Raw genomic sequence first — 71,103 nt, forward strand, 5'->3', positions numbered from 1 at the left:
GCAGCTGAGAATGCAGCTGGCACAAAACATGCTCTGGAGTTACCAGCTGACAAACATTACCAGCTGTGGAAAAACCGGCTTGCTGCTTCCCAAACAGTATCTTGCAGAGCCTTGGTGAAGGGTTCATAGCTGTCCTGCAATACCGGATTGCCTTTTTAGCTTTACTGTCTACTGTTGCTCAGAGGCAACTCTGAGGTTGGGCATAGTATGTGGCCCGGGAGTTTAGAAGTTAAAAGTAACCGAAATACTTGTCAGGTTTGACAGTTTTCTAATAAAGATTGCTTTCCCTCTTCTTCAGTGAAGAATTTTCCTATCACATTTATACATTACCAAATTTTAAATTTAATAGTATATTTACCACGTTTACAATTATCCATAATAAAAACAATCACACACTACTTCAAATCCATTTCTAGCTCAAAAGAAAAGCACCAGAACTGTAGGAAGTATTAATGCTGTGATATAGCATGAAACATAAACATGTATCTTAATCGGTTTTGTTGATTTTAATTTAAAACATTGGGTTTAATGGAGATGAAAAGTTTACAATGCTCAAAACACCCTATACCATAATTTGTTTTAACAAAACCTGTATGGGTCCACAGGAGGTAAAAGATGTGCCATCTTTTCCCATAGTGTTTGGTTAATTAATTTTTATGGGAAACGCTTAACATTTTTAAAAATAAGGTCAGGGATGTCATCCAGACTTAAAAATTAAATTTAGAGATGATAAAAATGTCTCCTATTGTGGTTCATTTTATAATGCCAAGTAAGGCAGGAAGTCAATAAAGTAGCACAGAGGACTTTTTTCCCCACTTTTTTTAATTACTACTATTGAAAAACTAGAAACTATTTAGTATTGCAACTCATTTTTTAGCTGACTGGCTTCATCTGCTGTTGATAAAACTACACAGAAATCATCCAGTATACTCTGTGGATTGACTAGGCTACAAAAACAGTGCATTGTGTCACAAAAAGAATGTGTATTCTGCTAGCAAAACAGGAAACATTAGCTTATTTTAAAATTAGAAAGCATACAATTTTTAAAGATGTAGCATAACTATAATCAGCACCAACTTTCTTCCTAACAGGAGTGTCTTTACATAAACTTTGGAGTATCAACAGATGAAAAGACATCAGAGATGATGAAATGTCAGTTATGAGCAACAGAAAATTACCCCACTGCTAATGTATGTACACAACATCTGGTGCAAAGCCCATTGATATTAAAGACGAGATTTCAATGTTTGATGATTCTGTACCCAATCCATATATAAGGGAAAGCACATATGCAAATACTTGGGTCAAGAGAGAAACATTAGAAGCTATAATCATATTTATTTAAAAAAGTGATATCAAATACAACCATATATATCCGTGCCTATTTGGAGAGCATTTTCAAAATATCAAACAGCACTGCCATTTTCCAGTCAAAACAATGACAAAGCATTTCAGCTTTCCTTTTTTTTTTTTTTTTTTTTCTCTCATCTTTTCAGTATTATATGCTTTATATACACAAAATAGAGACAAAAATTGTATAGGAATCCAGAGCCAAAGACATGATACTGAAAGCAGAGTCTCAAGACAAAAAAAAAAAAAAATCTATTACTGAAAATTATTTCTAAAATACACAACTATTAGGCAAGAGATGAAAAAAAAAATTCCCTTACAAAATCCTAACTCTACACTGTTTTATACACATGGGGTTTCATGTAGCAAAAAATAAAATTTTATCAATGCTTGCATGCTTTAAAGACAATATCAAGGTTTTTCTCTCTTTTTTTTTGCACAGTGCCATTTAAATATTACATCCCTTTCTGTTCAAAGCCTTTTATAAGTTTCCCCTCCTGAATTCACACAATGGCTATACTGGGGTGGAGGTTAAAAAAGAAAATAATATCTAAGCATAGTAACAATTATTTGCTTTTCTTAAGAAAGAAAATAAAGTAAAAACATTTTGATCTTGTAAAAGCAGTTGAAAAGTCACACGTACTTCAACATTCTGAAGAACGGTAATTGGGGAAGGAGGTGACTATGGCAGGTTCAATTAAATGGCATTCCCTCCATATCCAAAATGCAAATAAGGCAAAATGTGTGTATGCAGGTTAAAAAAAGTTTATTGCAAAACAGCTCATGCTTTCAAGATGCAAACCTGGATACAACACAGAGAAGCTACCAATTTGAAACTAAAGAATTGAATATTTGGACCAGGCCAGTTCAAATGTGTTAAGTATTGTTCTTACCTGAACAACTGATTATGCGTATGTGGGGAAATGGGTATATATCTGTTAGACTTTTTTTCTTTTTTAAAATTATTTGTGAGTAACCATGAAGATTTCCCAGAAGTTTGTTTTATGCAAGACAGTAATGGCTTACTAAGTGAGCAACATAATTTTATATCTAAGCCCCTAAAAAAAAGTCTCCAATTTTTCTTTTCCTTGGATTCTCTTCTCAACTCCTTTAAAAGTATGTGCTGGTAACATGAAACGTACAATACTTCTTCTTTGGAAGTTTTCCAATTTCTCCAATCCTATTCCCCATAATATTTCTCAGTAAAAAGGCCACCATTTGTATGTTTTCATCACTACTTAAACCAATAACTAAATTCTAGAATTTTTTCACAGACATTTTAGAACGGTAACACATTCTTCTTCATTTTTAAAAGCCCAATTGTCAGTTTTGTAATAAAACAAAGCAGCTTGCAAATGACAGTATTTGTCTGAGATACAGAAATAGAATTGTTAACTAGACATGTGCAGAAGCCATTTTAAACTCCCCACCATTTTGCAGATTTTTAACAGAAGCAATAGTCCAACATTAAAACACACTGGAGATTTAACTTTGTATTGGTTATTTTTAAGTAGTCTGCAAAGTAATTAAGTATGAAAAAAAATAAGAGTGCCTTAGCTGAAAATTACATTTAAACTGGCTGAAGCCGTTTGAAGGGCACAAGGGGCCCAAATGTTGGAGAGTAAGCCAGTATTGTATCAGATTAGTTTCAAGCCCAGAAAAACGTGAGCATTTAAATAGCTCATATTTATACCTGCTGTGCCTAACAAGACTTGCATTCAAGCATAGCTGCATTACAACACTTTTTCCTCCTGCCCTCACTGCAAGACCATGAAAGCAGTTTACTGAATTATACTTACAGAACTAATTTTGGAAGATATTTAATATGAGTATCACTCATTCCCCCTACCCCTTTGATTTCTATAGGCAGAAAAACACAAATTACATCACATGGACCATTCACTGAGAGGAAGATGGTAAAAATCTGTTGGATGAATGAAGTCTGAAATTCCCTCAAATACCATATTGTAATAAAAAAAAATTCTGCTCCTTTACAATGGACTTTGGCCTAAAGCTACAACACAGGAAAAAAACCCTTCAGCTTGACACAACAGATAACACCAGGAATAGGCGCTAAATTAGTAAACACCTTATGAGCATAGTTCAGCCACACTGAGAACTGTTTATCACTGAAAGAATGCACACCAAAAAAATGAGATCGGCCTTTTATTGACAGCTCCTTGGCAAGTCCACACATTTTGAACTTTAGGTCTGGGTTATAAAATACGAACTGTCAGCAAGTAGTATTAGTCTTTTCCTTTGGTGCAATTAACATACCTAGCTTAAATTGCTACCTCTTAACTGCTTGACTAGGCAGATACGCCTACTTCATTAAACTTGACATTCCTCTGAAAATCAAATTGGTATTTGTAGAGTGACAATGTTTCTACACAGAAAGGAATACGGTTAGCCCTGTAACGATTGACACAGTTGTGCTTTTCAGGCACTGTTACTTTGTGTTCCTTACATATTAAAACACTTGGGTGAAGTAACTTAGGAAGTGACATGAAAGTTCAAATGCAAACTCCATGCTTCAGTGATTATAAAAACATGTAATTGTCACAGGTTACAGTTAATACAATTCAAGGGGGCTTAGATTTTTTTTTTTTTAATATAGGGCTGCTACACTATATAGCTATAGAAATATTACATTTTTACTATACTTTTATAATAGAGAATAAAAGGTCCGAGTTCCAAGTACTGGTATCAAATTGCCAGCCTATACCTATTTATAAAAATGAGTCTTATTTCACAATCAGTTTATGGCACAACAGAAGAAGGGAAATTAAAGCTGTGAATAATTTACGGATGAGCAAAGAAATAATTCAGTGCTTTAGAGATTCCTTTCCTGTTTTCAGTTCGATATAAATTTTAAACTGAAAGCAGAAATTTACATCCTGAAAAATGTAGGATTTCAAAATGGCATATGCACACATGGACTTCTAAAGCCATTGTTTAGCTGTATGAATTTGAGACAGTACAGATATTAATGATAATGTGCATGACTGGATTATTTTAAGAAGACAGAATTTAAAATCAGTTTTTAAAAAGTAGTGCTGTCTCATGTCAAAATCCATAGTCTTACACCTACCAGTAGTTCTGGCGACATTGGTGGAAACTCAGCACACAGGTAAGGAAAACAGAATTTAGCCCAATTATGTATAATATAATAATATCCTAAGCTATCAAGAAAACATAGCTGTAAACAAATCTTTACTGAGAGGTAAGAGCCCTTTCACGTACAGTACTACTTGATGCTGAATGTGTATTTCCATCTAGCTACCATTTGTTTCACACTAATTTTAATTAAATGTTACTATTGTACAACGATATAACTTTAGAATATTTTGATAAAGAAATTTGGGCTTATCTTCAAAAGATTCTTAGAATGCATGTGCTAACTGTTAATGCATTAAGTGGACTACAGCTTACATACTCTATCTACAACATATTTCCATATAATTTATATGTAAACAGAATTTGTATTTCAAGCACCATTTAGGAAAATGAAACATATTTCAATTGTTGCACTGAAGTTGAAAGTCAGGTTTGGTCACCCTGTTACACATTCATCCTGGATATCAAAGCAAATGCCTTACAACCAATAGCATAAGCTATGTCACATACTTTGCTCCCCAGTTTTTCTCAGGATCAGAAACAGCATGATAAAAAATTGTAAGGTGCGTGAATAAAGGCCATTCCTGAAAAAGCTGCAACATTCTGACAGACACTCATAAAAAGCATTTCAGAAAGAACATCCACACAGACATAAATATTAATTCTTAAAAGAACTACTTGCACAGGGGTCATTTCAGACTGCAGGAATGCACCTTATGTGTATGGCACTGACTTTATGGCACCTAAATCGCCTCCTCCTTTCGCCTAGACTCAGGTACAGCTCTTTCATACTGAAAGGCCAGAATGAAGAGTTGAACTTGAAGAGGAAAAAAAGACTCTAGAAGAGGTAGAAAAGAAAACCTGTTTAACCCAACTGATTATACGCTACTTTTATAGCAAAGACAGTGGCATAACTAGAAAGAGCATGAAAAAACAAAAACAAATAAAAAGCCAAACCAAAGAAGGCAAGTTATCTGCCAAAAGACAATAGGGCAATGCAAAAATCTTACTTTAAACATGGATCTGAAAATTTTACAGTTGGAACTGAAAGTAAAACCTACAGTTGGAACTGAAAGGAAAACCAGAAAGTGTTAGGTCAGAAGTCACTGAATGATTCAGGAGTAACGTCATAATCAACAATATACTGAAGATTTTCTCTTGAATTGCAAAGTATGAAATTTATGGATTCATGTTTCTCCTGCAGAATGGGTCATTTCAAAAGTGGACAGCAGGATCGCAAGAGTTGACATTAAGTCATTCATAATAAACAATCACAAAATAAATTATCTGAGATAAACAGAATTTAATTCTTTTTTTCCCCATTTAAAATGTTTTCTTACAAAGAACTCAGTCATTTATGAGCACAACTTATTACTTGTATCTATTCTTCCGTTAGTACTGAAGGAAATCAGTTGATACTGGTTTGTGGCACCTTCTGTGTTTTCTATAGGATTCTTCAAAACAATTTAAACTTGCTTTTTAAATGCAAGTTACAGCTGTTACATGTGTCTAACTTTGTTCATGTGAATAGTTTAATTTTAAAACAGCTACTCTTGTGAACATATGTTCTGCAGTAGGAGTGCTACAGTTTTCTAAATTAGTGCAATCTTTTTTGTATTTGCGGATTCCCTCTAAACTCTGACCTCCAGTCCCCCTTTCATTCCTGCTTCCAGAACTCTGAAATGAACCCTGCTTGTGCAACATCCACACAGTAAAATTATAATGGAGACTTAGTGTTTAGACAATAAGAGGGGGAAAAAAAAAAAGTTATGTCATTTCTCCTCTTCTGTATTCAAGTGGTTTCTAACAGATTCCAGAGACATATTCATGGCTGCTTGAAGCATGTCTTCTTCACTCATATCACCTCCTAAAGAAAATAAATGCATATAAGTTGTAATAAGTACACAGAGCTAGTTCTCACCTGTAGTTAAATGCTTTCACTGTTCCTTTTGTCCACACCCACCTGTTTCCACCCTGCCCCCAAAGCTGGTTTTGGTTTTGTTTTTTAAAATCATGGAACACTTTGCACTTTGCTTTCCATCCACAATGGTCAGTTTATAACAAGTAATACACATCAATTTGGGATCACCAATACCTAATACTGGTAAGGACTACATACTGAGATATTACTCCAAGTTTATTACACTGTCATGCAACTTTAAAAGTCATTTAGAAAACAAATTGTTGGCACAAATCCCACCAAAGATCCAAAGATTACGATTTGTAATTGGCCAGTCTGGGTCAGCTGTCCTGGCTGTGCCCCCTCCCAGCTTCCTGTGCACCTGGCAGTGCACGGGAAGCTGGAAAGCCCTTGACTGGTATAAACACTACTTAGCAACACCTAAAACATCAGTGTGTTATCAACATTGTTCTCATCCTAAATCCAAAACACAGCACTATACCAGCTACTAGGAAGAAAATTAACTCCATCCCAGCTGAAACCAGAACAAACAGGATATCGACATTAGAAGTAGAACAGGCTTTTCAAGAAAGTGATCCTTTCCTTCACTGCCAAAAAGAATAATGGCTGTGATACATAGTCTGAATGGCTGCTGGAGTGAGGAAATAGGAAGACAAGGAAAGTTAGGAAACAGAACACAACACAAAGGTGAAAAAGACAAATATTTCAGTGTTGGAAATAAGTTTAAAAAACAATACCTGGGTCAGCTTCCGGAGTGCTTGAGCTTAGAGTTGGCTTATCATGTAGGTTTGGGGTCCGATCTTGCTGCTGTAGCTGTTGTTGCTGCCTGAAAGTGTTATAAATTTATAAGAGAATAACATCAGTATGAGACCTGCATCAAGTCTATTTCATTGTAAGGAAGGCCAAGAGTGAGAAGTAGAAGCTGTTTGGTGCAATAACACCCCTGCACCTAAAAATGTCCTCAATTGTTGCACCCTGTTAACCTCCAGACACCTGTCTTCCCAACATTATATTCCAAGCCACATTACTATTTTCCCAGGATTCGGCTGTTCTGCATTCTTATCCTCTCATGCAGAGTCTAATTCCTCCCATCCATAGCATTTCTCCCTGGTCTTTATTTCCTCCATCACTAGGAGACAGAGACAAGGAAAAGCCACAACAATACCCCAACTATGTATTAAGAAGGTACTCCAGAACAGCAACATAAAATATCATCTAGAACGCTTTCATGTGATGCACATTAGAGGCATCATTACCAGAAGCAAAGTCTTAGAGAAAGAATACTTTTCTTCAGGAAGATAATTACAGAAATTTACAGGATTTCATTTAAAAATACTTCTGTAACATGTATGTTTTCTTTCTTCACAAGACTGATGTTGCATTACTAACACATCCCCTCTTATTTACAGGTTTCTTTTCGTAGGAACCACCTGGGAATAGCAAAATTCAGGTACTGTTAGAAAAGCATGTTAGGAGAGAAAAGTTAAGCTGGGCCTCAGTCAGAAACCCATCCATGCCCCAAAAGGACTGAAAAATACAACATGTACTTCCACATGCAGTTTTCTATCAACTACTTTACTTTTCAAAATATGCTTGTCTTCTCTTTCGCAGTTCTTCTGAAGAAAGGGAGTCTGTCTGACTGGTGTGAGGCGACTGAGGAACATTCTGTGGTAATGAGTCCGAGAACTCACTTCGACGACTACCTAAAACCAGAACACGCCATATCCTACTAATTACAGTAAAATGAAGTTAGTAAATGAAATACACCTTAAGAAAATTTCTTCAAACTTGAGAGGAAGAACGAGACTTGTTGGAGAAATAAGCACCTAGGCTAACTTCACTTAATACCATCTCTCCTCCTCACCTTAGGACTGTTTCCCTTCCCTCCTGCCACCCTTTGCCAATTTGTTCTTGCTTCCTAATGATCAATGCTAACATGAAAGTTACAACTTTTCAAAAAGCAGAAAGGAGATAGCTACAGGAAATTCTGGATTGTCCTTCAATGCCTCAAAGCCAGTCTTTTCACACAGCTTGATGCATGCTGGAAAAACTGGCTGACTGAAACTGATTTCAGTAGCTGCCTAAAGCATAAGCATCATGAACGCTGTAAAAGAAATTTAGATGAGCACTGCACCTTGCATGCTGAGTTGAATGGCTCTGCGAAGATCAGCTTCTTCATCTTCCATATCAATTTCCTGCCTACTTAGAGCCAGGGCTCTCTGAAAATTCTCTTCATCTTCATCTAACATGCCTGTTCCATCAAAAGGATGGCTAACTTCTATTGCTTGGTCCACATCACTTCTGGGTAGCCTGTGAAATTGATATATTTATGGCATAATTCAGACAGAAGTGATATGAACTTTTACTGTGAGATTTAAAGTAAATATTTTCTGCTGATTTAACTCTACTTTATTTTTTAACTTCAGAAAAAACATTTCCATTGTGAAAATCTGTTATATAAACAAATATTTTAATTTCTACATGAAAAAGCGCAAAAGGGCTGCAAGCAGAGCTTGCAGCTGGAAAAATGAAAATACTGCAACTCTAAACCTATGCACCTGTTGACAAGCGTCTGTTTGATAGGAAAAACTTCAAAAACAATAAGCCTACAAAAAGCAATAATACGTGTTATTCGAACCTATTGCTATTTAAACAGTTACACCAGCAGAAAATAGTGCATGTGGTCTCCTTCTTAGGAAGCTTTGATAACCACACTAGAGCAAGAGATCCTCTGTAAACTATACACACTTTCCATGTTACTGCCAAGTAGTTTGTTTTTACTCCATCAGTTTACAACACCAGTTTACCTTTACAAAGTAGAAGAAATAATAATGAATTAATTCCTCTGAAAAGCCTTAAGCCTTTACATCAGTGTGCAATTTATTCACTATGAAAATGTGATAAAATTATTGCAGAAGCAGTACTTTATATGCTTTCAAGGATGTTCTATATTAGCAGCATGCATCACAACAGAGCAACACCACATTTACAGTGAAATTATTCCAAAAGGGAATGCTGTATGATTTATATGACATGGAATTCAGATACAGATTTCTCATTCTTTTCTGCTTACGACAGAATGCACAAGCCAGTCTTAATTATAGGTTGACTTCTATTAACCATAGTTTGGTAAGATTTGCTGACCCATTTTACTATAATTGGAAAAATATCGTCATCATGAAGTTAAAAATCTATGCAACACTTACGCACATAGAAAGACTGAATCCTTATTAGGGTAGTTTTTGCCCACTTAAAAATACACCATTTGTATTCTACCAACTTGCTTTCACTGTGTGCCACAGCAGTAAGCATATGGCACTAAAGGTACTTCTAACTACTTCTTAAGGGGGTTGTCTCCATGTAGGCATTAATCACGGAAACCAATCATACTGAACACTATTAAAGTGAAATCTCTATTTACCTTACCTCTGATCTCTTGACTGTGCTGTCTCTTCTCCAATTAGTTTTGGTCGCTGCATCTGCTGTACCCGAATCATCTGCAATAGCTGATCAGCCTCACAGTCTGGCAGGTCACCTTTTACTACAAATATGGAATAACCTGAGAAAAATAAATCGTAAGTCTACAGCATTAAGGTGCATGCATAAACACTCTAAAATGCACACTATATGGAACACAATGATGTGCAAGTTATTACAATGTAAGGCTCTACCTTTCATTATAAGGACTTGGGTTATTTCACTACTTCAATCATAAAACTAAGGGTAGTTAACTGAATACATAAGTTCTAATACATAATGATTATTACCTACTTTTAATTAATGAGATTTAACATCTGCAAGTTACTATTACCTTCCTGTTGTAATTGAGCCAAGAAAAGTGCAAGATATGTATCTGATATTAGTTCTGGACCCATCAAGAGAGAGTTCAAGTTAAACCACTGTAATTAAGAAAAAAAAGGTTTGAGAGAACAAATTAGCATAAAGATTACTTGGTAATCCATTTCTGTACATTGTGGTCATTTTCTATGATGGAATATCCGAATAAATCTAGTAAAATATATTATCAAATTAAAAGTCTTTTGAAGCACAATACCTATACTGCTAAAGGTTACCCTTCAAATACTCTTCAGCTAACAGGAGATCTGAAGTGGGGAAATTACTGCATGCTCTCTCCCATTACTGAACACTGGTACCAGGCAAACTGATTAAAACAGATAAATCAAAATATAGTGGTAGAAGAATTATTTCAGACATCATTCTAAAATTCTGCTTAATCCTAGTTTTAAATCCGTTCAGAGACTAATGAAGGAAGAAACCCTTCATAAGTTAATGCTGTACCTTAAGAAATTGATACAGGAAACAGAATTTGAATTCTTTCCATGAAATACTTTCATTAAACATTCTGCCTTTAATAGCTGGTGATGCTGAAAACTATTGTTTACTTCTCTCTGAGATAATTTTTAAATTTAAAAATTAAGAAAAATGAGCTCAAATTTAATATGCTGATAGTACAGCATAATATTACAATAGGGGACACTTGAGATGAATATACTCAGACCATTTCTAGTTGCCTGAAGAAGACAACTAGTCATTTATAATACTTCTTCTAGAGAGAAAATATATTCAACGTGGATGACAAAAATATTCTACATTTAAAACCCCATATATATTGCAATCAATCCAAAGAACCTTTTTTATACCATACTCGTCCAATATTATCCAATTTTAACCAGGAAGCACCATTTCAGATAGTAGAAGGAGAATTCTACCTCCATTCTCACAAAAATGCATTTATCTACCCAAGCTTCCATATATGTACACTTACAGTCAGGCCCATACTATAATTCATCTGGAATATAGGTAAGTGACTATCTATCATTCTGTCATTCAGTCACTTAATTTGCCAAAAACACCCTTTGCCACTAGGAAAGGGTAAGACCACCAACAGTGTAGGAGTGGGGAATAAAAAGTTATGTAAACAAATACAACCGACAGATTCAGACAAACTTTTAAAAGGGAATATGTAGGAGGAAGGTTTGGTAAACTAATTTTGCTGTAACTGCAACAGAAGAGAAGCAGGTCAAATCTAAGTCAACCTATTTTGTCTATCTTTTCTCATTAATCTCTAGATAACAGACACCAGTCTTCATGCGGTTACAAGCCTCATGTATAAGCAAAAGACATCCTCCCTCCAACTTAAAACATTTTGGGATAGAATGCTATCTCACAAAATTCCATCCAACATGGTTGTATATATAGTAAGGAACATTCCCGTATTTTTAAGAGACCATCCAGCCTTTTTGATATCAAATATAAAAAAAATACCTGTAAACATTAGCCATACTTTTAAACGAAAGCAGAACAGCAGAGTTTAGTTTGTTTACTCACAGGTGAATTTTTTTTTTTTTAAACTGGATGACAACATAGGTAGCCACCACTTGCAAAATGAACCAAATGGGTAAAGAGACTCCTGTCCACTACTGTAGAATCTAAAAGCTTATTTCATGAACATGCAAACACCAAAAAAAAAAAGCAAACAACAAACCCGCTTATGTTGTATAAAAGCTTATACAGTATGATCCAGAACAATGATTGGCTACTGAAATAAAACACTGCATTGGTGTTACAAGGGACATGGATGTGACTTGAGTTGTTATATATGTACCATACACTTGTATGGCCATCCCTTACCTTTAATGACTATTTCCCGCTTATAATGCAACTGTTTCAGAAAGTTTTCTAAAATAGTGCAAAGTTGTGATTCTACTTTCCCCAACCTTATCCTGATGGATAATCTTAAATACTAGCAATCATAAATATAAATACCTTTGAAATTTGAACTTTTTCTTATACCTACTGTCCATTTAAACGAGCAAAATTATTTTTACAATGTTAATAATTTACTGCATTAAAATAAGTTTGCATTCCATAGGGATCCTAATCCTTGTCTAGGACTCCTCCCTCTCCCCCTGTACAATTTTTCCACTATTTTTTGTGCAGAAAAGAGCTTAAGACATCACACAGACTCTACCAGAGCTGCAGCTCCCTAGAGGACAGGTTGACTGGGGAATTGATGCTAGGGTTCTTCCCCAGGCTAACATTCATAAAAAGCTGCCTGGCATTTTTGCGATATAATAAACATTTACTCTTTTTTTTTTTTTTTTTTAATATGGGGTATTATTAAAGCAAACTGCAGCAAAAGCTTTGCAAAAGGCCAACATGTGGGCTGCTCGTAACCACTTTTCCACCCCCATTCTGAAGTCAATTTTTAAATAAAAAAAGACAATGTCACCTGTTTTCCTAACTTTCGAACTGTAAACCAGTGTTCCTTATAATTACAAATAAATGATTTTTCATTTCTGTAAAAAGAAAAAAAAAGGTACAGACAAAATTAAATACTCTAATATTGGAATGCATATTAATGTTTAAGATCTTTGCTACCACTAATTTAAACTTATATAATAAAATTTCAGTAATACAGCTGTTGATGTTACAGAGCACTCATACTGCTTTTATAACATTTAGGAAGTTGTCAACATTACTGAAATCTCCATATACCTGTGATGCCACAGATACTGAGATATGAAAGCACAGAGGACAGATGCTCATATACACCCCCAAAATGAAAAAAATTAAGACAGAGAGGATACTAAAAACATTAGAATGCAGAGCTTGAAATAGTAATTTAAAAGAAAGACTTAAATAATAGATTAAGAGTATTACTTTTCTGTAAAATAAAAGCAGGGTGCTAAGAAAAAAACATCTTACATAGGGTCGATCCCAAGCCTCTGATACTCTGGGCTGTTGAAGAGGATTAGTTCTAAACCCCAAACTTTCAAGGCATTGCTTATAACCTGTCAAAAAATAGCACTTTTCATGAGTCAAACCGGTCAACTCTAAATTTAAGCAATGCAACCATCCTAGCTGCTATAAACAATTATACTGTTTCCATAAAACTTAGATTTCAAAACATTGCTAGGAAACCTAGGAATCACATTATTCAAAACACAACTGTCATGAATCTATATGCAAATATAACGCACATACTATATCTAAGGGGAAGTAACAAAACTAGGATTTAACTGAAATGTTGTAATGAGCTTACTCCCCCAAAGCTGTAACTGCACCTCCCACAGATACTTCCTAAGTTGTCATGTCTCTGCTCTCTTTGTACCGCTCTGCCCTCTCTTCCCCCTGAATACAATGTCATCCTTCCCCACAGTAACTACTGGAAATTTTGCACCACTGGATTGTCACAGGATCAGTCAGGTACATTAGCACAAACTCTTTTACAATAACTCTTCCAAGCTATCTGAAGTAATGCTGTAAGGAATTTTAAATTAGCAATTCATCTTCCTTTCAGCGAGCCAACTATGTAGCAAGTGAGCAAAGCAATGACAGGACAAAGAAAGTAGAATATGAGGAAGCATTCTTTTTCAGCTTCAATATTGTAGCAGCACAATCAAGAATACAAGAAATGCCAAATTGTTAATGGTTTTTTCACTGCACAGAAGAAGAGCCCTGTCCTGCCATAAGGAAGAAAGGCTCTCGAGGGATTTTGGAACATTGACAAGCACCTCTGAAAGCTTGGGAGACAGCCAAAGGTGCAAAGCATTGCCTATAGCTCTAGTCTAGACACAAGCCCCAATTCAGTGTTCAATACCTTTTGTTGTTGTTGTTCTGGTTTAAGTATTTCTTATTAATTACTTTTCCATTATGGTCCTTAAAAAAAAAAATAAAACAAACAAACAAACAAAACCCCAAAAACAAAACACGAAAAAAACCAGCTCTAAAGTGTCTGGAGTGTGTTATAACAACTGAAATGCAGATATCACAGCTTTTCCAATTCTGCAGATCACTGTGATAACCCTGTAACCATTGCGAAGGGCTCTACAGTCTGTAATTTGAGAAAATAATCTCAAGTCTGCTTCTTCACCTGTAGTCTATGGGAGCCAAGGTCTACACCTGAAGTGCCCATACGAAACAACTTAGAAATCAAGCTTATTGCCCAGAGGTGTCATTTCACAGTTCAGGAGTCCATGCTTCTACCATGTGTTTAAGGGCCCATGAACTGAAGAACTGCAAGTCACTGCTCTTGATGGGAAACACTCTGAAGATTTAGAAGTCCAGCGCTTAATCCCATTAAGCGTACAAACTGGAAACTAGATGAAAAAGCTCGATGACATTTAAATTACATGAGAGAACATATATTGCATAAATAAAAAATTCTGTCAGTATAGAGCCATCCTTACTTGAATTGAGAAGAATCCACTATCATCCATATTTACAGAAGGCTGCTGCTCAGTGTGAGGTTGGGAGGGAAAAAAGGGAAAAGTGGTGTAAGCATAAAAGGTCAGAAATAATTCAGTTTTGAAAATAAATATAACTGCACATACTTAAAGCAACAATTAAATATGTCCTAGTCTGTAAGGCTGATTACAATGCCCAAATAAGCTTAATTAAAAACTCAAACCTTTAAATTAGAAATGCTCAGTGCTTAAAGGACAGACAGGCATGGGAACTTCTGTTCCTATCTCTGCCAGTGGCTTACAAAAACAAAAGGCAAATTGCTGATCCTCCTCCTCGCCATGCCTGACCTTCCTACCTGTAAGATGATGTAGCTTTTTGTAGAATTACTGTAAAGCTGTACTTGTAACATTTGAAAATGCCAAATTTAAGATGCACGAATGAAAAGGCCTATAAATTTAAGAAGTTTTAGCACTAGGAAATTAACCTTCTCTACCTATGCAAGAATAGCAGGTCTGTGCTACACAATATTAGATTTCAGGCACATATCAAGCAACCTCAAATTAAGAAGACTTTACCTGTAAAAACGTTCTATATTCTTCACTAGACACTCCTCCCTCTGCCATTCTCATTCTTTCTTCTTCATCCAGCTGCTGTGCGATGGAGGATAACTCAACAGGACTAAAATATTCCCCTTGTAGCAAATTATTCAGACAGTGCTGAGCACACAGTGAGCCTTCTTGCTAAGATTGGAAGAAAAAAAAATACCAAAGACAACAAAAAAAATATCTGTTTTATTCTGTAAAATGACTCACCCATTTCATCCTGGCAAACTTCCTGCCCTCCCTACTCACCCAGAATGCCAAACATTCTTCTGATGTATTACACTGCAAGCTATAAAATACAACGCTCCCATCAATTCAATGGGCAAAAAACCCAACATGCATACTACTATATTTCCTCAAAGGAAATGAATTTCATGTAAAAACGTTATTTTTTGAAAACACTGTAAAAATTGTCAATAGCCTGACCAAATCACACAAGGACACTGCAACCATCAGGACAGTGGATTCTGTTCTCTTCCAAATCACCACCACATGAAAATTAAATGGTTTAGAACTCTACTTCCCAGTAACAAATGTTTTCTGCAACAGATGCTCTCGTTCTTTTTAAACTTTTCTTCCCTGCCAGGTGCAGCTATTGCCAATCTGCTCTCCACATGTGTCTGAAGAAAAGCAGACCATTAGGCTTTGGAGAGGTTTAAAAGCATACATCTACAGAATTTATTTCCTTCATTTCAGGTTACTCACCCAGTTCAAGTTAAAACCAATTTGTTTATTGCCAAGAAAGTGATGAGGAGCTGGAGGAGCAGTAAACCTCATTTTCCACATGAAATTTATGTATAGGAACTAGGTAAAAGAAGCTAATGCTACTGGTTCTAAAATCTTGATGATGATGATGAGGTGACAAGAAAAATAACTAAATTCAGCATATTGAACCATGAAAATATTTTTGTTGATAAACTATTGAAATGGAAAACACTTCAGATACTTTGTTACACATCCAGGACGCTGGAGATAATAGAAATGCAATGTAACATTTTTAGACTGTCAATCCAAATTGAAAATGGGTAAATTAGAAATATCGGTCATGATTTTGTAGCACTAATTAAAAAAATATCTAATCTGAATGAACGCATGTCAGGCTCCATCGTTTTCATAAGTGCAGATAAAATACTGCCTTGTTAAAAAAAAAAAAAAACAACCAACCAAATTAGTTTCCCATGAAAAGCAATCTTTCTTTACAAATAACTAAACTACAAGTGCAAGACAAGATTAACATCAGTTTTAAAATCCTGCTTTTCTCTTTTGATCAGTCCTCGCTTTTATTTACATTAAGAACTCTAATGTACATGCACTCTATTAAAAACTCTAATGTGCATGCACTCTATTAAAAACAAAATGAAAACAACAAAAATCAAGAACACCCCTCCCTCCCGCCAAACTCACAGAAACTAAGAACACAAGAGCATGCCTTAGAGGAATGTTCTTTAAAATTCCATGAAAGCCTCATACAAATCATATGCACAAATCTCCCATGACCTCCTTTACAGCAGGAACCTCGAAAATTCCCTTTACCCCAGATTACAGAATCTTCCTAGGGCTTCATCACTCAATTGAGCAATGAGTTTAAAGCTAGACTGGCTGTACAGCCAGGAGCCAATGGAATCCAGAAACCTCCTCCAGCTCATGTCCTTCCCACAACAAGAAACTCAAAACTAAGCAACAGCTCCTGTCCCTTTGGGACCACATCCCTGCTACTGGTCATATGATAAAACTGTAACAGAAGAACCTGCTCAAGAATCACAGGTTTCTCCACCAGAATCATATGAAACTGACTTAGAAACAAAGAGATATTAAAATACCTTTGAAAATGAGTTTAATTACAGGTTTTAAAGGTCCTTAATTTTACTAAAAGGGCCTTTCTGCATTTGTACAGTTTATCTCAAAGCAATAAACATTAATTTGCATAGGCACAATTTGTACATACTAAATGCAAAATGCACAAGAGAAAACTGATCTTACAGACATTAACTCCGATTTTTTTTTTTGTGCAGAGAATACTGCATCTTTCCATAATTTGAAATCCCCTCGTTGAAACTTATCCTGACATAAACCGCTGCCTGCTTTTCAGTGTTTTCAACCACTTGTATATTATCAAAAAAAGGGGCAACTTCTAAGGGGCTCCTTAAGCCCTATCCCTAAGTCCTACTTTCTGCAACTGTCATTCTCCTGTTAAAAAAAACATTGCTAAGGTCTTTGTTTTGTTAGTTTCCTTTGTAAATAAAAATATGTTTTTCATACCCTTTTATTGGAACATCTGAGGTGTGCAGGTTCAAGTCAGGGGTGTGCGTGTACATGCAACGTTAAGTATTTTGACAAGAACTGAGATAGTGCACTTGATGGGGGGGGAAAAAACTACCCCTTAAAAAAGAGGCACAAGGTTCAGCTAAACTTTCCCTAGAATAAGGTAACAAGATAAAAATATTTGGCGCTCCAATTTAAAACAGGCATTCAGGTGTAACTTTGTAACTGCATAACTAACTAAACCAAGGAGCAGCTAAGTTTCACATGAGAGACACCTAAGACCTTTACCCCCCCCCCAACCTGTAGCAACCACGTATTACAATCAGCTTATAACTTTGAACGTATTAGGCTCTGTCACTTCGATTTCGGCAGAGTTTTGTTATTAAGTTACAAAGCAACTCAGCCATAAAAATGTTATCATTTCATTATGTGATAGGTTAGGCCACATAAGAGAAAGGTACACTTGTTTTGAACTAATTTTCAAATCTAGACTGGAACTGAAGGTCACTGTAGCAGAGGCCATAATGGCTGAAATCCAACACTCATCCTCTGAACAGCAGCTGTTTAACACCACAATGCTTGCCAAGTTTTGCTACCCAAAAGTGAAAGAACACTCCTCAAGTTCTACGGCTTTCAGAACAGTAATTTCACTTTTTAAAAGAAAGTTATACAGCTATCTTGCTTTATTTGCTAAGTAAACCAATCATTATGGACGAGAACAGCGTATAAAAACTAGTGTTAATCTTAGCACAATAAACACGCAGAGACATTGGCCAAGTACATGAAAAAAGACAATTATATTTGAAGAGCATTAAAGCATAAATAGCTCATATTTGGGAACCTGGCTAAATCACAGCAGTTCATAGAAGCATTTGTCCTCCAAAACAGGAAACACTGTTCAGCACACAGAAGCACAGTACGTGAATTAGGACTTCCTTAACAGCTCTCCCTTTCCCTGCTCATTACACAACCCCAACCAAGCCAGGCTAGGTGAAGAGGTGTCCGAGAGCACATAAACAGCCCTCCCTGCCGCTGCTCATCTTCACGCTCATTTCTCCGCCGCACGAGTTCTGTCTCAAGAAACAGAAGCAGCTGTAGCCTGCGCCTCCCCGTACTTGAGGTCTGTTTCTAAAGGCCCAAGAAAAGCCGTCACCGTGCGGGAGGAAACGCTGAGGCTCAGCCCCGGCCCTCTTTGATCCCCAGTAACACCACTTCCTCTTCCCGCAGAGCCGGCAGGCCTCGCAGAGCCGAGCTGGGCCGGCCCACGGGCACCGGCGCGGCCGCGCCAGAGGGCCCCAGCTCTCCCCTGGGACAGAGGAACCCCAGAGCCGTTGCCTCATCCCGCCGCCGGAAGGATGCCGGGGAGGGGCAGCGCAGCGCGGCGCGGCCAAGCGCACCCCGTGGGGACCGGGGGCTGCCTCGGGGCCAACACCCCGAACAGCTCCTCCGAGAAAGCACTCCCGGCCCGGGCGGCCAACTGAGGAGCGCAAACCCCCCCCCCCCGCCACGCCGCCCGACAACAGCGGAACCCTCCCCCAGCCCCTCGCTCACCCGCTCGTGAAAGATCGACTCCATGTTTATTGTCAACGGCCACCAGCCTCCGCCTCACGTGACCTCGCCGACCAATCAAACCTCCCCTTGCTCGGCGGCCCGCTGCAGCCAATCCGCGCAGGCCCCCTGCTGGGCTCGGCCGCACGCATCAGGCCGGCGCGAGGGCTGGCGGCGCCCCCTGCCGGGAAGGAGGCCGCCAGGCGCAGGGCCCCGGGCCGGCCAGCGGAGAGGAACCGCCCGCGCCTCTCGCGTCAGCAGCGGGAATGGCAGCGCGGCCCGCCTTTCCCCTTCCTCCCCGCGCCACCGAGGTGAGCAAAGGCCCGGCCCCGCCGGTGCGGCGCTATCCCGCCCGCCGCCATTCCGGACAGAGGCACCTGCCGCGCTCAGGCTCGGTTAGAAACGCCCAACAACTGTCGACCGCGCTCTGGGGCCGTGCTACCTCCTCCTGGGAAGGCCCCAGTGCCCATAAGTACGTGAATTCCGCACCACAACAATAACAACATAAAGGTTTTTGCATAGTTTTTTATTATTACGTAATTCTTCCTCCCCCCTCCAGGGTATGACTTCTGGGGACAAAAGTTTCTCCACACTTATGGACTAATGGAATTCCTGGACAGATATTAGTCATGTAATTAAGTCATCTTCCAAAAAGTAAGATTGGAAATCGGCACTGATGAACTGCAGGTGTCCTTTTCTGTAGCTTTACATATTCTCTCAAAATAAAAACCAAAATCCTATTCTTTCAACGTGTGAGATAAGATGATGAATCAAACGAAAATATTTTCCATTTCATCAGCAGCCTTTATTTCCATGTAGTTTCTTCACCAGGCTTCAACTCTCTGGGTGGAAAGAAAAACATAGAGGAAACAGACTAAAATTAGGATAATTTTTGTAAAATAATTACTAATAAATGTAATTAATTATTCTACAATACCTTAATTTTGAGAGTTATGTATAAATTTAACTTTCCTTGCCATCGTTGTTAAATCTTTCAGTACTGATAAGCCTCCTGTTTTCCTTTCAAAGCTTCAACAGATTTGAGTCCTCTTAACTCCCATTCGTTTAAATGGAAGCACGACACAGCTGACCTCTAAGGAGTTACCAGACTTTTTACATAATGGCATCCAAAAGAAAAAATTCTACTTCTTTTAAATACAAAAATGCATTACTTTAGTGGGAAGAGAACTAGGTGTGAAAGCAGAGGGGATTTCTGCAGTATGCTGAAACACCAGCCCAACTTCGCCAGCAACTGCAGTAAGAAAAGTGCTAACGTAGCAGTGGGGCGGATTATGTCAGAAACTTCCTTTCTTGCTCAGAACTAATTTAGCTGAGACCAGAATTAAAAAAAAAAAAAAATCCACCTGCAAACTGACAATAACATTCCTACTATTAGTCCATGCTATGCAGCATTTTTTTTTCTGTTGTTTTGTTAACCCTATGGTCTAATACAGAATTAGGAGAACTGACATAGATGAGGCAATGCATTAAGTTATCTAAATTCTCCCTGAGAAGTCAGCCTGTAAGCCCAAACTGATCAGTGTATATAATCACATCCTTCAGTGAAGATACAGCAGTTGCCAACATAAATGTTAATTTTCAAAAACTTGGTTATTTTTAAATGAGACAAATTTATAAAAGTATTTAGTTAAAAACTGCTGTGATCATTTTAAATTTAAGACAGAAATTTGCTATAATCCACGGAAAAGTTGAAAATCAAAATTCAAGCACTGTTTCCTGCTGAAGTTTTAGAGAGAGACAAAATAACGGTTTCCACATTTCATGACTAAGAACTTGACAGCAGTTAATGATCCTTTCTTTCATGACTAAGATGGCTCCTAAAGCCCCCATTTTCAGAGGACATTAGTGACCTACATCCCTTCATGAATGCTTGCTGAAATTTTTAGGGCTTTCTTCCCTTTAATATTTGACAGCATCCTGGTTTTTTTCATACTTAAGACTCTCAAAAAGAACAGAGAAGCACTTTGCAAAATAGCTATATATATTTAAGAGGCATCATAAAGCAGACCTTCTATATAATAAACTCTTGTTTCTGAAGGTAGACAGTTTTTCGTCATTCCTTCTGTCCAAATAGCATCCGATGACAAATCCTAAGGGAACGAGGATGTGAACCCAGTGATCACGCACGGCTTGGGCGAAATTCACCATGACTGCTAGAAAGAAAAGTGTAACAGAGAAGAGTTACTGATAAACCTGTACACAGAACTGTTGCATACCTGTCACCTTTAACCTCACTTACTAGGATCCCACATGAGCATAATAAACACGAGGGCCATCAAACACTCCCTACAAGACACATGCTGTTCTCAAATCCATACACAGGTTTCTTAGAAATAATCCTAACTCTTGTCCCTGGGAAATAGGATTTTATCCTAAAATGGGAGAGAAACAGAACATCTCTTCTAAGACATTCCGGGTGAAATAGTTGTATTTAAATGTTCTAGAGTAATTTACCCATTAAAGTAACTCAAATGACAGATAAGTTTGCTGTTCTGTAAAACATTACAAATGCATTGACAACCTAAACTCCTGTAGATAGACGCTTTATTATCTGTAACAAGACTGAAAGATAAGCTGTACATTCAGTGGGGAACCGACATTTCTAAAATCCAGCGAGCCTTTTCCGACCTAACCAAAGCCTTCCAGATTAGCGCCTTGCTAGAAGTGACAGGAGACACCCAGGACGCCGCGCAGCGCCGAGCTCCCCACTCCATACCAGCTACGGAGGAGGGACGCACACGGCGCCGTTCCCTCACAGCCCGGGGGCCGGGGCACGCCACGCACCCGAGGCGGCGGGGGGAGGCGCTGCCCCCTCCAGGCCGCTCCCTCAGTGGGCCGCGATGGCGGCCCGGTGCTCACGGTGCTGACCCAGGAAAGGGCCCTGCCAGCCTCCCGGCTCCGCCGGGCGCGGAGGAACGCTGCCCGCAGCCTGCCTGGAAACCCGGCCGTCCCCCGCACGCCCGCGCCCGCGGGGGCAAGAGCGCCATAAAGCCCCGGCGCCGAGGGGCGCTCCTGCCCGGCCCCGCGTCGCGGCCGAGGGGATAGCGGACAGGGCGAGGCGCTCCCGGGGAAGGCTGACGCCGGTACCGCGGAGACACCCCACCACCACCACCACCACCACTCCCCCCCGGCGGCTCCCGCAGCCCCCGCCGGGCCCCGGCCGTTACCGCTCCTCGCTGCCGCCGGGCCCCGCGCAGCGGCCGCACCAAGGGCAACGGGCGGCGCGAGCAAGCCGGGAGAGCCCACCGGCCGCGCAGGGAGAGGGGGAGGAGGGCCCTCACCCCCGGCGGCCTCGCGGTGGTGCCGCCCGTTCCCCTTCCACCTTCCCGCCTCCTCCTCCCCGCCTCCCGCAAGATGGCGGCGGGTGCCGTGCGCGGCGGCGGCGGCGGCAGGCGCCCGCCCCGCTGGGCTTGAGGGAGGCCGGCGCGCGGGCGGCCCGCGAGGCAGGTAGCGGCGGCGGCGGCGGCGGCGGCGGCGGCTCGGGGTCAGCGTTGCGGGCCGGCCCCCGCGCTCGCTGCCGAGTGTCCCTTCTCACCCGCAGGGAGCCCGGCTCGGCCCGGTGCCCAGGCGTGGAGCGCTCGGCTTGTCCTCGCCGAGCTCATCCTCCTCTTCTTCCTCTTCTTCCTTCTCCTCTTCCTCTCGGGACTGAAGAGGGCGCAGGGCTCGCCCCGTTAAGTCTGGGCCCGGCCGGCGAGGCTCACCCCATCAAGGCCGGGCCGTTGCCTGGGCCCGCCCGGCGGGGCCTGACGGGGCCCGGGAGCCGCCGTGCGGAGCCCCCGGCCCGCCCCGTGCCGGGCCCCACCTCGGGTGGTCGCTGGCCTTGAGGGGCCGCAGCCCCGGATGCGCCGTGTCCGGGTGCCCCCATCCGGCCCCCGGGGCGGCGGCTGCTGTTACCTGCACTGCTCCTAGTAATCCTGTTCTTTTTATTGTAAAAAAACCCCTCTTTCTAATAACAAAAGTCCTACAACGATCCAAAGTTAATATCTGAGACTTCATTGATATCCAGTAGCTGTACTGAGCAGTATTCACAACTATTATCCTGCGTATTCCTCAGAAATGTATGAAGTTAGAGCTAAATAAATAGACTTTTTCTTTGGATTAGTCAATAAAACATTTTCTTCCCCCATTCAGATTAGTTCTTTTGGAGATTAAACGCTTGGAGAGGAAAATGACATCGATTATCAAGTTGACTACGCTTTCAGGGGTGCAGGAGGAATCTGCCCTTTGCTATCTGTTGCAAGTAGATGAATTTCGTTTTCTTTTGGACTGTGGCTGGGATGAGAACTTTTCTATGGACATTATTGATTCTCTGAGGAAGTAAGTAGTTCCATTCATACACTTTTTTTTGATAGGTCTTGTCCTTTTCTGAAAGTTTTCAGGATACCATGTAATGGTATGTGTATGGTGATATTAAATCCAAAATTATTTTTTTTGTTTGTTTGTTTGAATTATGTTTTATATGAAGGGAATTATGCTGCTGAAACATTTCCAGTAAATCTTGGTTGTTTTTTTTTCTCATGAGTCTAATGAGTCACATCTGTTAACTGTAGTTCTCAAACTATTCTGTGTTTGTTTTGGCTTGGATGTTCTGTCTTTTTCATAAACAGGACACAGAGCAGAGTTTGTGGGAGACTGACCTTGGCTCTAAAGTAATTTACAATGGTTAACTAAGTTTTAAATGTAAGAATCCTTAGTGTATGTAGGCTGAACACAAAGTGGTTCAACTCTCGCCTCATGTTTCAAGTTGAATAGACTGTCAGCCAGGAAAACAGCTTCTGTTAGTTATCCCAGCCTTGCAAAGAAATAAACCTGTCTAGACTTTAATACTGAATTTCTGCAGGTTTACAGCAAGAAGCTTTGCTGAGGCAAGCGTTGATTACAAGGTTAGGACCGAAACATGGAAATTTCTGAAAGAAACTAAGCTTTGTGATGCTGTTTTCATAGATTCACTTTTCTAGCATTGACACACGTGTAGTGTTTGAAGTCTTTTAACTGAGGATTTTTATGTACTAAGGATAATTTATAAAATTTTTTTGAGTGTCTTATCTGAAAGCAATTAGATAAAATCCCCTTTTTAATAACAGCCATCAAGAAGAATGTTTGTGCCCCAGTTACTATGTGAGGAAACAAAAAGCTTTCAGCCCAACTTGTATTTTCACTTGTTGCATATGTTCTATGCTTTCAAGTTTTTCAATTATGATAGGTAGTAAGTTTTTAGGCTGAATTCTTATTTTATGCAGCACTTTGCAAGAAAAAAGTATTCTGTTTTTAAAATGAATAAAATCCCCAAAATTTATGTGCCACTTTTCTTAAATGATATATTTGACCTTTTCTGTTTTTAAAGAAATCTATTTTGATTTGATCCTTATCAGTTTAAGGATTATTGTGTCTTTGGGCCTGTTAATTGATCTTTCTTATCAGAAGAAAAGTTCTACTCTGTTTAGGTTTTTAGATGTATAAACAATTTGTAGCATGTCTGCACTGATGATGCTTTTGGCCCCTCAGTTAATGTACTTTCTGGTGTCCAAGTGTATATTAAGGTCTTTCTAATCAAGAATTTGGTGTGAAACTTATGGCTTCAACTTATGTCTTGAAATTATGTTTTCAGAAGTCACCTGCATTTTTAAGTACTTCAACATTTGGAAATATCTGTAACTTTTAATTACAATTTTAAAAACTTTGTTCTAAACCTGGAAGGATTTAAGTTTTCTTGTTTGGCATTCAGAATGTGTATGTGTTCTGAAAATAGCCATAATAGGGAGTATATAATGCCATACAGAATTCTTTTCACCAGCTTCTGTTGTCCTTCTCTTTGTAGACATGTACACCAGGTTGATGCTGTTCTTCTTTCTCATCCTGACCCTCTACACCTCGGTGCTCTTCCATATGCAGTTGGAAAAATGGGGTTGAATTGTGCCATTTATGCAACTATTCCTGTATATAAAATGGGACAGATGTTTATGTATGATCTCTACCAGGTATATTTAAGTCGATACTTTCATACACAACATCTTTGATATGGTAGAGTGCTCAGGTTCTTGAATGCTCTATACTTCTTATTTGTTTTAGTCCCGCCATAATACTGAAGATTTCACACTGTTTACATTGGATGATGTAGATGCAGCCTTTGATAAGATACAACAGCTGAAGTTTTCTCAGATTGTGAACTTGAAAGGTAAAGTTGCTACCAAAGTTTCAATAAATGACTTTTAGTGAAAGGCAACAGAGTCATTAAGAGATAAGTAACTTTTTTAAAGGGAGTAAGTTGTGAAATGTGTGTTTTGCACGGCTGAATTCAGTAGCCCTGTGTCAGTCTATATGAGCTGAATGTTTGCCTCAGTAATTGTATGTGGAAATGGGTAGAATTTTCACTTAATGAGGAGGAGGTCACGCCAAAGCATATTTAGACATTTGTTTCTCTTTTGTGTTTTTGTAATTTTTCTTGGAATTTGCTCATGTCTCAAAAGCATTTACTTGTGCCTAGTGGTAGGCACCTCAGAACTCTTCAATAACCAGTAACACAAAGGAAAGCTTTCTAGAGAATGAATAGGTTGCAGAGATTAAGTTACAGCATGTGGATGATTTAATGAGGAGGTCTTCACTGACTCCGAATGATACTCAGTGTAGTTTATTGCTGGGAGCTGTGGCATCTGGAGAATCAGCAGCTTTTCACTCTTGTTGAATTTAAAGATCAGAATGAAATGGAAACCCTGTTCTTGAACAAAGACACATACAAGCTGACCACCAGCAGCTTGTCTCTGAGATGCAGTATCTCCCTGTTCCTGAATGCTGCTTGCTAAAATACTTGCCCTGTAATTTGGAAAATAGAAATGGGATGCCGTCCTTGAAAGGCTGCTGACCCTTTCTCAAGATATTTGTAGCAAGGCTATGTCTGTCCTGCCAACTTTTATATCTTAAAAGTAATTTTAGTGAACAACTTTTTTAAAAGATCCTACTTTTTCATATTTAATGGAGGTGATTTGTAAAGACTCGATGGATGCATCAAAGGAGATAACGTATGTTTTAATTATTATTAAAGCTGCGCACTTCTGTTCAAGTTAGTGGAACGCAGCGAAGTCAGTGAGTAATGGTCATGGGTGGTCTAGTTTTACTCTGACAAAGATATAGGCTAGCAGCAATGACGAGGAGCAACAACGCATTAAAAAAAGGCATGAGGTGCTGAAAAGATCTGTTATCCCTGACTGCAGAACATGAAGACCTTTCCTGGTATTGTTTGACTTGCGTGTTTGTCATTCTGGAAAACTTCCAGTTTGTGTAATTTATATGTGTTTTTGTAAGTATCTAGACAGTGAATGATATAGTAAACATTTCGTGTTGCCCCAGAGAGAGGTCTGCCTTTCACCAGTGTACTTGCTTTCACGTGGTATGTTTGTTACATAATTTACTGTTGTTTAGGTCTGTAGTTACAGCAGCTCTGCAGTGCGAGGTGAAGGGAAGAAGTGATCTTCATTTTACTTTCTTTTTCTGGAGGCAAAATAGAAGTGAATTGCAAAAAATTTTGAAGTTACTGGTTAGATGGGAAGGGCAAATATGTTACTGATTTTTCATACTGCATTTGACTTTTTTTCCTCGGTAATAATTTTGGCATTCAGTTATTTAAAATTACCATCTCTTATTCAGAGTAATGGATTTAGTACATATAACATACCTAAAATATGGAAAACTTTTGTAGGCAAAGGACATGGTTTGTCAATCACACCGTTGCCAGCTGGCCATATGATAGGAGGCACAATTTGGAAGATTGTCAAGGATGGAGAGGAAGAAATTGTGTATGCAGTTGATTTCAACCACAAGAGGGAGATGTAAGTTCAACATAGCAATACATATTTCTTAGACGTTGTTAGGTGTGCATCATTTAGTGTGTGATAAACAGGTATGGAAGTAGCAGTGCCTTTTCAGCTCTAATAAGACCACTAATTTCACTTGCATTCAGATTAATCAATTTGAAACAAGCATTAGCTCTGGGTTTCCTCATTCCACTGAGTTTTATTTATTTGTAAGTTTGAAGCAGGAAACATTCAGCTATTAAGGAGTTTGATTTCCGTACGTGGAAACATCTGGAAGCTAGCTGTCTTATTTTTTCTAATAAAACAGAAATGCAAAAAGTGACATTTTGCCTTTTTTCCACAGCCATCTGAATGGATGTTCCTTGGAAATGTTGAGCAGGCCTTCATTGCTTATTACAGATTCATTTAATGCTACTTATGTACAACCCAGGAGGAAGCAAAGGGATGAACAGCTACTGAGTATGTATTCTGTTTGGGCTTGAAAATATCAGTAAAGTGATTTATTAGCCACTGTAAATTGTTTTTGTATGAGAAATTCATCAGCATCCAAACTAAGAACCTTTATTAAAATTTAACAAATTTTGAATTACTCTTTTCTGATGGTACTGATCCTGTGGATTAAACATGTTCCTGAAAACAATGAACCATTTTTGAAAACAGTGTATTTTACCCAGTATCAATTAATCTTTTCTTAAGGGATTTTTAAATGACCTTCCTCAGCACATTCTTTTTTTAAACTCCATTTTACTGGTTGTTTTTTTTAAATAAAAAAAGAAAAAGAAAGAAAAAGTAATATCAAGGCAATGAGATCTTCAGAGCTACCAAGAAAACTCCAGCTCTCTTTAATTTTGGTGGAAATGTGGTTTTGGATCTCTGTTGAAGTTTAATTTATTTCTGTGTTCAATTTGCTTTTGATTATGATTGATAGTGTGCTGTAACAAATAAAAGAAACCAAGCCACAAACATTCTAATTTTGATTCAAAGTATAAGTAGGTGTTTTTTTAATTCTTCTTAGCTAATGTTTTGGAGACATTACGAGGTGATGGGAACGTATTAATAGCCGTGGATACAGCAGGCAGAGTTCTGGAACTTGCTCAACTTCTTGATCAGATCTGGAGAACGAAAGATGCAGGATTAGGAGTCTACTCTCTAGCACTTTTGAATAACGTCAGCTACAATGTAGTGGAGTTCTCTAAATCACAGGTTTGTTTTGATTTTAAAATGCAGTTATGAAGAGGATAATGGAAAATGTATGCAAAAGCATTTTGCTTTTCTTTTTAACAGTAAAAAATGGCTAAATACTGGGTGTTGTCCTTATTCTATAGTACATGTTTGTGTCTCACATCTTTTGATCAAGTAACAGAGTCCAGTCATGGCTATGGGCATGTTTCTTGATACTCATTTCTGCTTTTATCACAAGACTTGTTAGCATAGTTTATAGCTGTTAAAAAAGCGGACTTAAAGTACTTGTTTCTGTGTTGTTTAGGCTCAGCATTATTTCTACACTTGCTGAGAAACATTGATGTAATCACGTGCATATTGCATCCTGTACTTCACATCAGGTTTGGGCATTATTGTAGAAATTGTATTCTTATAGATAACTTTTTCTTAATACGTATTTTAGGTTGAATGGATGAGTGACAAGTTGATGAGGTGCTTTGAAGACAAGAGAAACAATCCTTTTCAGTTCCGTCATCTCTCCTTATGTCATAGTCTGTCTGATCTGGCTCGAGTGCCTAGTCCAAAAGTTGTTCTTGCCAGTCAGCCTGACTTAGAGTGTGGATTTTCTAGAGATCTTTTTATTCAATGGTGCCAGGATTCCAAAAACTCTATAATTTTAACTTATCGCACTACACCTGGAACATTAGCACGATTCCTGATTGATAATCCTTCTGAAAAAGTTATAGATATTGAGGTAAGAGTTGTCTGTATATCTCAAAGTTTTTTACTGGGGGCCATCTGAGGGAATATGAGTAAAACTGAACTTAGTTTCCTTTTTGATCTACTGAAAACGCTTCCTAGTGGCGGAGGGAAATCTGAAATCAGTATGTTGCATGTTTTAACCAATTGTGGATGAACTTACATACAAATAGGTCTCGTATTATGAACTGCAGAATGCTTTTTGGTGGTGTGGCAAAATTAATACTCCATAGAGATGAGCATGAAGTTGCTTTTAAATATCTTTGGACAGCACTTTCTGGTTTTATTATAATAAAAAAAATTCTGCTGGCAGTTGATGTACAGATCACAATATACAATGGATTATTCTTGCTGGAAAATAGTCTAGTGCTGGATGAGGGGAGAATCAAGTCAAATTAGTATAATATAGCCCACCAGAATTAGAAAGATAAGTGAAAGCTAGGAATTGGAAAGATAAGGAAAACTACAACACAATTGTTATTCATGCTTTCAAATTATTTTCAGTAACTCATATACCTGTGTCTACTTCTCTCTGGTAAATATTGTTAATTTATGGGAGTCTCCTGTGATCACAGTGATAATTTCAATCCTGATGCTTTATTTTAGTTTTGGATTGGATTTGAAGCATTGAATTACAGTATTAGACTATTACTAGAATTCAGTATTATTCAAAGTGACCTACACTCTGATTTTCAGAAAACAAGAAACAAAACTTACCATTGTTTTGCCTGCTGGTATGACTTTGCCAGGTTCTTCCGGTTTGATGTTAATGACACAAGAGTGAAAAAACGCTACTCATCTCAGAGTATTTGTGTTCACTTACTGGAGAGAGATTTCCTGAAGACCTTTTAAGAAATTTTTGTAAAATTAATTGATTTTAATACTTTTAGAAATGCTTTTCTGTTAAAGTAGACTCTACTAATTGATAACATTATCATGATGTTGCCATGCCAAGGTGCCACATGTTTGCATAATCTTGTCTCGTATGTGACATACGAGTTATACTTGCCCTTGGTACTTCAATACAAATATTCTTGTCAGCAGCATGTACGGAAAGTATTAAAATCATGTCAGCTACTCACAGTAATATTAATTTTAATTCTTTCTGCAGTTGAGAAAACGTGTCAAGTTGGAAGGAAAAGAACTTGAAGAATACCTAGAAAAGGAGAAACTAAAGAAAGAAGCAGCTAAGAAGTTGGAACAGTCTAAAGAGTAAGTGTGTTGGCTGTTCTTGCATCCTGCTGTTATGCTTAAAGTTGAGATCATTCTGTGTGTGATCATTCTGCTGCTTCAACCATTTACAGGGATAAATAAAAATCATAGTTTTGATAGATTTGTCTGAGGGCACTGAGGAATCGGGAATGGTTGTCTTTATTGTTATGATAGACGTGTTTCATCTGCCATTTGACTGTGAGCTCTTTCTCAGATACATAAACTGCCCTTGTCCTTGGTTAGTGTTATGTCAACTGTTATTTTCTAGTCATTGTGTTTATGTAATATTAAACCTGAAGTAAAAAAAGAAAGTGCTAGTTTTTTTGGAATGTCATTTCAGGGCAGATATCGATTCCAGTGATGAGAGTGATGCTGAAGAGGATATTGATCAACCAACTGTACATAAGACCAAACATGATTTGATGATGAAAGGTGAAGGTAGCCGGAAAGGAAGCTTCTTTAAACAGGCAAAGAAATCTTATCCAATGTTTCCAGCCCCTGAAGAAAGAATTAAATGGGATGAATATGGCGAGATTATCAAGTATGTGGCAGTAATGTATACTAACATGTAGTAGCTATGAAATAATTCAAAAACAGAAGTAATAAAAATAAAAATCGTCATTTTGTATCTTTTGCAGCAGTGTTCTATACTCTTCCAACCACAGTAACTTTTGAACAGTTAGGACAGTTTGCACTAAGTCTCACAGAAAGCTTATGATAGGATTGAAGTGGCAGAGTTCTGATCCTTGGCCTGTGTTCGCACCTCTTAGGATGTGTTTCCACTCCTGACTTTTTCTGCTTTGAAGTACACATAAATTTATAATGAGAGGAAAGAACATCATTCATCCTAGAAAAATCTAGCGATACTTGTCCTATTTCCATAAGGAATACTTGTTAGAAGGCCTCAATTTGCTAATATTTCCCAAGGTATCAAAGTTCTTTTTTGAGATAGGAAGGTGGTATTTTCCAAATGAGCTCTCTTCAAATATGGAAATACTGAAGACAAGTGTAATAAAGTTATAGGCAGTAACAATTACAAAACATATCAGTAGTAATAGTCAGCATTGCTTGTTTTTATATTATGTAGTGCTTTGATTTTACTATAAGACTATTAAAAGCAAAATTCCTTTCATTCTTTAGACCTGAGGATTTTCTAGTTCCAGAACTGCAAGCAACAGAAGAAGAAAAAAGCAAATTAGAATCTGGTTTGACAAATGGAGAAGAGCCTATGGACCAGGATTTGTCAGATGTTCCTACCAAATGTATTTCTGCAACAGAATCCATGGAAATTAAGTGAGTGGCTGTGCTGTTCTCGTCAGTTCTGCTAGAATGGTGGCATGAGTACAGTGCAAATTGGGTAAAAGGCTAGCTTGGAATTAAGAAAGTGGAAAAGGACTTGCTCTTTGTTTGTTTGTTTTTTTTTTCCCCCAAGCTATCTAAGTTTTTTACTAGTCTTTCTGGGAGCACAGTGCAGACTCTTATGGTTTTCCACTCTTAAGAAATTTGCAGTTTGTTCCCTGTCTGATGGAGACAAGTGAAGGAGGAAGAATAAATGATACAACAATATATTAGCATAGATACTCAAATGTATATATATTTGTTAAAATAACTTATTCAAATATGCTTATCTTCTGTTTTGGATAACTATGTAAGTGAATTTTGGGAATTTATAGTGTTAAATACACATACATGCTGATATTTGACAATTCTGTATTTTACTGATCCATAATATACCTCGTGCTGACAGCTTTTGCTGATAGAGAATAATTTCAAAATATCTTCCATTTTTAAATGACATATTTTGGAGCACTTGAAGGTTTAATCTTTTAAACTCAAAAATTGTTCTTCTTGGGTTTTTAATTCAAACTAGAGCCAGAGTTACATACATTGACTATGAAGGACGCTCAGATGGGGACTCAATTAAAAAAATTATTAACCAAATGAAACCAAGACAACTGATCATTGTCCATGGACCACCTGAGGCCAGTCAGGACCTTGCAGAATGTTGCAGAGCTTTTGGTGGAAAAGATATTAAAGTTTACATGCCGAAACTGCACGAAACTGTAGATGCAACCAGCGAAACTCACATTTACCAGGTAAGGTACTGGAATTTGTTAGTTGTGTAACTACTGTGAACTGTAGTAGAGCTGTATTGGCAGACTCTAATTTGGCCCTCCATCCTTTGGGAGAGGAGAGACGATACTACCTATGTGTACACTTGGCTTTGTGCGATGAAGACATCAGTAGCGTTTTTCTGTCTTCTAGGTAAGCATTCTCCTTATGCTTATTCATAAGAAGCGTTTAACAGGTTAAACATGAGATCAGTGTGTTTTTACCTGTAGTGCAAAAGGCAAGGTTTGTGTCCATGGGAACATCAGTTTGCTTTACTCAAATCTTAATAGATTTATAATGCCTATATTGAGAGTACCACTGTACACTACTTGCAATTCAGGATTCTTTTTGGAATCTGAAGGGAAGCCTTAGAGAGCAAAGAGAAAAACAAATCCTTCGTACCTAAATAGTACCTAAGAATGAACATGTAAAGTTAGGAGCAAGTTAATGTTAAAAATAAATAAATAAGACACCACTACCCCCAAAAAAGAAGTTAATGTGATGGTTCCTGGAAAGTGAGGTTATGATAATGTGTTGCACTTTCTTAATATATTACGTTTAATTTTAATGAGTAAGCTCTAAATAAGAAAACAAAAATAATTTGTGTGGTCTATGTGAAAATTGTGTATGGTCCTGATTCAACTTTTGAAGCTGTTTAGAGGAGAGTCTCTCACATGCACTTTAGGCATTAGTCCTTTATTCCTTCTGTCCTTTTCAAGTTAATAGAAAAACATCAGTAGAATTGTTGAAAGAGGTACTTCTGCTTCTTTCCAGAGAAAAACCTGTTACCCTGTAGGAAGTGGAAAGTTCCAGTTATTCAAAATTATACAGTTCTGACAGTCTTAAAACAGTGGTGCTTTCTGTGTTTGGTTTGTTGGTTGTGTTTGGTTGGATTTTTTTTTTAAGCTCTGAGGATTGCTAGTGTATAAGAAATTACACAATTGTAATTTTTCACAAAATATTTATCTGAATAAAATTGTAATTGCTTCATATTTAATTTCTTTTTTTTAATATAAAACAGTAAACTCAGTCTTCTGCATAACTTTAGTTTGTGTTTCTGTTTGAAGCTTTCTGAACAGAGGAAGCATATAGTAGACGTTGAATTAGAAAATAACAGATATGAGTGGGGCGTCAGAATCCCAGTGTCATTTTGAGTCGACTGTGCTGCAGATGGATAGTTAGTTGCAGTATCCTTCATACAGTTGCAGTCTTGATTCCGCTATGGGTATCATGCACAATCTCATGTGGATAATGGTCTTTCAGAGTAGGGCTTTATTAAATGGGTTAAAGTCCTGGAATGCACCAGAGGAATCAGGGTAAGGTAATGTTTTGGTCGCTTTTGAATCTGATATTTACAACATCCGTTCTTACAATAAAATACTAATGATAATTTTTTTTGAGGGTTGAAATTTGGAACTGCAGTTCAGTAACCTAAATGTGTCTATAGAAATTTTCCTTAAATTTACAAAGGCCAACTGAGGAACTCATGGCCGCAAAAAAGGTTTCTGATGTTTTAAAAGGAACTGATTCTTCTTGCTGTAAGTTTAACTCAAGTTTGCAGTCCTGTAAGTTCCTTTTTTTATTTTAATGAGACAAAAAAGGTATTGATCTCTGCTGCTTTTTGAGTAGTGACATGAGGGTTATACAAATTATATTTTGAAAGTACAGAACGTCTTGCCTTGGTGATACCAATTCCCCCCTTTCCCCCCCCAAAGGAGTATGAATCAAACCTATGTGGAGAGACAGTGAAAGGAAAACTGCTAATTTTTAAAGCTTGAAGTAAGAACTCTCTCAGTGTTTTCCATCAAACTAAAAGTGCTTTTATTTTTGTGCAACCCAGGTCAGGTTAAAAGATTCTCTTGTCAGCTCCCTTCAGTTCTGTAAAGCCAAGGATGCTGAGTTGGCTTGGATAGATGGTGTTCTGGACATGCGGGTTTCGAAAGTGGATACTGGAGTTATTTTGGAAGAGGGAGAGCTGAGGGAAGATGAAGACTTAGAGATGCAAGTGGATATGCCGTCTTCAGACTCTAGTGTCATTGCACAACAAAAGGCCATGAAAAGCCTCTTCGGTGATGATGACAAGGAGATGTGTGAGGAGAGCGAGATCATTCCTACTTTGGAACCTCTGCCACCTCATGAGGTACAGAAATTATGCTGATCTGGACTTCTTTTTTGAAGAGCTCTGTATTCATTTGTTTTTTTTTCTAGTGCGTAGAGGTTGTTACTGTGATGTTATTCAAATGAAAGCCTAACTGAAACTGGATTTTCATGTTTTGGTTTTCTCTTTGTTAAACCTGATACTGTTCTTTGTTCAGATTTTGTGCTTTTCAGCAAGGATGATCTCTTGCATCCACTAACAGTGCCTAGCTTACAGTACCTTCTATTGGTGAAGATAAGATTTTAATTAGCATGTTTCATATTTGTAGTTAGTACTTGCAGATTTGGAAATTAGTTGGCATTTAGTCACTCTTGGATTTTATTATGTTTTGTTGATGCTATGGAAAATACTTCGTATGCTTGAGATACACATCTTTGAAATTCATACGTCTCTGCTTCTGTAGTACTGATTTGAGAATTCATTAAATTAATCTTTTCTATAAATTTATCTTTATTCTTAAATTAAAATGCTTTGCATGTGAGTAGATATTATTTTATCTTTCCATGGAATGATTGCAATGCCTTCTAATCCTAGAATTGCTTTTTAAGATACTGTTGCACAGTCCTAAATGTAGTCTGTTCTAGGAGCTAGGTAAATGTGGAGACAACTCTAAAGTCTTCAGATTCATGACAGCTGTCATGGAAGTATGTACTGATCAGCAGTACAGCTTACTGTAGCTCTGTCCCTGGCATAACGTGGCTTGGAAGAGGGATCTTCAATGACAGCTTTCCACTTATCTTCAATATGGTAGCAAAGAAGGAAACTTTTCCTTTACTTGACAAATAACTTGTAAGGCCTTCCTATCCTGGAAATGCCTTGCTGCAGGTGAACAGAAATAGAACTAATCTTCTCATTTATAGTCCTGTAGTCTAGGCCTCACTGCTGCCAACACAGTGATGATGAGGAGATCTTTGGAAAAATGGAAGGTATTAAGTAGCAGAAGTATTAAAATTGTATGTGTTGTTTAAAGGTTCTTGGACATCAGTCTGTGTTTATGAATGAGCCAAGACTGTCTGACTTCAAGCAAGTTCTCTTGCGAGAGGGTATACAAGCTGAATTTGTGGGAGGAGTGCTTGTGTGCAACAATCTGGTGGCTGTTCGCAGGGTAGGTGTTCTGTGTCTTAAACTCTTTGGTAAATAATATTCTAAATTAAAATTAAGTTTCTCATTAGTGTAAAGATACTAAATTGAAACATCTCTTTTGTTTCAGACTGAAACAGGGCGCATTGGATTGGAAGGCTGTCTCTGTCAGGACTTCTATAGGATAAGAGACCTTTTATATGAGCAATACGCTATTGTCTAAGGAAAGTGCTGCAAAGATGTTTTTACTTGAACTTTTAAAGACAATGGGGATTTCTCCCAATTTTGACTTTTTGTAGTTTTCTAATTTATACAGGGGAAACCGAATTCATAAAGAGCAATTAACTACCCCGAACATGTAAATAACTGCTACTGTCATTCTTCATAAATCTGTTGGTACATTCCATGTTGTTGACTTTCAAACTGTTATGACTTGCCATCTCCCACATAACACATGATAAGTGAGTTTATGACTACGAACCTTTCTTAGGAAAGGTTCAGTTTGTCAGGACATGTTTTGGTTTCATAGATTCCCTGCCAAAGAGTACAAAATATATAAAAGTCAATCTTCTTATTCTAAAATAAGATTAGATAGGGACCTGTGGGTTTCTTTGGTTTTGTTCTTTTTGTTTTTTGTGTGGTTGTTTTTGGTTGTTGTTTTTTTTTAATTTCTAATGGAGGTTAGTTAAAGTACATTTTTAATAGCCCACTTACCTAAACTTTCCCCCAGTGTTAATCTGGCTGCATCTTAATGTTGTATCTGCTCCATCTTACTGATTTGTTCCAGAACAGCATTTCATATTCTATATAAAGTATTAATCTGCAGGATCAAAAAATTACTTTGAAAAGGTACTCTGAGAAGACTGGATAATATTGTCAGGCAGTTTAAAATCCAGTGATTGTGTGCTTCACAGTAACTTCTGTACAAACTTACAGAATTTCTAACTTCTAGCTTTTGCAAAATTATGCCAACTATAAAATCTTCACTGAGTTCTCATTTTAATAATTTAAAAGTCTAAAGCCTTTATCCATGCACTGCTGTTTGTTCAGAGTGCCATGAGCCACGTTCAGGAGGATCCCTTATCTTGAAATCTGAGTTCATGTGATGTATGTAATGCTTTTGTGCCACGTTTCATTCTAGTTGCATGTTTTGTGCCATTTTTCATTCTAGTTGACAGTGGGACTTACTGTAGCTGCTGATGCTAGGAGTTGACCTTACTTTTTAGGTGAAGATGAGCACAGTTTTGGACGCCTTAATTTCTCAGAAATGAACTTATGCAAACAAATGGCCTCTTGAGAGTTTATTTAATCCTTTTTTCCCCTGTCCACATGTGAACCACCGGCTTTGGCAGTGGAGGGTTGCTTGCTTGTTTTTACATACAACAGCAACATAATATGCGTGCTCTGTGTGTATGTTTAAATAAAACCTTTTGAAAAAGTGGCTAAAAATCAGCCCTGTGGGCTATTAATGGAAAGATAATTTACTTTGCAATTCATTCTTGACAAATAGTTTTCTATCTGATCTACAGACTATTTATTCTGTTTAAAATAGTAACTTAAAACTGAAGACTGTGTTTAAAAAAAAAAAAAAAACAACCACAAAAAACCCCCACCTGCTACAACTATATACTAAAAATGTAAAAAACTTGAAAATTTAATGCTGAGTGAGAATGTATTTTGTTACACAAAGAAAATCTTGGCTAGGAATGACTGAATGGCTCAACGCTTTTTTTTTTTCTTACAACGTAGAAATATGTTTATTTTCCATTATATTGATGGCCAGAACTTCATAGAAATGCGCTGGTGTTTAGCAATGCTATGTAAATCTATAAGATACTGGATGCTTGTTGGTGAATGCTATTGTATTACTACTGTTGCTGATACTAATGAACTTTATAAAGTGAGTTACTTTGTACATAATCATATTGGCCTTAGGACTTTTAACTTGAGGTCTTAGAGTGGGCAGAGATCACACATGCCTGCATGGAATATACTAATAAAGAAAAAAACCTTAGGAAATCAAACTAAAAATAGTGCTGTTTTTAAGAAGGGGATAAAGACAAGACAGTGTGATCATAAACCTTTCTCTCAGTTTTGTTTGGCTTTTTAACCTGTTGATTCAAATTCAGTTTTGTTTGTTGTTTTTTTTTTACCCTATTGATGCAAGTTCAGCTAAGTTTAACAAAAGTTTAGCATTATCAGTCACTAAACTCCTGTGTGTTCTGGTAAAGAGGAGAACCCCAAATTAGTGCCATCACTAAGGAAAAGGCTCCAGTATGAGCAAAACAGCTAACTCTTCTTTTTTTAGTCTATTCAGCATGAGTGTGGCTTGAAATCAGACCTAGAAAGTGGATATGCAAGGCGATAGTAGTCATCTGAGTGCTGGGACTGGGGAAAGATGGGTTTGTGGACAATTCTGGTGGTGAGAGGGATGAAGGGGAGTACGCCTAGTCTGCTATCACTTCTCTGATAGATTATTATTGTTCTTTTCTGTTTGTGGCGTTTTGGGGTTTTTTTGGTGTTTTTCTGGTTTGTTGGGGGTTTTTTTTGTTCTTAACTGAGATTCGCTTTAAGCAATAATTGCACTTCTTTGTGTAATTTTCAGAGATACTAATCTGGTTCTTGTTTGTATCTGAAATGAAAGATCCATTTCCTCTTACCTCCACAAAATGTCAGTGCTGCCATGGGCTGTAAGCTGTATTTTCTGACTTCTGCATTTTCTTCATTAGCAGTAAAAATTCGATGAGGAGTACCATTTCTTACTCTTTGCTCTATTGCTCTTGAGGGCAAGAATATTAACTTCAAGTCAAACCTAGTTTTGGTACTTACTGACCATTTAAAAATATTTCCTTCCAAGGGTCTTCAATAATTCAAATTCCGCAGCTAAGAAGAGGCAAGGGGGTGTGGAGACACAGGAAAGGCAGAAACTTGCCTTCCCCCATCCCCAAAGTCTGAGTATTTGTGGGTAAATCCTAACTTTTTTTATTCTCTTCTTCCTGTGCATATGTAGTAGAATATGAAGACATATTGCAAAAGATTAAGGGAATGTAGAAGCAGAACTCCTTAATAATAAAAAAATAATTCTAGAATTAATTGTGAAGCTGTTTGCATTGTCTAAATATAGCTTTACCCTGAAGTTAAATAACTGTATGTGGGTGACAGTCTCATTTTTAATCATCTTACTTTGACAGTGTGTACTGGAGGTGAGGTGAAGCTGAAAGTCTGTCGTCTTCTCCTTCCCTGAACAATATTTAGACTTAAACAGATCCACTTCTCAAAATATGCTGTTAATGGAAAAGTAGTATGCCCTACATTCAGTCTGAGTAACAATCTCACGAGAGCATTTGAGATCGATTTGCTGGTAAAACTTGCTTGGAAACATAGGAATTCTCCTGTATGTGTACTAGCTTTTAATGGCGGTCAAACACTACTCATTTGGAATAAACAAGCCAAGAGACACCCTACCCCACCCCCAATCTAAATAATTGTTATAGATGGTTGTACCCTAAAACACTTACATTGTGTAGAATCAAGATTTCTTTGATAAGGCATGACATATATTAATATTTCAGTTAAGAAAGGGGAATGTATTGCCTGGGGAAATCACTTAAACCACTAAAAGTTTTGGAGACTTTAGCAAAAGAAATTTTCCAGTAAGGATCTGAACATTCCACAATATTCTGTTTCATGGCTTTTACAGATGTTTTCATAGTTTTAAAAAGGTGGTGCTGCGGAAGATGGTCTGGCAGTCAAATCTGATAAAGAAATGTATCCAGTAAACAAAATTTTAGGTCTTGATCTGAAAACTGTATAAGGAACCAATGGTAGTTCAGGATGATGAAAGGGATCAAAAGAATCTTTAAAATTGCCTGTTGAAATTTATTTTTAAAAATACTTTAAACAGTCTTCTGAGGCTCTTTCTGATTGGAAAAGAGATATGACACAAAGATCAAAATTTGCATCACTAAAATTTAGTTTGTAAATGAGAGTCTGTTGCGTTTCCTGCAAGTACAGAACAAGGTAGTTAGCCATAGTTGATGTGAGCAGTATTCATCTTAAAAAAATAAAAGAAAGAAAGAAAGAGTGTTTTTATTCCTTCCAGTGAGGTTTAAAGCTTCCATTATAATAACACAGGCTTTTGTAGAAAATCATTTTTCCATAAAGTTTGCCAGCAGGGCAAATATTTCATTGAATGCTTTGGATGGTCTAAAATTGCATCCTCTCTGCATGATAAGTCGCATATGTTAGTGTACATCACACTGCTTGACCAGTATTAACCAAGGGGTGAAAGAGTGCATTGTTTCAGATCAATCTAAATTACTTTAATTACATTAGTAAAATTCTTAATTCCTTTCCTAAAAGGTGTCTTAGTGTTTCTGGCAGAGAAATTCTGAGGGGTGGTTGCAGTTCCGTGGTAAGTGAACTGATCGCTCCTTTCAACTCAGGAACACTTGCTCACAGTGGTAGAAGAGAAATGTAGGAGTATTTAAAATATCTGTTAATTGAGAAGTATGTTTTCTTATGCGTAGTGAGATGGTGGAAGTTTGATAAATACGGGAGATATAAAGATATGGGAGAACTAGATTGTTTCATGCAGTGCACTTTAAATTTTACTCTCTTTGATAGGTTATATATTACCACTGTGATAGGAAGTAAAACAAACATGATTGCATTTTTGAGTAGAACTTCTAATAAGCCATGTAGCTGTTTTCCTGGAAAAGAAGGATCCATAGAAACTCAAAATGTTATGAAGAAGCACGTTTGGTATATGAGCTTTAAGCAATAATAACCTGCCTGTTGTTGTATAATCCTCTTAGGTGATGCAAGCTGGATCTGTGGTTCAACAGCTGAATGGTAATGAGCTAAGCATCTGCCAAAAAGTATAGTTTGCAACTGCAATCTGGTATTCACAAATTCTGATAACGAGAAAATACATTATTTCAGTTGTGTAGGCTTTTCTTAAATATTTCTTATTTTCAGTGCAGTTTTTCTGAAGTATTAAAAACTTCTCTAAAAGGTATTTTTGACAAACGGTTCTAAAGAAATTTGCAAGGATGGTGATTTCAGTTAAAAAAGAAAAAAACCCAAACCACAGACTTTCTGTCCAACTCAGCCCAAGGTTGATACCAGTTTTTGTAAAATTGACTTTGGAAAATTACATAGGGAAATCAATGGAAAGAGTTCATCATGTGGTAGTGGCTATGTTGATCTTGCTGGTATTTAAGATGTAGAAAATAAAGTGTAATATTTAATGTCAAGTAACAATGTCAGAACTTTTGTAGCTAAGTAACTATTCCATCTCCAATGTATTAAAGGATTTTTTTAGATGCAACCAAAATTATTTTTTACTTTGTGGCTAATCAGTTTATAGGAATATTTAGGTGTCAATTATGAAGAATGAACTCTTAGCAACACAATTCTTAAGCAACAACACTTGGCGTGATCAGTTTCTCAAGCTCGTGGTTTCATCAACACCTTCTTGGAGTTGTCACTTAACTCGGCTGCCTGTCTGCAAGGAGTCTGGCCTAGCTGTATCACCAGTTCTAAACCATAGTGTTGTGGCACAGAGCCCAGTCATTTTCTAGACTGCTTTACAGCTGTGTAAATCGGAACTCGGAACTCTAATCTAGAGTGAGCCAGCTTAGATCACTGAGAATGAGTTCCTGCAAAGAAAAAATGATTAATAGTTTAGAAGTTGAAAGCTAGCCTTTTATTGGGGTTTGTTTAAAGTCGTAGTTTTATGTAAAACCATTGCAGTTAATCTAATCTGGAGAAACTAGTGCTTCCTCCCCAGATCTTTATATTTTTGTAGAAAGAACAATTTGCTTCAGAAGTGACTGGCCAGTTATCAGTGATAATACTTGCCTTAAGGTATATTTTACAGTAATTACTTCAAAGTAAGTATTTTTTTTTTTTTTCCCCTCTTTTCAGTCTATCTGGGTAAGTTTTATAGTATGTTCGTCTTAGCTGTTACTACCAGTGTTTCTCAGAAATAATTCTGAGGGGGATAGGTAATATGTCTTTATAAGTACTTTGTGATGACATTGTGCAATGAACTATTGAAGTTAAAAATCAGCCACATTTAGCTAACTGGCCTGTTGCATATGCTTCAAGATGTGAACCTGAAAATGTTTTCATGGTGTAGATTACATACCAAAAAGTGCGAGATGGGACATATGATAACATTGCCACCTATTTTGCAATTTTACCACATGCCTGGGGCAACAGCTGTAGCTTATCCAAGTAATTATTTGTATTAGGACAGTATTGTTATGCCTTCGGTTGCTTTCAGGGAACTTGTTTAGCTGCTGTGGCGAAAAAACCCTGAGAATGATGTGATCAATACTTCCTAAATTATTGGCAGGTGCTCTGCAAGCCACAATAATGAACTGTCCTTAAAAATCATCAGGGAATTGGGTTTTTGCCATTTTGCAGCTCCTGAAGGAGTTGCACAGCTGGCAGAGCATATTGCCTGCCACCATGCCAGACTTGGCATTTGAAAGCCTGCCAGATTGCTTTGTGCTCTTGCGCTAGCCATGGATCAGCAGTCTGCAACAGTATGAAGATAGTGAGTGTTTTATTTTTTGCCCTTTGTAGGATCACACAAGTTAATGCTGCATTTATAAAGTCCAACCTGTTTTGTGAACCTACCAGGTACTTGGGTTGCATTACCTGGGTAGGTTAGCCCCCATGCTGCAGGAATCTATAGAGAAATTATGTTCTTGATGTATTCTGGTAAAATTTCTATTAGTATCAAAGTTCGGAGTCACTCTGTATAGCCTGCTTTTCATGTTTTATGTAATTTTATTATGCTTCAGTATTTCTTTCATAATCTCCCTGATTTTACTAATGCACAATATTGCAAATGCAGTATAAAACTAGTCAACAGACTTTAAATCATTTGTGTATCTCTAAACCTCTTATGCTGATTAAAAGTGTTAAGGCTATTAGTATTTTTTATGTAACTGGGTCTAAATTTAGTTTCCGTTGCAGTCAAAAACCACTCTGGTATTGCAAACCACAATCCTAATCTGCTTCCTCTTGGAGTCGATGGCAACTAGTTCTTCAGCACAGCTTTTGTGTTTCTGTGTATTGATGACTTGAATAGTTAACATAGTATTTATCATAGAAATTCAGTAGTGACTTTTCATAGTTCTGATTTCTCTTTCAGACGTGTCAAAATACTACTATTGTTCTTGTGTGAAATAGGATTTTAATTACTTTTGGGCATTGCTTTCATTAATTCTTGATTGTTTAAAATGGGATTTGAGTAGCCCATAGGCTACTGCTCCACTGGTTGAGAGGAGGGGACTGTTGATATTTTAACTTATGTTAAATTCTTCTTGCTCTTGTATGGAGAGGCAAAAAGAAATGTTAATCTGGAAAAAGTAGAAATCATGTATGTTGTCCGTACCTTCCCAGCTGAATAGCAGTAAAATACCTGCATGAGAGCCTCATCCTGCAAAACTGCACCTGTTTTTGTTCATTCTGTGTAGCCTGTTCTTACTGTTTTAACAACTTAATTATTATGAAAAAGCCATAAAGTTACAGCATCATATATTAATGACTTTATTTCCTGAAATATTGTGCATTGCCTTTGGTCAATCAAGATGCGTGGTCTTAATTTCACATGTGCATAAGTTTTTATGTCATAGCTGACAGCTTGCTGTAAAAAGCCAGCTTTAAAACAAACAAACAAACAAACAAAAACCCCTCTGCATTGGTAATTGAAGTATTAGAACATATAATGAAGGAAGTCATCAGCTTTGTGTTCAAGAAACCCGTTGGAAAGATTGAACATTTGACTAGTAGCCTTGCTGCTATTTATATATAAAGATGAGTGCCTGTAAGCTGATGTGCAGAAATGGGTAATTTTACACAATTTTTTTTTTATACAAAATTGAAGCTTATTTTTCTAATGCATGTGTGCATGATCTCAAAAACAGCTAGGGACTGCATTGTGTGAGCTGTATATACAAGAGTCAATACTTACATAGCTAAGAGTACAGAACTTGAGTGCTTCACACTTCTGGTAATTTTACTCCTACATTTGCAGGACTATTCAGCTGATGTTTTGTAAGAAAGAAATAGCTTCCAAATTATACAGTTATTTCTTTGATCTGTGAATGGAATTTTCCTTTGCTTGTCAGAACATGTGCTCTAACAATTTTGTAATTGTTCTAAAATAACCCTGCTAGCTACAGGGGGAATGTTTTTTCTTTAAAGTTGAACTGCCTAAAGAAACTAACAATCTCCTTGAGACTGGGGAAGGATATCTGCCTTGGTGTTCTTGGTTTGGAAATAAGGTACAGATGGAGTGAAGAAAGAGCTTTAGACAATGTGGAAGGTAAGCAGAAATAGTCAAAATTGTGAAGACTTTTCTAGGGAGATGTTGTTTTGCTTTGCTCGAGAGGGTTATGGATGTCTTGTCAGCTGTTCCCTGTAGAATTTGGCACGAGTTTAAGATTTGGGAGGGGAACTGGAGAGCTTTGCTGGCAGATCTTTCTTTGTCTGTAAGCCTATCATGACAGAAGAAAAGAATGGTATATGTTTTTCTCCAGGATAAGATTAGGTAAGGATTATGAACAGCATCAGAAAGAGTTAGACTTATTTGTGGATCACACAGCAGGGTCTGCAGGTCTAGGTTTGATGGCTGCAAGTGGTTTATGAAATGTTCTGTGCTGGGTGGTTTGGCTTATTTGATTTATAGTTGTGGCTAAGGACAGCACTAGGGGCACCAGGGTTACAAATCTAAATTTTGTAGAGTCTCATGGTGAGAGAAGCTAGAATGAGGCTTGGTATTGATAATACAAATGGAGTAGAGCACTGAAGGCAAATCATGATCAACTGATACTGGGTTGACACCAAAAACACGAAGTTACAAGACTCTTATTTCTTGTCTATTCATAAACTTTTAATATATGTGGCACTCCATTCACTGTCACTGGTCAAAGCATTGGTCTGTAAGGTTTTATTTACTTCTGCTTTTTGTTTCCTTCTGCCACTTCATAATTCACTAGATAGTTCAATCATATGCAGTGTAATTCTATGACATCCGGAATTAAAGGGAATTTTTATAGTGGGCTCCTAAATATTGAAAAATCTTCCTAGTGTTCAATGACTTTTCATTATGATATTGACTTTTTTTTTTTAGTTCCTTAAGCTTTCTAAAATTGTGTTTAAACAATACTAATTTCCTAAATGTATACTTCTGTAAGCCTTAATTTCTTATTGCAAGTGCTCTGCCACATCTGTGTATTGTGTATTGCCCTCTAAAAGGGCAGATTCATGGAAGTCTCTGAACAGGGTGTTGCACTTTGAAAGTCTGCTGCTTACTGATGTACGTACAAGTGTAAAACCTCTCTCCTATCAGCATTGCAGCACACCTCTTATTGCCCAGAGCTTTGACTTCCTTTGTGTGACTGATGAGAACTGCTGAAGTACAGCATTATTTACATTATTTTGAAAACTGTCAAGTCAACTGCTTGGCTTTGACTCCAAGGTCTCTTTTTTTTTTTTTTTTCATTGTCTAGCAAATTTGTAGCCCTGGAGTTGGTAACTAGCTTATGGCTCTATGCAAGCAGCTGAGATTTAGCTAGCGAGGTACCTTTAATGTCTAATCTGATTGGACATCTATCTATGCTGACAAAATGGTATGCTTCAGGGAAGATGGGAAAAGATGGAAGTGGTGAAGACAGGCAGATTCCTAACTTGGTTGTCTAATTATACTTCTGTGGAATATGCCTAAGAATTACTTTCTGGATCCATCAGCTTCACCCTATTTGTCATTTATGTTAATAATACTCTGGTTTAGCATAAGTATCTCCTCAAGCGCAGGGCCTTTTTTCTATGTTGGATCTCTACAAGTCTTCTGCTCTTTGATCTGCTGCAGTGTGTGGGGAGAAGAGCAGTTACTCTTTCACTAACACCAGGTATGTCACTTAGGGGAACAGGAGCCTAGTGTTCAGTTTTCAGACACTTCATTGGTTCCTTTGGGATGCTCAGCAGCTCTGCTTTTTGTCTTCTCTATGAACTCTTTTACCCAACCAAAAATGCTTTCTTGTTTCCGCTTTTCTAGGCTTTTCAGCTTGTGGAAGTGGCAGTTCTGAAATCAAGCCTAAATTAAGGTGTAGAGTCTCAGTAGCTCAGAAAGCTTGGGGGTTATCTCCTAACACTTATGGTGTATTGACTGTTTATTGAGAGAGGAGTTGCTGTTCTTCGGGGATGTCTGGATGCCTGTATGGGGCAGGGCTGTTCTTGATTTGAATTCTTTAGTCAAGAAATGGGATATGAGGCTAACGGAAGTTGTCTGCCTTCTGCCTTGCTGCTTGTTCTTTAACATTGCTGTCCTATTAAACTACTGCAATTCACGGAATATACATCCCAATAATCTAGTCACAAAAATCTGTAGAAATTATAAAGGCTGTGTCATGCAGTGTTTGAACCATGAAGTCTTTTACTCCTAGAAAAACATAACTGAGGTAAAAACATGTCTTGTTTTCCATGACTTCTGATGAAATTTGGTATGCAGAACTATTAAAACCAACACTGTCTTTTCAGAACGTTGCATTCCTAATCGTAATGTGGAATCTTCTTTTGCCATCTTGAATGATAAAATACCAAGGAGGTTCTAGGGTTTTTTTGAGTGCTCTTCATCATATCCAGTAGGTGTCGAAATAATTCATTTCAGAATCTTCTTTGCTAGTTGCTACTAGCCACATCAGTAAAGAATATGGTAGAAGGCATTGTTGTTCAGAGATGAAAATGACATTCTGCTACAGTCAGATGAAAGTAACTGAAGAATTTCAGTGCAAACACCTCCTCTGTGCTTTTCCTGTGTTTGAAAAGAAATACCAATATAAATGACTGCAAGTACAAGTCACTTTTTTTTTTTTTTTTAAATCAAAGGCAGTTGTGGTACCAACTCTACAGTTGGCCAGAAATAAAAACTGATCTGGCTCATGTTAGTGAAGACCAATTCTTTGTCTTACAAACCCAACTCATTTGTCCGTAGGCCATGTCTGGGTGCGATGTCTTGCCTGCCACGTTCATCTCCTCAGTTTCAGGTTCTGCGCCGCGGTACATACAGCACTGTAACACAAAGCCTGTGCTTGCGGGCTCGGGGCACGTGTTGTGCCTCAGCGGTGGTCTGGGGCTGGAGCTTTGAAGGCCAAAGTGGGACATCGATGGTGCAGCTCAGTGTGGTTATAAAGAAGCTTCTTTGGAAAAGCAGGATGCGTGCGTGTCTGTGCCCCAAATCACGTCTCTCTTTGGGGAAAGTACATAATTAGAACCAATGATACTTCTGTGTTTGAAATTCCATTCTGTATCTGAACACACTCCTCCATTATAATCTTCAAGTAACTTAAAAAGTCTTACTTCTGATACCCCACTTAAAAGGGTAATTCATTTTTTTCTTTTTTAACTTCCCTTTGTACAGGTATTTGAAACCTCCTGCAGAAAATGTTAATTCAGTATGTGTATTTTTAAAGCATGAGTTCCTTAGCAAGTTATGCAAGCCTTTGAAACAAAAGCAGCTATAAAAAGAAATCTGAATGAAACAATTTGCATAGCAATAGCAGCCCAGTTTTGGTATACATGGTAAAACAAATGGAAATCTGCAGGGGGAAAAAAAAATCCCAAATCTAGAACAGATAAACAAATCCAAAGTAAATCACGAGAGGATTTTCCACAATTTCATGTCAAAGACTGCTGAAGTATTAGTGCTGTTCTACTTTAATATTATATTTCAATATTTTGACTTACCCAGTGGTGTAAGAGCAAGGGTAAACTGAGATTACTTCTGGTTTTTTAACAGTTTGGCTCTAGCACTTACAAGCTGTGTGGTGCAGAGCAGCTTGTTGCTGCATGGCACTGTATTGTGTTTGGGCAGCGGGGGCTGAGGGCCACCCTGGCTGGGCGGCAGCCATCGCCTGCCCCGTGCTGGTGCTAGCCGGCTCCGACCGGTATGGGCAGCCCATGGCTGTCAGCACTGACACGTTTGAGCAAGAGCAGCAGCTGCGAGGGGCTGGAGACACCATGCTGAGGGGACGGCTGCTCTTGGAAGAAGGCGACCCATGCCAGAGGAGGTATTCCCCGAGGGGCGCGGTGGCCGTGGGTGCCTCACACCAGGGTGGGGACCCCCCCGAGGGACAGCAGCTGTGAGAGGAGCTATCCCCCGAGGGACGGTGGCCGTCGGTGCCTCACACCAGGGTGGGGACCCCCCCAAGGGACAGCGCTGCAGGCGCACCACTGGGTTGGAGACACAAAGGTGTGGAGTGGCAACAGAAAACCAGTAAGAAGGAAAGAGCAGTGGGGGAGGCCGTGGCTGGCTGTTGGCCCAGGAGAAGTTGATACTGGAAAGGGTGTGGTTATGCTCTCCCCCACTCAGTACTGGGATCAGTGATCAGAAGTTGTTGTTAACTAGCAATAAATTACACTAAGAAGACATCCCCGAGTCCCCAGGCTGTTCTGCCTGTGACTGCCCACCCCAAGAGGGTCTCTTCAGGCCCACTGAGGGTCGATTACAGGCTTGTGTAAACGTTCAAAATGGTGTCAGCCATTAGTGATTGATTAGCAATGTTACAGACCTCATCAAACATTCAGTTTGCTAAGCACACCTTTAAAAGGCTTATGCAGTGTATGATTTTTCACCAGATAAGTAAATTACATGAAATGTGGAATTTCTTGGAACCAAACAGCTGTTGGGTTAGTCGTGTTGCTTGCAGCATGGTTAGGTGGGCATGAGCCAGCTAGCATCAAAGCAACAGATAAACTTGTCATTTAGGAACAGACACTAACGAAGTGTGAGCTTGCAACCATATGTGGAACAAACATCTTTTACGGTGTCAGTCGTGACTTTCTCTTTGCTCTTGTTGAGCTGAGCACTGCGGCGCACCGTGTGCTCTGGAGGAGGCAAATGGAGAGATCCTGGCTGGGGTAAGCAGTTAGAACAAAGCACTGAAAGTTGAGAGTTAGCGCTGAGGTTTTGAGAGGTATGGGATTTCTGACAGAGTTGCAAGAGTATATCCTGCCCCCCCCCACCACCCCAGCTGGTACTTACAGCCTTAGAATTGCATTGCCTACCATATTGTTAAACATCGGAATACATTTAGCTACACATATCTTTCATCTTTGATGATACTGATGCTTCTCTTTGGTATAATTGTACCCTTTACAGTTGTGCTAGTGTTAAACCTGTTGGACAAAGGCCTAATGGTTTCCTGGGGTGGTGGATAGGGGAGAGAGTATGCTTATGTGGGGTAGGAGGTATTAATCTGGCTGCTGGAAAGCCAGGACCTGTTCCAGGGAGACTGCAAGGTGAGATGGTGCTGGCTGTGACAGAGTCCTCTCACCCCTGGTCTGAACAAAATTCCTCCTTTACCTTTTCTCATAGCAGAGCAGTCACATCAGTTCTAGTAGTTTGCTGAAGAAAGGGAGGAATCCTACCTGGTCAGGGAGAGAAGAGGGGCAAGGCCCACTGTCAGCATCCTACCTTCTGCTTGTATTAGCGTCCTAGCTAGGGGGGATGGTGTCAGACTTTTTGGGCAAGGTAATACAGAAATTTAGATACTGTGGTACGCTCACAAGCTCATCATTTTGGTATCATGTATGCTTAGGCTTGAGGTATTGTAAGTCTACTAGAGTATTGCCTATTGGTTGTGAGCTATATGCTCTGATGAATTACCTGATGAGAATCTACAGATGTTTTTCTCTGTTGCTGCTGTTAATGTTTTAAACTAGCCACTCTGGGAGGCCAGGGCTGGATCCTCTGGCGAAATATTTACCCAGCTTTTTGGATGCATTTTCCAACCTCTGCCGAGTTTTGTGTTCTGCATTAAAATTCTGACTTGGGTATGAGGTAACTACTTTTAAGACTAGTTGGCTGTGGTCATAAAAGTAACAACTAATGATGGTCCGTGCTGCTGTGAATACTGATGTGGTCAGCTGTCAGTCACTGAGTATGTCCCACCATGACGCTAAAGCTGGATGTGAGCCAGGTGTGTGAGTGAATGTCAGCTTTAATGTAAGCTAACTGGACAGGAACTGCAGACTTGTGGTGGGTTAGTGATAAAATAAATGGGTTGTATTGACAGAAAGGGCCTGCTTGCTGCTGCATTTTATGTTGGCAGGACGGGGATGAAGTATGTGTCAAGTGGTTTAATCCAGCTTTCACGGTTTCCATTTTTATCTTGGGATATAATCTAGGCTCATATAGTCTTGGGTTGGTGGAAGCGTAAAGGTGACTTTAAGTGCCAGATGGGCCAAGAAACAGCCTGGACTGAGGAAAGAGCAGCACTTTCTGTTTGTTTTGGTAGTTTTTATCTACTTTGGTTTTCTTCCACTTTACTAAATGTACACAGACATGCTTGTAACTCCACAGTTATTTCTGGGATATGTACTAAATTTGTTTGGATAGAAATGGGGGCAATAAGAGTTATAGAAGAGTTGCACATAAACTTTACTTCCTTGACTGACTTTCATGTAAATCAAACATGAATAAGAGATGCTGTTATACAAGATGTGATTTCTAGCTGCTCTTTAAATCTTCCCAGCATGTCAGGAGTTCCAGGAATCTCCTGACATACGCTGTCCTAATATTCACCTGACCTGGACTCAAGTGGTGAGTTACAGGCACTCATGCATTAGTGTAGAGCATATGGAGAAACTCCGGGTTTTTAGAGTGTATTAAATTGTGTAGCCATGGCCTTTGTAAATGGCCTTCACAAATCAGCATTTGATAGTGCAACATAACTATAACTGCTTATAATGATCACAGAAAAAATATTAGATGATGAAAATTAGCCTGATCACAGTGATTATAGTGATGGGATACCAGCGTATTTTTTATTTTTTAGCATGCAAATGGACTGTTTTCACTCTTAATTTCTTTGCTTACTTTTCTTTCCACAAGACTAAAAATCAGATATTCATTTTGATGGAGCAAGTTATCAAACCTCATTACAGTGACTGTAGCAAATCATTCACTGGGGACCCGCATGGATGAGTGTACAGTAGGGTTAGCGTATAACTGTTGTCCCTGGTTCCTCCTGTCATAGCAGGGAATTAAAAAAGGTTTGATGAGTAAGTTCAAAGGGATAGCCTCTGACAAAGCAGACATCTTGCTGCAACTCGTGGCTAGAGCCAAACGTGTAGACGAGATGAAGAACAGTCATAAGAACTGAACTGGGACCATGAGCCCTTTCCCCAAAAAATTATGTGATGGCTCACGTGGTATTAGTGATATCACTTCAGTTACGTGTTGATGGGTGAAGCAATTTTTTTGCAGATGAGCCTGAATTTTCTCTTAAAGTGGTAGGAGATACTTGTAGAGAGCAAAAAAAGTCAGCTGGCCAAACTTTCCTCAGCTTTGCAATCAGAGGCTTTAAAACTAGGATGGCCATACAGGGATGTTGATGTCAGAGCATTTCCTCAGCAGAAAGCAAACACTTGTCCGTTCACCCCTAAGGGGATAGGAGAAATTGTCAGGAAAAAAGAAATCATGAAAAATTGCAAAGCAAGGCCGTGCAGCATGCAGGGAGAGGACTTAACTGGTTGCATTGGGAAATCATCAAGAAAAGTCCCTTCTTTTGATTTGACTCACTCCAGACTGTGTTTCTCAAGTTGTCACTTGCCTCTGTGTGTGGTAGATTAAATGGCATCTGTTACATTTTGCTGTAGAAGTATGCCTGAACATATAAAGTGAACTGTTTGGTTGATCACATTTATTTCTTTTCGTAGTGCAAGGTCTCCAGGGGATCATCCAATAAAAACTGGAAAGTGCTACTGTTAGAAATAAAAGCAGAGCCCTTGAAATCAAATGAAGCTTACATGTAATTATAAAACCCACACAGAGATGGAAAACTAAAGCCAATTAGCAAATGGTATCATTTGCCTCTCTGGGATTTTAGCTTACAGTCTCCACTCTTTGTTAATACCAAACATGAATGTAGATTTGATTGTCAGTTGTGCTATACCATTTTGCCTTAAGAAATAACACACTGCATGCTTCCATGTGCCTATTTCGGAGACCAAGGTTTTCCAAATCCTGGTGTGGTGGGTTGACCCCAGCCAGCAGTTAAGCACCCCCACAGCTGCTTGCTCACCACCTCCCCCACTGAGGTGGGGGAGAGAATAGGAAGAACAAAAGCAAGAAAATGCCGGAGTCAAGGTAAAGACAGTTTAAAAGTGAAGGAAAGAGGGTAGGGGTGAAGTGCTGCAAAGGTGCACTCGCCATCTCTCATGATCAGACCGATGCCCAGCCAGTCTCTAAGCAATGGCTCAGTTGGAAGGTGTTCTACCCCCCCTACCCCAAGTTTTTTATCACTGAGCATGATGTCATATGGTATGGAATATCCCTTTGGCTGGTTTGGGTCTGCTGTCCCAGCTGTGTCCCCTCCCAAATCCTTGCCCACCCCCAGCCTACCTGCTTAGGGAGGCAGAGTGACAAAGAAGAAAGCTTTGATGCCGTGCAAGCACTGTTCAGCAACTGCCAAAACCGCTGGTGTGTTATCAACACTGATTTAGTCACAAAGTCAAAACACAGCAGGACATGGTCCGCTATGAAGAAAGTGAACTCCATTCCAGCCAGACCTGGTACACCACATTTGCATAGCATCTTGCAAAATGAAGCAGCTCTTCCTTGCTAGATGAGTTAGGTGCTGCAGGTCTGGTGACTGATGAGGATATTAACATTTCTGGCTATCTGAAGTAAGGTAAAATAAGATAGTCTGGAAATGGGTGAAGTACCAAAAAAAGACTCAAAAAGTTAGGTAAACCTTTACCTAAAATTAGGTTAAAAGTTTCACTGAGGTTTTTTTTTTTCAAATTCCAATTCCTTTTTTTCAAATGCCTAACAATTTCATTGAAATAGCTTACAAATGGGACTTAATCAAATGTCATGATGATTAATAGGAGACTTTGATACATTTCCAAGGATAAACTCCAAAGATACGAGGTAACATGAGCACTGAGAAGAGGGAAGGAGACTCTCTCTCTTTATTGCTTGAAAATTAAAGTTGAATGGGAGGCAAAAGGAAAAAGGAAGGTGAGAGTGAGAGAAGGAAAAAAGGCTTTTCTGATTAAATCTTACTAAGCTTTCTGAAAGTGTGACGAAATATCTAATCAAAAAACAGTGTCTGTAGAGAACAGATCAGATTGACTGAGAGACCTAATACTAATTTTCATCCAAAGGTGGCACTAGTCTTTTGCAGTTGGAGATTTTGTTGAGGGATGGGAAACACATACCAAGAAGCCCTCAACTAATCCAACGCTTACCATTAATCCCAAACAAACCATCATTAGTACCTGGTTTTATCCTGCTTAGTCCTTGCTGGATAGTGAATTATGTAACCTTTGTTTTATTAACATTTAATGGAAGCTTATTATCAGGTAGGTTACCTCCAAAAAATAGGAAGGGAAAAAAAAAAAATGTAAATTTGCTGCTTTCTGCTCTTTATTGTTTGAGGGATTTTTAAGGACTTCTTTAAGAAGTGAGTGAGTGGATTCTTCATTATAGTTCCATAAATAAACTAACTTAAAACTCATGAGCACATTGCTTGGCAAGAAGCAGCTGTTTGAAAAATTACATAGACCTTTTCTACTTAAGTAGCAGATAATGTTGATAAACATAACTTAGAAAAGGACTACAAAAATTTATCTTTATGGTACAAAAGAATTTGATCTGATATTCAGGTGCAAAAATAGATACTTTAAAGTCTTTTCAATGAATGCCTGCTCTTGTGTCCTCATACATTGTTGCAGACTGATTTTAGTAGGTATGATATGAATAAGATAACAAAATTTCCACAGGCACAAAGTATGTCTCATTATGTTCTAGATCTTGGCCTCTTTTAGGGGGAGGAGTTGGTGCTGGAGTTGTAAAACGAGTCACTAGGTAAGCATTGCAAGGAGGGGAAAGGATTTTGAGGTAAAAAATGTGAAGGAAAAAAATGTCCAGTGTCACAGGATGTTAGGATTTTGATGTATGTATGATGCAGTATTGCAGTGGCTGGTAAGCAAATAATTTCAGAGCAGTTATCTGAGTTGCACTGGAATAAATGCTGATATAAAAGGAGAAAAAAAAGTTTTGTAACCCATGATGGAAATGTGTATGCTGAGCAGCAGACCCACAGCAGATACTCTCTGTGATTTGAGCACATATAATGTGTGATAAAAGAAATGCTTAATTTCATTTGCCAGATGTTTACTTTCAGTCTTTCTCTCATTTTTCCCAAATGATAATGGTTCATTATCAAATTGTCACCATTTTCTCAGTATTGATAAAACTCCAGAGACGGGAGAGGTCCCAGCAGTCAATGTACACAATTATTTTATGCCCACACTGAAAGAGATGCAGTAACAGAGACTCTACTATGGCAAGTGTTGGTACAGTGGTCTCACCGAAACCATCTGCTGGACAGTCCTGACTTGATGTGAAGCCTGTGAAAGCTCATTGAAGATCTCACTCAAGTGCACTTTCAGCTGTTGAGTCTTTTGTGTCCTTCTGAGCTTACTCGCATGGCTGTTCAGCTCCTGCAAAAGGCTGAAGATTTTAATTGTTGAAACAAAATACAGAGCAAAAACGCTTTTTGGATGTGAGGTGTTGCATCAAAGTTGTGTGTGCTGTTGATTGCCACATCTGAGATTATCACCTGACATACCTTGATAAAGCTTAAATGGCTTTCCAAAAGTGACAGACTAATCAAAAGGAAATTTATTTTTAAAGCTGCTCTTGGGAGATTTCATGCTTGTTGTTTTTTTTTTTTTCTTAATAAAAAAAAAAAGCTAGTCGTTCCACTCACATAATAAATGGGTGACAACTTGAGTGCTGATGAAAGAGCACTACAACTGTAGATAATTGTTCCTAATATTGAGTCAAACTTACGGCCTCTATCTTCTAGGAAACATAACACACTGAGAATAGTATAAGGTTAGAGAACCTTCCATATAATTTTGAAGGTAAAGTTTAATGTAAATGGAGGTAGAAATGTTCTGAGAAATATGTTTGCAACTACCTTTCTGTTTTACTACTGCAAAGAAGTTCTGTGGTATTTGAATGATCTAAAACTGACTCAAGACACTTTGAAAATTTGGTAGAAAGACAGCAGCTCTCTTATTAGATTGTGATATCTTTTGAAAATACAATCCTTTTTTTCATAAATACATAGTTTTTTTCTAATAAAAGGTTCTGCTTTTACCAACAAATTTTACCTCTGATGTTGTTAGACCATCATAGCTACTGCAGTGGTATATAGCCATGACAAAAACTTTGAATCATACAGAATGCTAATGAAGCTGTTTTGATGGTGTCTTCAGAAAGTAAGTTTAATCTGTCTATTGCAAAAAAGTATACTAGGAAAATCAAATCACCGAATTATTGGGAAAAATGCCAGCAATTTCGTGAACTAAGTAACACAGCATTACATAAACTTTCCTGTGCCTGCTTTTATCTGTGATCATTGAGGGTTCATTTAGTTTATTTTTAAAAGCTCAGAGCAAATAAATAAAATTAGGTATTTTCCAGATACTTCCAATGATTGAGTGTGTGTGATTTCAGCAAACATGTTGTTGGACACCTAGAAAATCATGGATTCAGCACACTGGATGATTTAAACCCTGATGTTACTGCTGATTCTCAGATTAGATGAATCAAAGAATTGTTTCTGCAAAAAACTAATTTTGATTTGACCATAATATGCAGTAAAACTCATAATGACCATTTCTTATCCTCTGAATCACAAGATACCTGTGTATTAGCTCATCTGAGTGAACAGCTTCCTAGCTGTTTAAAATATTGTTTTTATAATGCATGTATTCTTCTACCATCTTGCACTCTGTATGCTCGGAATTTCCAACACGTACCAGCTTGTTGTGTTGCTGTTAAATAGTGTTGGGAGAAAAGCAGAAATGTCAGTCTGTTCTTAGAAGAAAGTAGTGTCAGGGACAGAGGTTTGAGTATCAAGATCCTGCAAGGCATGCTATTGCCTTGTTTAGATTTCAGCCATATCCCTTCTTCCTCTTTATCAATTAGAAAATAGGAATGCAAGAGTGACAAAAATATGGCTAGCTTAAAGGGAAGGTTAAGTGATAATTTATTCAGCTGATAAACAGCCACATTGTGACACTTCTACTAATAGAGTGTGCTTTGCTTGGCAGCCGAAGGGATGATAATAGCCCATCATCTCTTGGAAATGAAATTACACTGGAGGTAAGATGCAAGACGTTAACAGTGAAGGTAATTAACAATTGAGTGCAATAGCGGTTGACAGGGCAGTTTCCCCACTGGGTAGAATTTCAAATTGAAGCTGAATATCTTGTGAAGGCTTGCTTCAACTCAAAGTTCTGAGCCTCATAAATGGTGGATTCAGAACTGGAACAACCATGTGAAATCCTCTGTGCTGAATAGTTGTACATACGATGATGGTAATGTGGGTATCTGATCATGCCTTAGTAGGGAATTGTGATCATGAATTATTATGCCTAATGCTTGTAATGTGTTCCAGGAGCCTTGGTTGAGAGATACAAATAATCATTTGTTGCGATTATTTAATCTACGTTATATCAAACTAGATAAACTAAATCAGTTTGAATTGATTCTGTCTTTAAAATTATCTAAAAACTGAGAGTGTAGGATAAGCTTTCTATTTTTGACATATTTTTTGTTTTTCTGATATATATGGATAAAGGAGTGAATTATAAAGAACATGGACAGAGTTAAACCATTGCATTAGAACAAGGATTGACTTCTGATCAAGTAATTCAGAATGATATGAAACCTTAAAACACCAGGAACTCATTGATTCTGGGGGTAATATTGAGAAATCACCAAGGATGTTAGCAGAGGCAAGTTCTCTAATATAGCCATCGCATTCAGAAAACTTGAATTCATCTGGGGTGTTAGGTTATTTCCAGCAGGTGGAGTTGGTGCCAGCAGCACGTTGGAATGGCAGTGTGCTTGGAGTGGCTGGCAGTATGCAGTACTCTTTGGGTATGGGTGAAAACAGTGTCGTGTTATGCCAAATCTTACACAGGTCTGTGTGTGCCAATGTTCTGACGTCCCCAAAAATGTGGGGATTCCTTTGGTTTTAAACAATTCAACAAGTTGCCAGTAGAAGAAATGCTAAAATATGGGTTTTCTTCCTGCTCCGCCCACCTCCCTTCTTTACTATAGGATTTATGGTAATGGCAAGAGATGTCCTATAGAATTCAGAATCCTCCTCCAGTAGTTTTGACCCCCTAGTGAAGTACAGGAGACACTTTGTCGCTGGAGTGGACTTCCAGACAGAGGTTCAGCAAACGAAACCCACTCTCTTGTAAATTGTATAGATACATAACTTCATACAGATGTTGTTAAGTTTCCATAAGTGTCATCTCTATTATGTTTTTAGGGACTTGTGGCATACTCTATTACTTTCTTTCCTAAACATCAGGTATTCTCTGCCCCAGATTTGACAACATGTTGGAATAATGCTGCAACTGGAGAGAATCCCAAGGTAAAATACTCAGGCAGAGCAGAGAGCGATGGCTTCTTTGCTAGCACCAGTTGTATGCGTAGACTGTGCTAGGTAGTGAGGAAAAGGTAAGTGTGCAGCCTGCTGCAGCTGCTATCAACAGGATGGGTGACTCTATTAAGAGATCAGTACTGAGCAACAAATGCACGTGAAGTAGCAGGTGGTTGTCTGAGCCAAGTTAAGAAAGATGTGCCTAGGCACATTAAATCCAGCCTGAATAATCTTCATCAGTGAGGACAGCAGATTTATGTTCCTATGAACAGGCTGTGTCTGAAATAGCGGACACGGCTCCCAGAAGGGATTTTCACAGGCTTTGGCAGGCAGCCTCCGGAGGGATTTTCACTGGGTGGGTGTTCCCAGAACAGATCGTGCACATTATTTTAAGGGAAAGTTAAGAAACGAAAGCATTTCCCCTCTACTTGAACACTTGGCCAAGTTTGAAACCCTTCCTTGTCGGGTTCCTGCTCTGCTGGCCTGGCTGCAAGATGCCTGACAAGTGCAGATGAGGCTGGGAAATGTTTTTGCAGTCTAACGCTGGCCATCCTTGTGTTAGGTGTCCAGGAATTATGTCACTTCTATATGCCTGTGTATAGGCCCAGTAAAGCTGAATTGAGGGAACTGGATGATGCTGGAGGAATGGGAGAGTGCTTTGCTCCTCCTGTCACAAACTGGGTGTGCTACCGTAAGCGTGCACAGGCAGCTCGCTCTTGAGTGTCCGTGAGAGCACTGAACAGTGACTTTTCTAAGCCCACCAGCACAACCAGCCTGGTGGCTGAGCAGAGGGGGAAGCAATCCAGCAGCAGCACCACGCACAGAAGCAGCAGAAAGGGAGAGCATCTCTTCAGAGGCCGCAGCCTCCTTCCTCTGCCCTAAGCACATGGGAAACTTTCTTTGCCAGTAGCTGCTTCCTGTGGCTCTGTCCCTACTTGCAAACCATTCATTGTGTTGACTATTGAGAAAGCAGCTCCCTGCCAGACCCCGTGCTCCTGTTGTATCTGCGTGCCTTCAGACCAGCCTGGGCTCTGCATCTTTACTGTGCAAAACAGGATCTTGCCCTGGCAAGTTAATGCGATTGATCTGGCAGGTGATTTTCAGGATCAGTTCTGATAATGCCAGGTAGGTGAGGCAGTGCAGTCTGTGGGAAGCCGGCAGCGTTTGGGAATTATAGTGGGTTTTTTTTCTCCAGGGCCTGGAGAAATTTGGGAAAAACTCCTTCAGCCTAAACCTGGTTGCTTCTTAATCCACTATTTCTTGTCTATATAGTAAATACAAACAATCCCTAAAACAAGCAGTCCCCATGTCTGCTGGTGTCCTGCAAGTGTGATGGCTGGTGCATGGCCCCCATGTCTGTGGCTCCCAACAGTGCAGGTGACTCCCACTGCAGCAGTGCCCTGAGGCCTGGAAAAGATGTGTCAGCCCCGAGTGGTACAAGGCTTCATTTTGTTGTAGTTTCAGGAAACCTTATTAGTTTCAGGAAAAAGTAGAAAAGTTTTTTGTTTTGTTTCTGTAACGACTCTTGCTGTGCCATCTGCTGCTTTTTATTCTTGAACCTGATGGGTGACATGTAGCTAATCAACAACTCGGGTGCTTGCTTTCTCAGTAGCGGTGAGGACCTGCAGCTACATGCTGGTGGTCCTGAGGCCTGTGCCCTGGAGTAGCACTAGCAGGACTCCCTTGCTTCCTCGGAAAGGTGGCCAGATTTTTCCATGTTACACGATCCATACCTGTGTCATTTTACTCACCTGTATTTTGAGGTTCTGGCAAATACATTCACGCTTAAAAATATAGTGGGCCTCAGCACCCTGCTACTGTAAACAGGCTCGAGTCCCTTGGCATTCAAGAAAGCTGGTTTACACTGACTGGCAAAATGGTACGTAGTGTTTAAGACATCAATAGGCACAGACATTTTACATTCTCAGTGATCAGTGGAAGTAAGATGAGAGGGCTTGTCCCACCCTTGTGCTTGTTTTACCTCAATTCAGTGCTGCTGGTTGCAGTAGGACTACCCCGGATTTGTAAGTGTGTGTGAGCAGATGTGGGGGCTTCCATTCTGCCCCATGTCACTGGGCAACATTTGTACCTTACTGTCACCCATTTAAATCCTGACCAGAAAATGGAAAAGCAATGGCAGACCATTGCACCATACTGCCCACTGGTGTGCTTTCTCACAGTGGTTTTATGCCCCGTTCATTTCAGGACATAGTTAACCACTATTTAAGTGAGATTAGTTTTGAACGCACTGGCGAACACTTCTGGATAATCAAGTAAAAAAAAAAAAAAAAAAAAATCAAACTGTCAGACTTCTGAGAACTGAAAGTCTCTCATAACAGTGGCTTTCCAGTTTATCTAACTGGAAATATTAGAAAGCCTCTGCACTCCTACAAAAATGATACTCAAGTTTTGAATTAGTTTAGTTTTTAACAGTTGCCTTTATGTGTAGCATTTTTTTTGGTTATTTTGATCTAATATTTGTTGACTTGAATCTCCTAACAACTGTGTGGCCTAAGGAAAATCCACAGGCAGTGATAATGTGGAAAATTGACCTTATGGTGTATTATCTATACCAGAAAATACTTTTTGAAGGTATCCATGCCAGGTGTTTGTGTTAAAAATCATAAATCAGGCTTGGCAAATATATGGTTTGGGTTCTTTTATGTCTGCATTTCAGCTTCTGAACATGCTGCCCAGGGAGGTTGTGCAGTCTCCAAATTTGGACGCTTTCAAGCCCCAGCTAGACAAAGCCATGGCTGACCTGTTCCAGTGTTGGAAATGATCCTCCTTTGAGTGAGAGATTAGACAAGAGCTGTCCAGGGCTCCCTTCCAATGGGCATTTCTGTTATTTTTTATCTGAATTACATTTATCAGGTTTTTCCACAGTCATGAAAACTTAAAATTAAGTTTTACAATTACATGAAGTCATGAAAGCATAAAGGAAACCTTCTAATGTTGAGACTTGAAATAACAAGTGTGGCAGTACTAAAGGACAGTGGTGCCTGAGATTCACTTCATAACAAACTTGGAACACCGTCTCAGCAAGTTTCTGATTTGACCTTGAGAGCTAGCCTAAAAAAAGACACTTTGGGACCTTATTTTAAGAACATTGGACTTGACTGGACTTGACAAAGTGACTTTCTTGAACATATCTGGTACCATAATAAAGATCTGTCCCAGCTGCATAACCTTAGGACTCTGTCCAGTGGGGCTTCAGCAAGAATAATTCCCTGAGTAACATGGAGCTCCTATGAATACAAACACCTTCCTCTTTATAGAAGTATGTGGGAAAGTAAGGCTCTCAGCTATATAATGTGCTGCGGGATCACCGGCATAACAATTCAGATCAAAGCTGACACCTCCCATCTGTTTCTATATGCAGTCTGTTCAGCATAAATCATAAACAGATGGTGTCATGGTGTCAGTGTCTCACAAGTCATGCTGCAGTCATGGGGTGTTAGCTAGGGCTCAGTCGATGCCTACCTTTGCCACTTTACCCTTAATTGTTGAGTGTGTTTCATCCATAGAAATAACCTTTTATCCATCCGAAGCCAACTGCTTGCTGGTTTCCATGGTGTGGGTGGCCAGAGAACAGTTTTTTTCACCAGCCAAGCTGTTCATCTTCCAAAGCTGCCTGGCTGCAGTACCATTGTCAACAAGTTTTGCAGAGGATCAGGGGCTGGTAATGCATACTGACTCCCTCCAACCCATTTCCCATCTCTTTGCCACCCACATAGTTAGCCTGATTCTCAGAGCAACACATGCTTTCACTCTCTCATCCTACTAATTTGTTAGCTGGGGTAGCTAGTCATCTTGCTTTACTCCACTTGATCTTGCAAGCTAGGCAAAGTGTTGGAAGAATAGCCTACCTTCACCTAAAGAGCCTCCCATCAGTCAAGGATTTTGAAGGATTGGATAATGGTGATGTAGGGCTTAAGCCTTGTTATTTGTGACTACTGTTGAACATCTGGCACTTTAATAGGAGTTGTTTCTGGCTCAAAATCCAATCAATCAGCTAAATTCTTCCTCTCTGATTTCTCCCTGAAGTTGCAGCTGAGCATATTCACCTGCATTTGAATGTCTGAAATTAATTTTTCTCCTTTGTGGTTTCCTCTTTGGCCATATCAAGGACTGAATTTGAAATTCATCTCTCTATTGCTCTGATTTAGAGCCCAATCGGCAAAGCTGGAGCAAACTCCAAAGTTTCTTAATTCTCCTTGATATTGCTGAGATCCGGTCTTTGCTACGTCCTGTTCAGAGAGAGGTTGCTGCTTCAAAGCTTGGATATAAGTCCAGACCTGGTGAGCTTGAATGGCTGGGAATCATCTGTGCCTCAATTTAACTGATACCTCAGACTACTGGGCAACCACTTTTAGCAATGCAGCTGCAACTCTGTGATGTGATATTCGCTATTGACGGCTCTGTCCCAGAGCCTATGGCCTGGGATGGACTTTGTCCAAAGTGGAATGAGTCTTAGTTTGCAGAGACAAAGCTCCAGGAAATTAATTCCTCACCTCAGCAGCAGCTTCAGCTCTTCTTGGATTTCTCCAAAGCCTATGAGAAAACCACCCTGTGAGTGTCAACAACACCTGAATGTCTTGCAAATCAGAACAGCCAAAGTTCAGCTGCTGTCCTCTCGCTTTGACACGCGTGTCTGTGTTCAGAAGTGAGGCACCACATCGGTGATTTATTTCAAATAAAGCAACAGCAGACAAAACTCCAAAGCAATTTTCAGCCTGAGTAATCACTGCAAATTTGCTCCAAATGTTGAACAGATGGAATCCGTATATGACTTCTCTGAGTATAAACACAAGCACCCTGTCATATTTCAATTGCTGATGTAACAACACAATGTGGCTCTTTCTAAAGGGAAAGTACATGAATTTGGGGGTCTGATTATTTGTTTTCTCAGTGCAGTAAAAGATCTGGTGTATTCACTTGCAAATAGCACATGACAATTGCCAATTGGTTCCACTCCATTCAAATATTTGCTCAGCAAAGCGGTAGTATGACTTCTCTGCACAAGGTGTATCCTTGATATCAAAACCAAAATTTGGCTCTGCTGTTGCCACATTTGGTCACTTCCGGTATGAAAACCAGCATGAGAACGGAAGTGGAAGAGAGGGGGTCGTCTTGATTTGTGGCCTCCTGCCTGGCTGCAGAGGAAGGAGGCCTGGCAGTCCCCAGACAGGGGTCTCCTCACTTGCTGCCTGGCTTTAGAAAAGTCTCTTACCCATTCATGCCTGTATCTGTGAACTGAGAATAGGTGGTTATTTTCCTTCCATAAAATATTTCAAGATCTGTTGATGAAAAATACACAAGTTAATATTCTTACTGTTATGGCTTAAGATGGGGATTTCACATGGGGAGAGTGAGGTTCTGTTCTACCTCTGCTGCCAGTGTTTGTGACCCTGCATTAACCCTGTTGTAGCAAAGGAATAGGGGTAAGACCCCCTCTACTTCTGAAAGGAACGACTGGAGATCCTGCAGGCCTCTGGTAGGTTGTCTGGGGCAGGTTGTCCTGACCCTTCATGGGTCTTCCCCAGAAGGGACCTGTGCCCTCCTCCCCCATGTCTCCATAGGTGACTGGGATCACAGTTTCCTTATGAACGTGTGGAAGTTCCATTGCTGTTCCCTCCCTTGATGCTTGGCTTTAACCATATTTTCCTTCTGCTCCGAAGAATTAGCTGGGATATTCCTCCTACCCTCTTCCCCTCCACTGTGGTGGTCCTCCTCTTCCCCCTCTGCCAGCTCCAGACCTGTGAGTGATGGGAGGCATCCCAGTACCACCCCCTTTCTGTACCACCAGTGCAGCAGGGCTCTTCCTTCAGAAAACTTACACTGCTGCAGACAAGTTCTCCTGAGCTTTTCTTGCCATCTTTTTCAAAATCACATGAATTCATGACATCCAAAACATATCCTGAATGGAAGAGGGGCCAAGCAGCCAGATGATTGGTGTAGCTGATTGCAGCGTCTGCTAGAGCCTCATTAGTATTTTAGCTTTCGGATGTAGTTGCGAGATAGATTTCCTAGCTTCATTTGCTTCCAGCAAAAGCTGCTTTGGGCTTACACATGTGAGGCCAAGTACCCCAAGGGAGGATTTAACCTGGCAGGCCTATGTGTTAATGTTTTACATAATGTTTAATAAGAAAACCAGCTGTCATTTGCTCTTAGTCATTTGACTGGATCTTCAGCAGTTTCCAATAGTTATGGCAAACTTCTTTCCTGCTGGGGATGCTAAAGGTGTCAAAACCTCACATATAGTATAATGTTTGAGAATGTGCGATATTCTGAAATGTGTGCAGGAATTTCCAGCTTCCGCTCTTTCTTTTTAGATCCTGCTAATATCATCTATATAAATACACAGGCATGCAAATTTTCACACCTCAAACTTCCTTTTACTTCTCTGTTAGCCTCCTCCTCTCATTTTTAATAGATGTCTTAAAACTCTTTGCTGTCGGCAGGTTCTCATCACCAGCCTCCACTCTGGATCCAGTTATATCTGCCTGACTTTTTTTTTTTTTTTACTCTTTTCCACCTTTTTCCCTCCATTAGAAACACAGAGAAGGGGAAGGAGGGTTAGAGCAGTGTTCCCAGTACAGATCTCCCAAGAGACCTCTCCTCTTGTGCCCATGGACATCACTTGCTGGAACCTCTCAGCTCTGCCATTGCTGTCACAAAGTGCAGAAGTTGGTCCATGAGCTTCCTATAGTATCACTTGCTGACTCGGCTGCCTTGTTTGTGAGCTCTGGCTGACCTGATATTTATGACAGGGGCTTGCTCTCTCCCCTTTGAAATCTATCACACTGAAGAGCTGTCAAAATATTTATCAATAATATTGGTAACTGAGAATCATGGAGTCTAGGGGCTAAACAGCAATTTGCAATTTTGTTTTTTCACCTCTGCTATTCCAAGGCTGTCCGCTGCATGTGTCCCCCTCTGACATGTGAGCAATTACGTTCACACACGGAGATTCAGTCAGATTTTTGTTGCTCTGATTTTTTTGTTGTTGTTTTTCAGTGATGGGTGGTGTGTCATGACCCAAAAGTCACAGGATGATCTCCTGATTCTCATATGGTCAAGTAAAGGAAATCTATTTTAGTGCCCCAAAGCCTCTGCTAGTCCCTGCTTGCTATGTACCTTTTTCAGTTATGTTCTAAGTGGCTGCATAAACCTTTTCAGGCCACATCATTGCTGAACCTCAACATCCTTTAACTGGAACCTCATCACCCTAAATGCACTTCGATCTTTGCTGGCTTTTCTCCATTTCACATTCTGCCACTGTGAATTGGGAACTGCTGAGTTTCATCCCATTGTTGCTATTGGGTGGATTTAATAACACTTTGCAATCTGATACAGCACCTTGCCAATACTAAGGTAGGTAGTTCTAGTAGTGCTATGTATGAGAATTAAATGAAAGCACATTCAAAGATACAGTCATCTTCTGAGTGACAGAAAAGGATAGTCTTGTTTCTCGCTCCACTCCTTGATAGAGAAAGCCACAACCGAAAAAAATACAGACTTTGGAAAATCAGGGTGATAAAATCTTGTTGAAAAAATGATCTTTAATACGTTTAGGGCTAAGCTTTGTCTTGGACCTTGTATAATGAACTCTGTGGGGAAGGTAGTACCAAAATGTTACTGCTCTGATGCTATGCTTCAGAGCTTTATCCCTCCTCAGTATCGCTGTCTGGGGTTAGTCTCCAATACCACGGATCTAACTCATACTGCTTGCAACAGGGACAGGCTTTAACCCTGCATGTCTTTTACCCTGCTAGTGAGGGAGCTTGGCTTGTAGGATTGATCTGGTTTAATTTTTCAAGACCCAGGTCATATTTTTCCTCTTCACTAGCGCCACTGAGAAAGCATTCACTTTTTCTTTTACAGTTTGGTACGGAAGATACCAAATGGAAGATGCTTTACTGAAGAAAGAGCAAGGAAGGGCATGCCCCTGGGGGCCTGACCTCAGTTAGAATGTGATAACTGCAGATGCTGCTGAAAGAGGGACTGACCACTTGAAAGATCATGAGTTTTGTGTGATGTTTCATAAATTACCTGCTTTTTCATCCATGTGAAACATAGGTTAAAAGGTCATGTTGTATTTTACTATATTGCTCTTCCAAAATCAGAATGTAGTTTTCCAAACTATGTGAGTTGCTCTACATGTGTTTTATCATCTGAACAATATTTAGCTCCATTGGCACTTTTTAACTTTCTGCGTATTTTAAACTGCTGCAGATTTTTAAATCCTTCCTATTTCATATAGTTTTCACTTTTGAATCCTTGAAAAAAAATTGAAGTTCCCTGTACTTACACTTTTGAGAGATGAAGCTGTGCCAGAATGCCTTCACAGATCCTGAAAATGGTAACTACAGAAATGGAAGTTACATGTATGCACCAGGAACCTGGGAGCTGCAATGTTTATAGCTGCAAATAGATACATGGCCTAGGAAAGTTTAGCGTGGTGACTGTTGACAACAGAGAGGCATGTAAGAACTGTGGACCAAAGCAAGTACTTTTCTTTCTTTTCCCATTGGCATTGCTATTTTCAGTATTACTCTTGGTCACACATGGCTTCTCAGAGGAAAGCGCCCACTGAAGGCTCTTACTGGTCTCTACTCTCTACACGTTTACGTGACAATCTTAGCTGTGGAAGGAGAAGAGGAAGAGGGGCTATAGTGGGGAGAACAGGACCAGAAGACTGCTGGGTAAATGAATGCCAACTTAGACATGGTGAGAATTTCTTCTCCCTCCATGGAAAATGCTAATTAAAAATAAAATTCATAAAAATCAGTGGGATTTTTTTTTTTATTCTCAGCAACTGAACTCCAGGAAACTGTCAGTTTTTCACCTTAGCCAAGTTTACCTATATTTTGGCTTTCCGAAGAAAAATATATTTTTTTAAAAGAGCTTTGCTCAGAAAAGTATTTGGCTGAAACATGCTCTAGTTTCTCTTCAGATCATATAAATCTTTCATATAAATTGTATACTGTCTGTTGAAAGAAAGTTTTGAAATAAAATTTCTGGCCAGCTTTGGTCTTTGTACTCAGCACTGCAGCTGGTCTGAGGCCTCAAATCAGACTGAACGTAGATTGCATTCATGCTGCAGATGACCTTCCTCCAGCATTTCTGAAGGCTGCTGGTTTTTCACCAAATATTTTTGTCTTGGTAGTTCCTGGCATGGGGCAGCTTTGCATGTTACCAAAGCATGTCTCCTGTGCTGTATATAGCTAGCACTGCAAGTGCTCTGTCTCTAAAGGGAAGAAAGCAGGCTGCCTAGGAGAATGAAAACCTAAGGCCTGGGCATTAGGCTGAGTTCTGCTCAACAGAGGAATCTAACATGCATAAAGAGGGACCAGCATAGATTTTGTGATTCCCAGGGTGTTGATGTTCTCCTAGCAAGTGTTGAAGCAGCCTCAGTGCTGCTGCTCAGACTTGGCCTGGCTCATGATCACTCACAGAAGCATGCTTATGCTGGTTCGATCTCCCCAAGGCCCTTCTGGAAGCACTTTCTCCCTACAGGGTGTGTACCCTGGGCATTAACAGCACACAGAGCTTATCTTGTCTTCTGAACGCTACCTGAAGATTGCTCCATGCAGAGACAATGTGTAGCTGCTTCTTGGAACAGGTTTACGGCTTCTTTGTGTTCCTGGAGCTGTGCACAGGTACTGTTTCAACAGCCACTCTAGGGGAACTCTGTAAGAGAACCATGACATCAGCTTCTCTCTTTAGTGAGGAATTTATATTAATGTTTGTATTTTCATCAAATATGTGATTTAGAGTGAAAGGACACATTTAGCTTATGGTGTCCAGAAACACAATCCTGTCTCTGTTGAGCTGTGATGTCACTAGTGATGAAGGTCTTGCATCACTGATCTCAAACAAGGACATTTTCTGCAGCTGACCTTTGAATAGATGAGCAGAGCCTCTAACAGACACCCTGAAGACATTTCCATATATTCTGAAACAAATTTAGTAGCTTGGTATTTTTCCTAACAAATGATTAATTATTTATGATAATTCAAGTAATTGTTTTATTCTTCTCCCCCCATCATCCTGTTGTAAATCATTTCTTTAATCCATCACAAATCTGTTGAGAGCATTCGGAGTAAAGAAAAACCTAAAAAGCCATCCCACCCAAAATGCTGCTCTGCCTCACTGATCATTCTCACAGCCATTACCTACTCAGTGCCCCAGTTCGGTGGAGATGGCCTCTGAAAAGACTTCTGTTGTTTTCCAGAAACCTTTTTGTAAGAACAGTATCAAAAAGATGACAGGGAACATCCACCTATATTATTCACTGTTAATACCAATACCCTCTTTTGGTCTTTTTATAAGCGACATCAGGTGAAGAAATCTGTGACGACCTGCAACAGAGCAACCTACTTAGCTCTGCTTTGAGGTGGGCCTGTTCTTAAGTAAAGGATGGCTCAAAACTTTTTGCAAACGCTATTCAGTAACAATTTTTTTTTCATCACAGAGGCAGCGTTGGGTTTTGTAAATGCCTTCCTTGCCTGCAATTGCTAATAGTTTTTCAGATTATGGAAAATGGGATTGTGTAAGAAACTTTCACTTGCATTTCTCTGTTCACCTTTTACAGTTTGCCTGGAAAAAATCTAATGAATTTCTTTATTTTTTTAAAATAGCCTCTCTGCTTCCTGTTTCCTTTGTAGGGCCATATACACTGGCACATTCATGTACAGCATGCTGCTGGCTCTGCATCATTCAGTTATGACCCTTCTCTGAAAAGATAATTTCAATTGCAAAGTCAACCCGTCACTTCTAGATTCATCCTTCTCCACTGTAGATAAGTAACCTAATTGAGGTTTTAGGTGGATCTTACAAAGTTGTGGTTCATTTCTCTCCATTAGAATCACAGAATCATAGAATGCTTTGGGATGGAAGGGACCTTTAAAGGTCATCTAGTCCAACCCCCCTGCAATGGGAAGGGACATCTTCAACTAGATCAGGTTAGCAGTAGAATTAGCAGTAGATTAGCAGCAGAAGGCAGGGGTGACTGAGCTCCTAACTTGTTTGACTCAAGTTACGTGTCTGAAGTGTGGTGGGATGAATCCAGGTTACTGCCTCATGCCCTTTGTGCATCTGTAGTGGAGTTAAAAACAGCATCGCAGAGCACAGGACCCACTGTCATGTGTTGGGGGCTGCTCTTGTTATTCACAGCAGGGTTTGCAGCAGTATTTCCTGTGTGCTCCTTGAGTCCCCTCTGAAAGCAGAACTAGTGTTTTCTGGGCAGGCTTTTTCCTGGAGCTTATTGCCCTCTTCATGCTCTGTGGACTGCAGTGAATTGATTGCCCCATCCCTGGTTTGCTATTATCCAGTTTTTGAGGGAGAAAGTAAGGGCAAAAAATATCCACGGGATTTGGGCTCTTGGGGTAGCAAGGTTATCTGCACTTTTAGGGCTAGTTCCTCTCTTGCTGAGATACAGCCCTTTCCCGGGAAAGTGTTTGGGTACAAGACTCTGTGTCCATATAGCTAAATAAACCAACATGCAGCAGTGAGTTTAAGCGCTGGACAGTAATTATCCGTATCACTTACTTGACAGGTTACTCCCTGCCGTGGCTGGGCTATGCCATTTGGCAGTCTGTGTGGCTAAGGGAAGATGATGCTCCAGAGACCATCCCTCACAGGCGGGATGGAAGACACTGTGCAGCGCCTGACTCCCTCCTCAGTCCCCTGACACACTCAGCAAGCCTTGCTTCCTCAAACACTCCTGTATGCCCTTATGCCATGCTGCACGGCACATATATTTCACATGCACTTGCTATAAAATTATCACTCTGCTGAAATCACATGATGTGTTTAAGTCCCATGATTTCAGGCATTTTGAATTAAACACCATCCCCTGTCCCAATAATGTCTTAAGGCCACAAAGCATTACATGGGCCCCAGAGGACATGCAGGGCCAAGTCTATGCAGTGTGGATGTGACCCACTGTGGGACACTTGGCCTCAGTCTTGGTCCTGTTGTTATTTAGCAGTACAGATATAGGCAGAGAGGCTGGAGGTCTGGAGCCAGGTACCTCTGTGGGGAAAGGGCAGGTGATGGGGGTGCCAACTGTAAGACCTGGAGCAGAGGGAGCTCCTGGTGTTTAGGACAAATGGGGAAGAGCCATCTGCAGCACAGAGGCACTGGCAAAATATTCTTCTTTGATCCAACAGTAATGTCATTTTGGGATTTATGCAAGCTGGTGGTGCAGCCAAAAAGAGATGCCCTGAAGGGAAGGTTGAAACAGCCATTGCCTGTTGGGATTTATCTGTGCTAGTTGTCCAGTTCTCCAGCCCATAGTCTAGGGCAACAGTCACATGATTCATATGTCCTGTTTCAGGTGTCCGAAAGATCTTTAGATCTTAGTGAAGCGCACCCTGAAATCAGGTAGACACCTGCACTTGGATGAATGGCTCTCCCCTTTGTGCTGGGACTTCTGGGGAAAGTTGACAGCCTGAGCCTTTGGCCTTTTTTTTTTTTTTTTTCCCCAATGCTATTTGGTACCAGAGTTAAATGCAGCAGAAGTTGTGCGCAGTGGGAACTTCTGCACATTTGACACTTCTCCGAGCTCTGGCTAGCTCTGACAGCTAGAACAGAGCTAGGATGAATGAACTTGATCACAGATATAAATACCTGCCTCTATCACAATACTAAAAAAAAAAAAAAAAGGCAGTTATTTCTGATAATTTTCCTTCATGCAAGTCTGCAAGGCTTTTTCCCCACAGAAACAGAAAATGGGAAGTACTTCTTGGTCAGACATGTCCTCTGTAAATTCTGTGGTTTGTGCTCCTTACAACTGTAGTTACTGACTAGCAACAAGTGGTTACTGTTTTCCATTGTTATTTTTAGAACCTAGATATAAATGGTGCAATAAAAGTAGAGGGGAGAAAATAATGTAGTGCTTCAGACTTGCATGTTTTGAAACCAGCTACTGAAGTCAGAGGCTCATGCACTAAGCTCTGGTATACCTGGTAAGACTGGCAGGAGTTGGGTACATATGTCTGCAATGTGGGGAATTAACAGGAAATCTCAGGTGACAGGTCTTGCAAATAAACAAGACGTGAAATCCGTAGATCACAACCTGTACCAAAACCTAGTGGCTGCATTTCATAAGGTTTACTAGGAGGCACAAGTCTGAAATTTTCAGCAGTAAGCCGCTAGCCTTAGGCTTTAACAGCTGGAAATTATGGAGACTGTTACCAACTAATGAATGCAGTTACGCCCTGTCAGCAGATCACTGAATGCTAATACTTTACTCCTGGCTTTGCCCTTGCAATGCTGGGCAGTGATGAAGGTCCTTCTGTAACTAATTTAACTTTTGTAACTCCATTTCCTTGCCTGCAAAATAGGACAGTGGGTGATCATGTTTGCAGAAAAGATCCACTGATGCGAAGAACTAGACTACAACTTGGGGGTATGGTTGTTTGCCCATACGCTGAGCAAGCCTTTTCTTTGTTCTTGTTTTGTAATGGCCTGCTTGTCCTTTCCTTCACCTTGCATGTGGTGTTCCTCTAAAGGGAACCAAGTGGGAAGGGCCATATGAGACAGCCTCAATCGCACCTGTATTCCTGTGCTGAGTATTATCTGGTAGCTGACTCTAGAAGGGTTTCCACTCAGCCTAGTGAAAGGCTCAGCAAACCACTCTTTGGACTCTCTTCATTGTCTAGATACAGCCGCAGTTCATTCCCTCTGAATACAGTCCACAATGTCAGAGCAAAAGCCAATGCCCTTCTTTTGCTGTTTTGTGAAAGCTGCGTGAGAGTAATGTTTGCGTGACTTTCATTTGGAATCTGAATTCCACTAGGTTCACTCAAATGTTTAATCAACATTGCTCAAATGTTTTAGCAACTTCCTACTGAACCTCAAGACTATAATAAAACATGAAACTGAGCCATTTATTTGCAAACCTTTAAGATATAATTCAGAAAATTATCTTCTTTTCAGAAATGCATCCTCCAGGTGCACAGAAAGTAATAGCTTTCCATTTCACCTGCAAAGAAGAATTAAATTTCATTTTTAGTTAGACTTTTGCACATTCACAACCTTCCTCTCTAGGGAACTTGTTTTACTAATAGCTACAAAGCTTTCCAAGCTCCCAGAAAGAACCCAGAAAGGACTGTAACAAGCAGACGTTTCCATGGGACATCAGGGTTACGCATGTAATGCAGACACGGCCCATCTGTAGCTCAAACATTGTACCAAAGCCTTCTGCTCCAGCAGTGCAGCCTGCCAGTCTAGAGGCCCTGGGGAGGACCAGGGGGTTTAGGTGGGT

The 71,103-nt window shown here is 39.4% G+C and overlaps 3 protein-coding genes across 9 annotated transcripts; 1 reads left to right on the plus strand and 2 right to left on the minus strand.

Moving 5' to 3' along the window:
* Positions 1–1,323: 1,323 nt before the first annotated feature.
* On the minus strand, positions 1,324–19,385 carry ATXN3 (ataxin 3). 2 transcript variants are annotated; one of them, XM_087747536.1, is made up of 11 exons: positions 19,015–19,385; positions 15,175–15,339; positions 14,602–14,646; positions 13,118–13,203; positions 12,642–12,708; positions 10,200–10,287; positions 9,815–9,947; positions 8,523–8,698; positions 7,968–8,091; positions 7,126–7,214; positions 1,324–6,334 (listed from the first exon to the last, which is right to left on the minus strand). In XM_087747536.1, exons 1-11 carry the CDS (start codon positions 19,036–19,038, stop codon positions 6,240–6,242), a joined length of 1,092 nt encoding a protein of 363 aa, XP_087603662.1. In that variant the 5' UTR covers positions 19,039–19,385; the 3' UTR covers positions 1,324–6,239. The 2 variants fall into 2 exon arrangements, with proteins under 2 accessions (XP_087603662.1, XP_087603663.1); XM_087747537.1 differs by lacking the exons at positions 12,642–12,708; positions 13,118–13,203.
* Positions 19,386–19,518: 133 nt separating this feature from the next.
* Positions 19,519–22,728, minus strand: NDUFB1 (NADH:ubiquinone oxidoreductase subunit B1). 5 transcript variants are annotated; one of them, XM_087747544.1, is made up of 3 exons: positions 22,568–22,728; positions 21,041–21,185; positions 19,519–19,853 (listed from the first exon to the last, which is right to left on the minus strand). In XM_087747544.1, exons 1-3 carry the CDS (start codon positions 22,632–22,634, stop codon positions 19,817–19,819), a joined length of 249 nt encoding a protein of 82 aa, XP_087603670.1. In that variant the 5' UTR covers positions 22,635–22,728; the 3' UTR covers positions 19,519–19,816. The 5 variants fall into 5 exon arrangements, with proteins under 5 accessions (XP_087603670.1, XP_087603671.1, XP_087603673.1 ...); XM_087747545.1 differs by having other exon boundaries at positions 21,041–21,182; positions 22,568–22,726; XM_087747547.1 differs by lacking the exon at positions 22,568–22,728 and adding an exon at positions 22,200–22,333 and having other exon boundaries at positions 21,041–21,182.
* On the plus strand, positions 22,361–37,033 carry CPSF2 (cleavage and polyadenylation specific factor 2). 2 transcript variants are annotated; one of them, XM_087747532.1, is made up of 15 exons: positions 22,361–22,479; positions 23,164–23,349; positions 24,851–25,010; positions 25,102–25,207; positions 26,726–26,855; positions 27,184–27,299; positions 27,856–28,043; positions 28,465–28,755; positions 29,872–29,972; positions 30,313–30,513; positions 31,113–31,265; positions 31,843–32,068; positions 33,925–34,224; positions 35,213–35,347; positions 35,453–37,033. In XM_087747532.1, exons 2-15 carry the CDS (start codon positions 23,201–23,203, stop codon positions 35,543–35,545), a joined length of 2,349 nt encoding a protein of 782 aa, XP_087603658.1. In that variant the 5' UTR covers positions 22,361–22,479; positions 23,164–23,200; the 3' UTR covers positions 35,546–37,033. The 2 variants fall into 2 exon arrangements, with proteins under 2 accessions (XP_087603658.1, XP_087603659.1); XM_087747533.1 differs by having other exon boundaries at positions 22,365–22,475.
* The last annotated feature ends 34,070 nt before the right edge of the window (positions 37,034–71,103 follow it).

The sequence above is a fragment of the Nipponia nippon genome, unplaced genomic scaffold (assembly GCF_047370975.1).
Source record: "Nipponia nippon isolate SJK-2023a ecotype South Korea unplaced genomic scaffold, ASM4737097v1 scaffold_11, whole genome shotgun sequence".
NCBI classification, from domain to species: Eukaryota; Metazoa; Chordata; class Aves; order Pelecaniformes; family Threskiornithidae; genus Nipponia; species Nipponia nippon.

Coding starts and splice junctions, on each gene's coding strand:
- NDUFB1 (XM_087747544.1), bottom strand. CDS start 22,634: ATGAGCTCGGCGAGGACAAGCCGAGCGCTCCACGCCTGGGCACCGGGC. Junction 21,186..22,567: donor CCGAGCCGGGCTCCCTGCGG/GTGAGAAGGGAC, acceptor TTTTCTTTCTAG/CAGTCATGGTGAATTTCGCC. Junction 19,854..21,040: donor AAGAGTTTATTATATAGAAG/GTCTGCTTTATG, acceptor CTTTCCACCCAG/AGAGTTGAAGCCTGGTGAAG.
- ATXN3 (XM_087747536.1), bottom strand. CDS start 19,038: ATGGAGTCGATCTTTCACGAGCGG. Junction 15,340..19,014: donor AGTCGATCTTTCACGAGCGG/GTGAGCGAGGGG, acceptor TTCCAATCTTAG/CAAGAAGGCTCACTGTGTGC. Junction 14,647..15,174: donor AATATAGAACGTTTTTACAG/GTAAAGTCTTCT, acceptor CACACTGAGCAG/CAGCCTTCTGTAAATATGGA.
- CPSF2 (XM_087747532.1), top strand. CDS start 23,201: ATGACATCGATTATCAAGTTGACTACGCTTTCAGGGGTGCAGGAGGAA. Junction 26,856..27,183: donor TTCAACCACAAGAGGGAGAT/GTAAGTTCAACA, acceptor TTTTTTCCACAG/CCATCTGAATGGATGTTCCT. Junction 34,225..35,212: donor AACCTCTGCCACCTCATGAG/GTACAGAAATTA, acceptor TGTTGTTTAAAG/GTTCTTGGACATCAGTCTGT.